Source organism: Bidens hawaiensis, unplaced genomic scaffold (assembly GCF_021521415.1).
Source record: "Bidens hawaiensis isolate Kalapana, Puna unplaced genomic scaffold, B.hawaiensis_p1.1 tig00008044_1, whole genome shotgun sequence".
Lineage (NCBI taxonomy): Eukaryota > Viridiplantae > Streptophyta > Magnoliopsida > Asterales > Asteraceae > Bidens > Bidens hawaiensis.
In genome coordinates this window covers 413,948-486,036 of record NW_027491567.1, presented here as the reverse complement: position 1 = coordinate 486,036, position 72,089 = coordinate 413,948, and the positions used below count along the sequence as shown (strand labels likewise).

General features: G+C 36.5%; 1 protein-coding gene across 1 annotated transcript; it reads right to left on the bottom strand.

Moving 5' to 3' along the window:
- Nucleotides 1-35,790: 35,790 nt before the first annotated feature.
- LOC143636786 (uncharacterized) lies at nucleotides 35,791-48,499 on the bottom strand. Its single transcript, XM_077104290.1, has 4 exons — nucleotides 48,118-48,499; nucleotides 36,355-36,591; nucleotides 36,059-36,276; nucleotides 35,791-35,979 (listed from the first exon to the last, which is right to left on the bottom strand). Exons 1-4 carry the CDS (start codon nucleotides 48,391-48,393, stop codon nucleotides 35,796-35,798), a joined length of 915 nt encoding a protein of 304 aa, XP_076960405.1. The 5' UTR covers nucleotides 48,394-48,499; the 3' UTR covers nucleotides 35,791-35,795.
- Nucleotides 48,500-72,089: the final 23,590 nt, after the last annotated feature.

The window sequence follows — 72,089 nt, the reverse complement described above, 5'->3', positions numbered from 1 at the left end:
TGATATATATAAGCTAGATGTGAGGACTTCGTGACTTCAACAAGGGATTTGATCCCCTCTTTTCTGGATTTTTGTTTGTTACAGATATTTATGAAATTTTTGATTCAACTGCCTTGTTTATCACTATCCTTTTTATTAATTAGAATATTATAATGCGGTTCAACCATGACTTTATACATATTAACTTTCTTTCTATATAAAAAAATAATAATAGTTAACTAATTCATACGTAGGGATATATTAATAATACATTAGATAGATATATATGTATTTTATTCATGTACCTATTATTATTATTATTATTATTATTATTTATTCTTTTTATTTTGATTTTTTTAGAGCATTACAATTTGTGGATTGTGACATCCCACATCTGTTGGGAAGGAGAACAAATTCTTCTTTATAAGGAGGTGGATACCTTCCATATCATAACGCGTTTTGGGCGCTTAATGGTAGTGGATGAGAGGAGAACTACACAGTTAAGCGTGCTCAGGTGGAAGTAGTATCAGGATGGGTGACTTCCTGGGGAGTCTCCACTAGGGCAACCAAAAGCAAATCCGTGAGGCGATGGTGGTACGTCACAGCCAAAGCGGACAATATTATGGTACGGCGGTAGCTGGGCTGTTACAAAGTATTTCACTTGTTCAAAAGAAGGTCATAAACCTCCAAAGAGTTATGACTCAATGGATGATAAAGATAGTTCAAAAAGACCATATTATAAAAGGAGGAAGAGACCAACAATTCGGTGTGGTTGCAGAGCTCAAATATTTTTGAAATCAGTGGATGGTATAAAGTTTGAAATAAACGAATTTGTGGAAGGACATAATCAAGCAATGGTAGAAGAAAAAGATATGTATTTTGTTAAATCAAATACGAAGTTAACTCATATTCAAGTTATATTAGCTGTCAACATTAAATTGGGGCCCAGTTAAGGCGTTTAATATTCTTAGGACAAAGTATGGAGGTTGTGAAGAAGTCGGGGCTTCAAAAGATGATTGTAAGAATTTTAAACAAAGGTTAAATTGTTTTATTGGTGAATCTGATGCTGAAATGGTTGTCCAAAGATTAAATGGAAAGAAAAGATGCTGTGACGATTTTTCTTTTCAATACACTGTTAATGATAATGGTGAGTTAACTCGGTTGTTTTGGGCTGATGAGATTTCAAAGAAGAATTATTTGGCATTTGGAGATATTATAGCATTTAATGCCACTTTCAAGACCAATATGTAGGACTGTTCAAAGGGTAAGACCCTACCCTTTTACCTAATACCCTACCCGAGCCTTTTACCCTTTTAGGAAGAAATGTGGACCCAAGACCCTACCCTCTAAACAATAAAAGGGTCGGGTATAAATAAGGGTTTCAATGGTTCAACCCTTTAAAGCAGTAGTCGCAGCTCCTTTTCTGCATTTACTAGTTGCATATCTTATATATGACTCCAATATTTGAATCCTAGAACAATTATACTTTCATTTAATAGCACAATAAACTCTAACTTCAAAAGTTTATCAACCATTTGAACTGATGCAAATAATATTCGCATTCACAAATTACATGTAAAGAACAATTCAGTGATTTTCACATATATATATATGTTTCCAATCAGTTGTATGGTCTTTTATTTTTATTTTTCTTAGTAGTTAGGAAATTTATGATGAATTATAAACAAAATACAAACCTCTTCTACATTTCAGATTAATCGCGAATCTAATGTATATCTATCTAGAAACTAGTAAACTGGTCAAGGGTTTGAAAAAGAGTTGGACCCCTGAAACCCTTTAAGGTGAAATTTAAATACCCTTTACCCGATCCATATTATATATTCGGGTCTAATTAAGGGCTTTACGAGTCGGGTAAAAAGGTTTCTGTAGGTTCCTGGACGGATCGTACACGGGATATCGCTAACAACGCAGGTGCGGAATCCCTGCGCAGGTAGTTACGAGTGTAGAGATAGAATCACACGAGCAATAAATCAACCACGTTATATTGATAACCGAACACGTGACTCACGGTCACTATTACAGAGAATAACACGTAACAATATGAAACACACTGAAACAAACCCTAAAACGACCAACACTCAAACTGTTTCAGCGAAACAGTTTTATACACGACAACTTCGCCATTGGCGAAGTTGTCCATAACTTCGCTGATTCAACAAGTTCGCCATAGCGAACTTGTTGACAACTTCGCGTATTACAAAACAATCATAAACAAAACATAATTACATTACAGACTCGATTACAAATGCTAGACTATGAACTACTGACACACATGTACCAACAGACTCCCCCTTGGCAGTAGCTTCATATCTTGATCTTCAAATCTTGAGTCTTGTAATCTTCACCTCTACGCGTGCGCCCCTTCTCTCACACATACCGACACTACCCCTTGATATTTCCTAGCTTGATCCTTCCAAGCAGGAATGTAGAAGATCTTCTTCTCGTTGAGCACTTTCAAATCAGCCTGCGACAGATTAACAAGATGCATCGGGTCGTACACCCGAAGAACTTCTTGTTCATCCTCATCTTCCATTACCGCCTCAGCTGTCTCACAATCCACGTACCACCATTTTAAATCTTTTAGGACGTTCTTAGGCATAACTTTCATCGGTACTTCTTTCAAATGACGGACTGGTTTATACTTCATAACCATCCATGGTTTGCCGTCAGCCCTCATTCCACGATCTTTGTCTTCTATCAACTTTCCTTTTTGAGGCTTTAGCAGTTCAAACTTTTTGTCTTTAATGGCTTCTTTCCATACGATCTTCTCAATGATTCTTGCCATATCATCATTGCTTCTATTGATCAGCCCCAATCTCGCTAGATCTTTCACCTCACATTCTGGTAAGGAATTCAAAGATCTCAACAATCTTTTAAAGTACTGAATGCCGTCGTACCGTTTGATCACAAATAGTTTTAGCTCTTTGTCGTACAACCAGCATATGATTCCCTTCTTTGACTCTGCATAGCCCTTTATATTATAAGTCTTTCTGAACATCGATGGCACTGCAGGCTTCTTGGTTTTAACAAACCACTGAGCACAGCCTTCTTTCCAGTTCGGCTGCTCCTCCCATACAGTCTCTTCTATCACGCTCTCATCCCCCAATTCTGATCTCTCAACAGCTGGAATCTCATGTTCCACTGAATCATCCACAATTTCACCTTCTTCTAAAACATCTTCCACATTAATCTGTTCTCCAATCTTCTCAATCTCATCCATAGGCAACACGTCGTCATCATCCATCAACTCATCGTCCTCCTCCTCATCCAACTCCTTCAAAGCATCGATAACGTCTTCAACATCAGCGTCGTCATCCACAACTACAACATCATCACCAGCTGCATTTGTAGACTCCCCCTCAGTTGTGGAAGCCCCAAGAGCCTGAGAGGTTCTTGGCAGCTCATCACCTGCACCGGAAGGTGCATTGGGATCATCGTCATGATCTTCTCGTCTTTTCGTTCTCAACTCATCGCCCCTACACGTCGTCTCCCCCTGAGATGCCAAGTAATCCTTGAAGGCATCTATTATTCTTCCATGTTCAACCAGGAGGGCAGCTTGTAGTCGATTGGATTCCACTAGGCGGTCAATAGTCTTTGACTGTTCAGTAACAATCCGCTCTAGCGAAAGGATCCTCTCAGTATCTGAAGTAGGCAATGGAGTTGGTGGAACATCAGTAGCTGAAGTGACCGCAGGTGGTACCCTTGGTAACCCTGCAGTAGAAGTGATGGTCGACTCCACAAACCGTGCAACTACCACCGGTGGATTAAGCGGTTGTGGTGGTAGAGACACAACTGTTGGTGCCGACGTCTCGATCGCTGTAACCTGTGCTGTAGTAGGAATAAGAGACATACCAGATAAGGCAGGTGGAGCAAAACGTACTAGCCTTGAAGATTCTCCAGCTCCCGAACCTATACCTCTCTGTTCTCTTCTTGAACGTCTTAGCACAATCTGTACTGCCTCCTCTTCATCCACTTCATCCTCATCCTCCTCCACAGTTCTCGGCCTCTTTCCCGTAGTCCGTTCCCGAGACACCATAAGTCTTCTTGCCTCAGCAAACGTCTCGTCTAGATCAGAGTCAGCTACCGAAGTAGCTTCTCTGGTAACATCCATAAACTGAGGACCCGAGACATCCATATCAAACAAACCATGTCCACTAAAAGCAGCATCTAGATCAACTTGTTCAGCAGTGGACACAGCCTGAGATATAGTAGCTGGCACAGCAGCAGAAGATACAACAGGCGCAGCTGATACAGCATGAGGTGCTGCCGCCTGATGTGGTTGCGGATCCCTGAACTCGTCCCCTCCTGCAGGAACATACTCCGGGTTGATGAGATACCCGAAAAGTGGAGTATGCCTGGGACGCCGCTCAGGGTTGCTACGAGTGCTCGACGTCCTGCACTGAGCAAAGATACGTTTTGTTACGCACTCAACGTATCTGATAGGGCGTCTTTGCGGTATAGACGGAGCGACATGATTAATAATCAGTTGTAGAAATCGAGGATACATAGTAAAACGCTCGCGCGCCGTCGCCCGTCTCTGACGATCAATCTCGTAAAAGATTAGCTGACTAAAAGAATATCTGCGGTTGTAAGTCAGCGCAATCATGGCCGATTGCATCGTCGCACCCATCCCGTCTGTTCCTGCCTTTCTGCCGGACATGCATACTATTAACACATGCATCAGAAAGCGCCATTGATCCAGCAGAAAGCCTTTCCTCCTCTGCGAGTCCCCCAGCGGACCCGAATAACCCATCCTCAAGTAAGCTCCGTCACGGAAAGGAGCTACGAACTCCGTTGGGTCGTCTCTCGTTTCATCACCGAACTGCAGAGCCAACCGTATATCTTCCGAGGAAAACTGTATATCTTGACCATTGACAGTTGCTCGCATCACTGGAGGCTCAGGTCTGCAATCATAATACACCGTCTGCCAGAAATCTTGAATGTTGGGCAGAGATATGGGTAGTGTATTAGTGATCGCGTGAAAAACTCGTGATCGTTGGAGAAATGTGATAATCTCCCTATAGTCTTCAAAGCCTCGTGCGTCTGGATCCAAAGTGATGTATTGGTTATGGGCTGGAAAGAATTGTCGTTGCTCATCACCATCATCACCACCAGCACCTCCAACAGCAGCCATATCTGCATAAAACAAATCAAGTTAGAGACCATATAACCATCTCACAAGTTCGCTGTGTACCATGTGCGAAGTTGTGATGTACAGGCGAATTTAAAGGTGAGGCGAAGTTGGAAACAACTTCGCTTCATCTGTAAGTTCGTCTGAAATCTTATAAAAAATTTGAAATAGGCGAAGTTGTGTTCAAGGCGAAGTTATGGATAACGTCGCCATAGGCGAAATTAAGCTTCAAGCGAAGTTGTGGATAACTTCGCTGAAGGCGAACTTAAGCCACTGGCGAAGTTGAGAATAACTTCGCGTTAACCTTAACTTCGCCTGAATCTGAAACGGCGACTGTTCAGATTCAAACAAGTTTTATCCGACGTTTCGGACCGATTTAAGGATATAACAATGACGTCCAACATATTTCAATGGTGTTAGGACGAAAAGGTCGTCCATGAACACGTAACGTGAGGTCGAAAAACTTGGTTTCTAAGGTTCGACGACCCGAGGTCTCAAACCGGGTAAAACTATAAAGAGAAAGATAGGATGATATTGACAACACATACCACTAGTATAGTAGAAACAAGGAACACAAGATCGAAATCGAAAGTGAATAACAAGATCCGGATATAATGGTTATTGTAACAAGTTCGCCGGAATTTCGAAAATAAGTGATACTGTTACTGTTTAAAATCCCTTATATAGGGCAGAGTTGGTTCAGGCGAAGTTATGCTTAACTTCGCCAAGGCGAAGTTAAGCACAACTTCGCCGAATTCAACAACTTCGCCCGTAATTTTCAAAATCAGCCCTTTAAGTTTGAATAATCTTGAATTTAACCTTATAAGTTACCAAAAAGAGTTAAACAAATATGATCAAGACCCAGTAACCAACAATACAATAATATAACTACAAAAAACAAAAAAACTTAGAAAAATTTTAATGAAATAAGGGATCAAATTTCAGTCTAGTCAGGGACCACTGCGTTTTAGAAAAGATCCTAACAGGAATCATACTAACGATGTGGCTGTCACTTAGATCCGTGTTTAGCTGTATTATGACATAGAGACACAGGTTGTAAGCATGTAAATAACGTAAATGGTTTTCATCGTTTCTGTGATACGGATTATGGTTCAGTTAAGCTCAAAAATTTAAGTTGGCAACATCTCAGAGATAATGATGTCTTCTATCTATTCTCAAAGCGTATTTGGCTATACCCAAGTCACCCCGAATTGACTTCGACCCATAATGTCTGATTATCTTGTAGATACACGATGTCTGCCTCCCGTTTTCTTCTAACTCCAGACGTGAGAAGTCTTGATTGTTACTATGTCTCATAAGTATTTAAAAATATACACACACACACACACACACATATATATATATATATATATATATATATTTTTTTAAATCAACATTTTTATCGACTTCGGAGTACTAAACCACTGCAAGTCCCGAATCTGGATCACTGCAGTATCTTGAAATGCTTTCTTCACGGGAATCAGAACACTTACGGGCTCGTGTATAACTGGGTAGTCGCTTTTCTGCCTATCCTTCGAAAAGATATGTATGAAGACATAAAACTCTTAAGGAGTTTCCACGTAAATTCGAGTAAATTTAAGTTAGTATCACATACACTTTTACGCACCATAAAAATTACCATGACATACAATGACTGTTCTAAAGCCTTTTAAGCCTAATAACTTCACTAGTTAAGCACACACAATCAGTAAATACATCATTTTCCAAGGTTGGATCAATTTACTGTTAAACACAGCATAGAACTTCTTACGACGTAACAGACTTGAAAAGTAATTTCATTTCCCTAAAAAAACTTTAATTTCAATCGCCCCAGTCACATCAAAGTCGTCAGGTAAACGGCTATCCTGAAGATCCAATGGATCAACTGGACCGACCACATACAAGTATGTGTCCTTCTTACTAAGTATGACCGACTAATTTTCAGCAACTGAAAGAACACACGTCATAGCTGCCCCGGTTACTTTCAGTCTTCCGGTTAATGGCTATCCTTATTTTCTAAGTCGAAAAACGAGGACCAAAACATATCCGAGGATATGTCCATCAAACTGAGGTAACCGACTAATTTTAAGCAAAAATGACCCTTTTTTTTTTTTTTTTTTTTTTTTTTTTTTTAAAAAACAAAGACATGGTTACTCGGGATTGATCATCCCGTTTAGCTCAATTAGGTTTTGAAATCTGGATTTATCAAACGCTTTTGTAAACAAGTCAGCAAAATTTTCAAGTGTATCAACTTTTTCGATCTTTATCAGTTTCTTCTCAGCACAATCCCGTATGAAGTGATGACGAATGTCAATATGCTTAGTTTTACTGTGCTTCACGGGATTGTTAATTACTGAGATGGCGGCAGTGTTATCAATTAAAATAGGAGTAAGTAAGAAATTCAGACCATAGTCGCGCAATTGTTGCTGAATCCACAAAACCTGAGAGCAGCAGTTGGATGCTGCCATGTATTCAGCTTCGCATGTTGAAATTGCAACTGATGTCTGTTTCTTGCACTGCCAGGAAACTAATCTTCCTCCAAGAAACTGACAGCCTCCTGTTGTTGACTTCCGACTCTGATTACATCCACCATAATCAGAATCTGTATACGCCACCAGTTCAACGTCTCCTCCCTTTGGGTACCACAACCCTAGTTTCGGCTTGCCCTTAAGATACCGCAAAATCCTCTTCACACCTTTCATGTGAGATTCCTTTGGGTTTGCCTGAAAACGAGCACAAAGACAAACAGAAAACATTATATCGGGCCTAGAAGCAGTTAAATACATTAATGAACCTATTATCGCCCGATACAGAGTAGGGTCCACATCTGCGTCAGCATCTGATTCAGCGCCCAATTTGTGATTGACGCAGATTGGGGTGTCATATGGAGAACTGTCCTCTATCTTGAATCTCTTCAGCACATCATGAACATACTTTGTTTGATGAATGAACATCCCATCCTTCTTCTGATCAACCTGCAATCCTAGAAAGAAGGTTAGTTCACCCATAGCACTCATCTCGAATCGTTTCTTCATGACAGCTTCAAAATCCTGACACATGGATACTCTTGATGCAGCAAAAATGATATCATCCACGTAGACTTGAACCAGTAGGAAGTCACATCCTTCTCTCTTCACAAACAACGTACTGTCAATCAATCCTCTTTCAAAACCATTTTCCAGCAAGTAGTCTGATAACGTTGAATACCAGGCACGAGGTGCCTGATGTAACCCATATAACGCCTTGCTCAACCTGTATACGTGATCCGGAAAGTCTGGGTCAGGAAAACCCGGAGGTTGCTCAACAAACACAACCTCATCAACTTTCCCGTTAAGAAACGCGCTCTTTACATCCAACTGAAACACCTTCATCTTTTTAAATGCAGCAAACGCCAAAAACAATCTAATCGCTTCTAACCGGGCAACAGGAGCGAAAACCTCATTGTAGTCAATACCCTCTTGCTGATTAAAACCTTTAACAACCAGCCTCGCCTTATTTCTCACGATAATCCCCTTTTCATCTCTCTTGCACTTGAACACCCATTTCGTGCCTATAGCATGCACATTCTTTGGTTTTTCAACCAAAGTCCAAACTTCCATTTTTTCGAACTGAGCCAACTCTTCTTGCATGGCTTCGACCCACGAGCTGTCCTTTAAAGCCATTTGATAATTCTTCGGTTCGACTTGGCTTATGAAGCAAGAGTACAAACATTCGTTCATGATACCTGTATCTTTAATGCTTGTATAAACACAGGTGTGCTCATTCAAGCTACTTCTGGTTTGTACACTAGAGGACACATCACCTATAACATTCTCCAATGGGTGATCTTTGTGAATTCTCGTGGTCGGAACAGCACCGACATGCAAATTGTCTTCCAAGTTTGAAGAGATCTCATCTATGGTAGTTTCAGGCTGAGAGTGAAAAGGATTAATAAACTCATCTTCAGTTGAGGCCGCAGGGGTATCGACAGGGTTTGATGTGGAAGGCTGAGATTTTTCTGTCATCTGATGTTGCACTACCTCCTCTTCCTCATCAAATATCATCTTCGTCACTGCTCTTTCGTCTTCTTCAGAAATTTCCAAAGTAGGTACGTTAAACGACTTAAAAAGTTTAACATAGTCAAACAGCTCAGCAGGTCCATTGCTTGGTTTTGGCGGTTGGTAACTAGTAATGTCGGTGTTACAAACCACCTCCACCTTGCAAGTTGTCGTATTGAAGACCCGTCTGTTGGGAGTCCCAACAACATAACCGACTAGGATTCCCTCATCAGCTACTTCACCAAATTTCGAATTAGTCTTCAAAATCGAACAAGGAGACCCAAAAGGTTCAAGACCGCACAAGTTGGGCTTCCTTCCGTGCATAAGCTCGTAACAAGTTTTTCCAAGTCTCTTAACGGTTAACACCCGATTCAGAACATAGCAGGCTGTAGCAACTGCTTCAGCCCAGAACATCACAGGAAGCTTATAGTCTGCCAGCATAGTTCTGGCTCCTTCAATCAACGTTCGGTTCTTCCTTTCAGCTACTCCGTTCTGTTGTGGAGTATACGGAGCGCTGTATTGGTGCTCAATACCCTTCTGAAGACAAAAGATTTCCATCTCAAAGTTCTTGAACTCTGTCCCATTGTCGCTTCTGATGAATTTAACTGATTTACTCATGACGTTCTCGACTTTTGTAATTAGATTCTTCACCATCTGAGTCGTCTCGTCTTTCGTTTTCAGAAAATATACCCACGAGTATCGCGAGTAATCATCAGTTATCACCAAGCAGTAAGAAGTACCGCCTAGACTTTGTACATTCACCGGACCGAAGAGATCCATATGAAGTAGTTCTAGAGTACCAGCAATTGAGTTGATCGTCTTGGTGAGATGGCTTTTCTTGTGTTGTTTTCCCTTCTTGCACGCTATGCATTTATCTTCAAAGTTAAAACTCTTTAAGGGAACGCCCATCACAAGCCCATTTTTGACAATGAAGTTCATCTTACGAAGATGAATATGTCCCATTCTCCTGTGCCATAATTCTGATTCTGATTCGCTTGCCTTTGTCATTAAACAGGATTCTCCGGTGGCCATTTCAGTAGACCTCATATCCATCACGTACGTATTCGTTTCACGTGGAGCTTTCATTACTATCCATTCTTCTGGTATATGAAAACCAGGCTTTAATACAATCGCTTCATTCTTAGTGAAATGGACAGTGTATTCTTTATCACAAATCTGCGACACACTCAGCAGATTGTGCTTTAATTCCTCTACAAAGTTTACATTTTCAAGTGTCATTCTCCCATTCGACACAGTTCCTCTACCAGTAATCCTTCCACCGCTTTCACCAGCAAAACTAACTCTAGCTCCCTAAACAGGTTTTAAATCTTGCAACAAGTGTTTGTTGCCAGTCATGTGCCTGGAACAGCCGCTATCTACAATCCAAAGATTGTTTGCAGCCCTGTTCAACTGTTCCTGCACAATAAAACAAAGAGTTAGAATCTTGGGACCCAAGACCAATTGGTCTTGGATCGATACGTCCCGTACCCTGGCTTTCTCAAGTTAGCGTCAGGATAATTTCTGTAAGTCCTGTTAGGGAATCTCCTTGCAGATTGGGTGTAATGCCTTCCAAACCTTTGAGAATTGAAAGTGTTATATCTTGAGGTTTGGTTGTAAAAATGAGGTTGGTCTTTATGAAAGCTTGAATTCGTTACATTTTGGCATTTTTTAAAGTTTTCATTTTTAGCAGGAACAAAATGACGCTTATTCTCATTTTTATTTGGCTTCACACCTCTGAATCTCGGCTCCAGAGGGCAATCTGCAACTAAATGCCCTAATTTGTTACATCTAAAGCAACATCGACTTTCCAATTTCTTGTCAAATGTTGGTTTGGATGTAGAGGCAGTGTTACCAGCCGTTCGTCTCACATAAGGTGGGACATACGGGTTGAGTGGAGTACACTTTTTAGAAGATTTATTTTTATCTCCACCGGTAGGTAACACTACATTCTCTTTCGTCTGACCAGATTCGGACATCTTATCCGAATCCGATGAGACAGGACTTGAGACAGAAATATTCACACTAGAAACAGGCGAACTCGTTTCGCCACAGCTAACACTTGATTCTACCCTTGAAATCTTAATTGGAGTTGTCTGATTAACCTCGAAATCAACAGATTTCTGAACACTCGGATTATATGTATAATTGTGGTTAAAGGGTGGTGGAACTTCGTGATATCCGATTCCTCCCCTCTTTGCAGAGGTACCTGGATCACTCACGAGGTGATCAATGATGGTTGAGGAATTCCTGAACTGCTCAAGTTTGCGGTTCAGTTCCACCACCTTTACCTGGTGGTCAGCAATCTGTTTATCCCGATCAGCAATCACTTTAGTTTTTTCCTCCAAAACTTCATAACTAAGATCAATTATTTCAATTTTCTCAGCAAGTTTAATTTTTAAGCTTTGAACATCTTTTTCACATGCTTTTATTTTAATTTTATAACTCGTTTCTCTTGCTTTCGTAAAATGGTGATCTTCTTTAATAGTTTTAAAGTCAGCATCTAAATGGACATACTGATCAGTTATCGTTTTAAGTTGCTCAGACAAATTCTCACAACTAGTACAAATAGTTTTAGGACTTACCTCGGAGCGATTATCTTTGTCATTTGCCATGAAAGCGGTTTCTTCTTCATTTGCTTTCTCAATTTCTTCAACCTTCTCACATTCTTCAGCTTCAGACTCAGCCATGTTTGCTTGCTCACCAGAACCACTTGAGCGTTGATTCCAGTTGTACTCTCCTGCCTCTCTGGTCAACATGGCATTTATCTCTCTGTTAACTCCTGAGTGTTGTGTAGGTCGACCTTGTCCTCGTTCAACCCTCTCATTTCTGCATTCCTTGGCAAAGTGCCCGTACTGTTGACAATTATAGCACCTTACCTTGGATTTGTCGAACCCAGGCCTACCACCAACAAACTTTCTTCCAGTTTTGTGCATAAACCGTTTAACACGCCTCACAATCATTGCCATTTGCCATTGCAAATCCATCTCCTCCAAATCATCAGCATCGATCTGGTCGTAATCCTCATCTAGTACAGCAGGGTCCACAATCTTCCCCTGGATGTAGTTTTCGTAGGAAGCAATAAATGATGCATAGACTGCAAACTGCTCTTCAGCAGATTTTACACTCATAGGCATCTTGGAATAACTATTGCTTGATGCATTTGCAGAAAAACTACTTGTGGATGCTTGAGGCTTTGAAGTACTAGATCCTCCAGCAACGAAACATACATCACCATTCGTGTTTACAGAAACGTTTCCTTCATGAGACGAGTCAGAACCTGACTCCCCTTTAGAGTAATAAGCAGCAGATTCAGGCCTCGAACTTGAGCCTGAGTTAACCTTTGCACCATACATACCAGGGTCTTGTATCTGATCTGTAGGTGTTTCTTTTCGAACCATATTAAGCTCATAAGTTATGAGCTTGTTCACTGCCGTTTCAAGATCATAATTAGGAAAGTCTCTGTCTTCCCTCATAAGAACGGTGTACATTTCCCACTTCGGTGGGAGAGCATCGAGAAGTTTTTCAACGATCTCTTCTTCTCGGTAAGCAATCGAATAATTGCTAAGCTCTGTCATTAGATGATAGTATCTGGTGATAATATCATCCAGCGATTCGTTCTTCAAAAATTTGAAGACGGAGAACTGGGTCTTCAAAAGTTTTACCTTCGATGCACGGATACCCACATTCCCCTCGAATCTATTTTCAAGAGCATCCCAAAGCTCTCTTGTAGAAGTGTACTTTCGGAACGTATGGAGAACCTCTTGAGGAAGTGCCATTGTTATCGCAGCATGGGCCTTGCTTTCGGCCTCGTACATTTTCTTTTCTTCGTCCTCCATTTTGCTGTACTTCTTAACTACGTCACGGCCTTCGTATTGCATAGTTGGAGGGATATATCCATCCTGGATGCACACCCACATTTTGGCATCCTGGTATTTGATGTATTGGATGAATCTATCCTTCCATGCCACGAAGTCAGTTCCTTTCATCAGCCTCGGGGCCTTAGTGGCAGACCCCGCTTCTACTTCCATCTTGACCAAATCGGAGATGTTGATCGACGACATCCTTGCAAAAACCTGAAAAACCTGAAAAACAAAAAAATATTAAAACAGCTAAGTAGGCGAAGTTAAGAATAACTTCGCTTGAAGGTTAACTTCGCTGAAAGAGAACTTCGCTGAGATCTTAAATTCGCTTGAATTTGGCGAAGTTAAAAATAACTTCGCTTAGCTCTGGCGAACTTATGAGTTGAGCGAACTTGGGTATGAAGCGAAGTTGCGGATAACTTCGCTAAGGCGAACTTATGAAGTGAGCGAAGTTGTAGTTAACTTCGCTAATCCTTATATCTTCGCCAAAAACCCTAATTCCAGCGACGGCAACTTCGCCTGAAGAATGGTAACTTCGCCCGATGAACGGTAACTTCGCCCGATGAACAGGGAAGTTTGTTCAGATCTGTTTTCGTCAATCCAGCAGCTCCCGATCAATGCAAAGGCTTGAAAATGAACGTCAAGCACTAGCAAAACTCAATCCCAACAAAAACACGTCCCGCGAATAGGTCAAACGAGACGTTTTCTACACCCGCGTGAAATCCCGAACCTCACAATCGAGCCGATTCGCTCTGATACCAATTGTAGGTTCCTGGACGGATCGTACACGGGATATCGCTAACAACGCAGGTGCGGAATCCCTGCGCAGGTAGTTACGAGTGTAGAGATAGAATCACACGAGCAATAAATCAACCACGTTATATTGATAACCGAACACGTGACTCACGGTCACTATTACAGAGAATAACACGTAACAATATGAAACACACTGAAACAAACCCTAAAACGACCAACACTCAAACTGTTTCAGCGAAACAGTTTTATACACGACAACTTCGCCATTGGCGAAGTTGTCCATAACTTCGCTGATTCAACAAGTTCGCCATAGCGAACTTGTTGACAACTTCGCGTATTACAAAACAATCATAAACAAAACATAATTACATTACAGACTCGATTACAAATGCTAGACTATGAACTACTGACACACATGTACCAACAGTTTCAAGGGTCTGACCCTTATCTTGCTCACCCCTACCATAAGTGTGTGATTTTACCCTTGTTTTTACTTTTCAAATTTTTATAGTTGTTTTTCATATTATTTGACTTTTTATGTTATTTTTATAGGTACAGGATGGTTTTTGTGCCTTTTACGGCTATTTATAACCATTGCCGGAATGTAACAGTTGGTGCTGGGTTGTTAGCCTCTGAATCTATTGAATCATATCTATCTAGAAACTAATAAACTGGTCAAGGGTTTGAAAAAGGGTTGGACTCCTGAAACCCTTTAACCCTTTAAGGTGAAATTTAAATACCCTTTACCCGATTCATATTATATATTCGGGTCTAATTAGGGCTTTACGAGTCGGGTAAAAGGGTTTCAAGGATCTGACCCTTATCTTGCTCACCCCTACCAATAAGTGTGTGATTTTACCCTTGTTTTTACTTTTCAAATTTTTATAGTTGTTTTTCATATTATTTGACTTTTTATGTTATTTTTATAGGTACAAGATGGTTTTTATGCCTTTTACGGCTATTTATAACCATTGCCGGAATGTAACAGTTGGTGCTGGGTTGTTAGCCTCTGAATCTATTGAATCATATGCATGGCTTTTAAAAGTTTTTCTTAATTCCTTTGGTATCGCTCCAAAGGTTGTTGTTATCGATCAAGATTCGGCTATGAAGCATGCAATTGCATTAGTCTTTTCAAACACAAGACATAGGTTGTGTATGTGGCATATTATGCAGAAACTTGCTGATAAGGTAATCATAGAACGTATTAACAATGACAGAACGTATTAACATATGTTTTTTTTTTGTAGTAATGCATGTTTATTTTTACTCTAGGTTGGTGTTGCCCTTTGCAACAATGAAGATTTTAAACGTAAAATTTGTGACATTGTGTGGACTGATTCAATTTCTCAATTCGAATTTGAGACTAAATGGCAGCTGATAATGAAGGAATATGATCTTGAGTCTAATAAATGGTTGACTAACATGTTTGATATGAGATACGATTGGATACCAGCTTATTATAGAGATGAGCCGTTGTCTGGTCTTATGCGCACTACATCAAGATCAGAAAGTGAAAATCATTTTTTTTTGTCAAGTATCTAACTCACAATTATCACTTGTTGAGTTTTTTAGTCATTTTGATCATTGTATGGAGATTCAAAGGCACAATAGTAGGAAAAATGATCATGATACAAGGTATACACATGCTGATTTGGTAAGCGAAAGTCCTATTGAGGAAGAAGCAGAACTGATGTATACAAGCGCATTTTTAATGATTTTCAAGATGAAATGTATCACATTCGAAGTGGTGTTGCGTTTCTTAAATCAACTGAAGAAGAAGATTATATAAAGTTTTCCATCTTGGACTTTAATGCATATGTACCAGGATGTTTGGAGTTATGATTTAATTAAATTATACAGAATGTATTATTTTTGTTGTTTTATAGTTGATGTCCGATAAAAGAACGTATTAGCAAAGCGTATTATCATAAGGGTATAATTGTCTTTTTCTAACCGAACTAATTAACAGAACGTTTTAGCAAAACGTATTAGAAGAAATCAAAATTGATGAATTTATATCAGACGCGATGTAATTGAACGTATAAGCAAAACGTATTAGAAGAAATCAAAATTGGAGTGTTGATGAATTTCATCATACATTTTTTAAAATCAAACGTATAAGCTGAACGTTTTAGCAAAATGTAATAGCTTTTTTGGTTTGAAGATTTAACTTTTAATTTTGTTTTTATAAATGTCTAAGTTTTTTTTGATTTTTTTATTGTTAAGGTTTTGTTTAAGAAGGAAGGTGAAGATGGAGTAGATTCTATTGTATCATGCAGTTGAAAAAGATTTGAACAATACGGGTTATTGTGTCGTCACATTCTTTATATTTGAAATTTGTTCCGAGTTAGAAGATTCCCTAAAAAATACATTTTGGATCGGTGGAAGAGAGATGCGGGTGTAAATCCTAGGACGACTCCAATTTCAAATTTTGGCAATGAGAAGAATTTGAAGGTTAAGGAGATTTCAAGGGAAATAACATTGGCTTGTGAGTATCTTATAACCAGCTATGTCACAGACATTGATGAACTTACTAAAGTTAGGGATCGGATGAATATTATGATCCAAAAATCAGATGAGACACGATACAAAAGGACTTCTTTGAGGTGACCGTCCGTGTGCCGAGTGGAATAAGAAACAAGGGTCGTGAGTCACATAAAAGGATTAAATCTCATAAAGAGATAGCCATAGGTCGGTCTGGGAAGAATTATAGAGAATGCAAGGTTTGTAATTTGCTCGGTCATAACAGCAGAACATGTCCCGGACTTGTAAAAAAATAGTTTTTTATTATATGAAGTTGTTGAACTGATTAGCATTTTATCATAAAAGACTTATATTTGTTAGTCTGACTTAAAACGTTTTAAGTGTAGCTTGAACGTATTAAGTATTAACAGAATATTTGTATTATGGTAGTAGACAACATTTTTCAATATACCTTGTTATATTAGTCCATCCACCACTTACAAAACAAAAGACATTGTCATGGAATACAAACAGGCAAACAAAACAACAACACAAAAGACATTATCAACAAACCAAGCAACAAGAAGACCACATCACCATTCCTAGTTGTTGTCAGTGATATCTTTAGCTCCCTCAAGCTTTGTTTTTTTGTTCACTGACACCATGTGAGCAGTTTTCTCCAGGACGACTTGAAGTCGTCCATAGTATGAAGCTTGCTGCTCGAAGTAGCTCATAGCATCGGTCTTGAAAGACCTTTGGGGTTGGTTTAGTAGTTCTTCATAAAGCTAATTGCTTTTGAAGCTTCTTCAGACAAGCGGTTATTGGTTTCTTGAATCACACCAAGACGATTTGAATCCTTCTCCAGTATGAGGTTGATTCTTGCCCTGAGAATGCTTTTCGCAATAGGATTAGCTGAATCCATATTTTAATGTGTGTGTGTTGTGTGTGTCTGTGTTGGGTGTCTGTTCCTGTTCTTATATTGATTTTGTAGTCTTAGTTATAAATTTGGTTGTTGAAGGAAGTTATTGTAGTGTTTAGCTTTTAATATCTGAAGTAAGCATGATTACCTACAGATGTCTTTTCATCTAGGCATCATTATATTTTCAATTTTTAAGTCTTGGTAGTTGAACGTTTAATCAAAATAAATTTTCTATTGAATTTTAAATCATATCATTTTATACTTTTTCTTTGTTTTCGAGAATTAATTTTTATTGAAGTTTAATTTTCTATTGAAGTTTAATTGAACGTTTAATCATACCTTTTTTCTTTTTTTAATGTTTTATGTGTTTTTTTGTGTATATTTGTGTTGTTTGCCCTTGTTCTAAAAGTTTTTATAATATCTAGGAAAAACCCATATTTATTTTGAACTAAAGTTGTCAACTTTGAAAGTTGAAGGATTAAAATAATCTCAAAATCAAGTAATGGGAAAAAGGAGATAAGGAAAAATTAAGCATCTTATGTTTAAGGAAGTAGGAAAAATCCATTCCACATGGAAACAAACAAAGAAATGGAAGCTCTTTATAAGGAAGCAAGTTTCCATAGAAATGTTTTAATGTGGCTAACCACTCTCCATAGTCCTAGCGGAGGGTGCGAAGCACCCGACGTGCACGCGCTCGGACTCGGACTCGAGCGATGGGCGTAATGTGGCGTTTTGATGGCACACTTTGCACTTCGCACGCTTGCATCGCCGCATAAGGGCCGCTTTAGTATTTTTGGATAGTACAAGGACTGGAAATGAAAATCTGAAAATTTGCATCTTCGCGATACACAAAGTTGCAGATCAGACATCTTCGCGATACGCAAAGGACAAAAGACTTGAACCGACCTTGAAGCATCTTCGCGTATCGCGAAGTTGCAGATCTCGCGAAGTTGCACTTCTGCATGTGTGACACGTGGCGACACCTGGTGAAACGTGGCAACCCTACTAATTACTTAGCAAACCTAGAGCATCTTCACGATACGCGAATCGACAGGCTTGCATCTTCGCGATACACGAAGATGCAGAATTTCAGCTATAAATAGAAGGGTGTTCGGTACATTCCAACTCACACCAACCACTTCACTTTTCACACGTTTTGCAACGTTTTGCGTGCCGATCTCGAAAGGTGTACCGACCTCGTGAAGTGTGCCAAGCTCCGAAACTCTGATGGTGTAAGCTCTGTTACGCGATATAGAGTAGAAGTGCTGCTCGATCAATCATAAGCATTTAACTCCAAATACCCGTACGAGGTAAGGGTTCTGATTAAGTTATTGTTTTATTATTATAACAGCTTAGACCATAGTCAGAGGTATAACCCGAACCTTGATCACTGTTAAGTATAATATATCTTTTCATAAGCACATGTTATAATCTAATTATAGTTTCTTCATGATTAAGAAACGTAATCACTTATATATAAAGGTATAGTTAAAAATAGTATTTCTTAATAATTAAGAAATATACTATTCATACACGGGTTATAGACAAAGTAATGTTTCTTTTTGAAGAAGAAACCTGGTATAAATGTTTCTTCCTGAAGAAGAAACCTGATATATAATTAATAAATAAACAAAGGGACTAAAGGTCCACATGTTTTGTACAAACAAACGAATTGTCAAGGTTACAGCTATACAAAACAGACTACGGGGTCTGAAGCTAGATCGTTGATCTAGATATTTATACAACTGTTATACTCGTACTATAGGTCCGAGATAACAGCCAATCAATCAAGCTGAAAACAAAAACAGGAAATCAAGCAGAAAGAGCATAAGGAAGGTACAGCCCAACTATGAGGTACATTAGATAAACAACCTTTACTTAACCAACCTATTTTACTGAGTAACCGAAACTGATTTACAAACAGGGGTCAGTAACCAAAACTGATCAATATACAGGAATCAGTGTTAGAAACTGATTTACAATCATATAAGGTGAATACGCCACAACCTTTTACAACTCTTTTAGAGTCTGAACTGTTTACATAGGATTTACGAATCCTTAAAACTTTGTGTTACAATAATGAGAAATGGGCATACTCAGATTAAGAGTATACATGTGTCTGGATCCATACATACATGGTGACTCGGAGTTCCCCGAGGCCATGCATATCATCAAACATGCCTCTGGTAGTCTACAGGACTGATCAGAGAAATGATATTGTGTATATGATTAATTGTACATGTACTTAGGGTAATTGTAACCCAATTGAGTTGGGTGCCTAATGAGTATTGTCATAAAGGTATTGTTATCGTTTAAACACTGGTATTATTGAGTCAACGTCATTCACCGGTTGTGTGCTGACATATTTTTCCTCCACATTTCAGGGAAACTGTAAAGAATAGAACTAATAGGCAAGACTGATAGAAGATTGGAGACATAGTCATTAGAGGTGATCTGATTGCTCAGATATTTTATTCAGAATATTATTAATGAATTGTATTTTCCAAAAATTGGCATTTGAAATATCAATCGGGTATTCTGACTCGACATTTTATAAGTATTTTATTAAAAAGGTTTCCGCTCATATTTTGTCAAATATTGAAATGGGTAATTGAACCCATTATTTTATTATAAAAATATTTTAAAAGACTTCCACTAATAACCCGCAACTCTGATATATTTTCAAAACAGCTGCCAACTAACGGGCGTCGCACCCAGGCCCTAAGTCAGGTGTGACAGTTTTAATTTTTATATATTAGTTATAAACTTGGTTGTTAAAGTAAGTTATTATAATGTTAACTTTCAGGATTCTTCTAGGCACAATTACAACTTTTAATATATGATGTAAGTATAATTACATATGGCTATCATTTTACTATTTGTTCTTCTAGGCATAATTGCCTTTCTATTTTTTAATAATTTTGGTAGTTGAACGTTTAATTAATTTAATTTTATCTGGAGTTTAAAAGATTTAAAAGATATTTACTTTTCCCTTTAATATTTATATTTTAAATGATCTTCACGTTTTTCAATATTTATTTTACTACTGTTTTAAAAGACGTTTTGTCTGCTTCTGAAATTTTGTTTATTAAATCAATTTTCACCACATAATTTTTCAACACTACAAGAACAGCGAGCAGAGATTTTCACCACACAATTTTCACCAAATCACAAACCTTATCAACAAAAAATGGATTGCGAGGGTTCGTCTTCATCTTCATCATCATCTTCTTCTTCATCTGTTAAAGAGTTGTTTCTAAAAAAGATAAAAGATCAGATCTGCGAAGATTCCAAAAAGCGTGACGCTTTACAGGATCAGTTTATCAAAGCTGCTGGTGTTAACATGGATATGAGTGATGAAATAACAAATTTGCTGGTAAACATGCCTGGTAGTACTATTAATTATCTTTGTGCTTTGTTTATGGTTGACACAGGGAAAAAAGAAGTTGATGAGCTGAAAGAGTTGTGCAAGGCAATAAAGCTTCTAAAGTGCTCTATTCAATTGAAGATTGACTTTCTCAAAGCTGTCATGTAATAGATTGAGTTGTACTTGAATATTTTGTGTGCTTTATGGTAGCAGTTTTCTGTGTTTTATGTTTTCTTTTGATTTTTGTCTAACGTGTTTATGTATTTTTCATCTAGAACTTATTGTTATGTATTTTCATCTAGAACTTATTGTGTTTAAGTTTATTTTATCAGGTTTTATGATTAAATTGTGATTGTTTTGTTATATGATTGGACCTTTTTTCCAATATATCTATCCAAAAAATATAAAGATTGAACGTATTAGGCGAACGTATAAACGTTTTGTTACAATAAAGAATGTAAATGTTAGAAACGTATTAGCAGAAGATTAGAATGAAATCCCATCTAGACTTATGTGTGGAGTTCATCAGGGGTTTACTGTTTGGTGCTAAACTACCATCTAAATTCTAAGTTTATACAATTAACTTTATTGTTTTCCAATGTTAGTTGAACGTATTAGTAGAACGTGGTAGATAAATATAACCAAATTAAATCCAACAAACAAAATTCAAAAATAAAAAATGTATTAGTTGAACGTATTAGATAAACTACTTAATAACATACAACGTGTTATCTGGAACGTGTTAGCAGAATGTAGAAACACAATCAAGATTTAAAAAAGCAAAAAATTGTAGTTGTTCCTGTCTCTCTTCGATTAAATTGTATATCTTCCTCAATTGTAACTTGCCATCTTCTCTATCCTGTTCGTTATTCTTTTTTACTGACTTTATTAACCGGTCTCTAACAGTGTTGATTTCTGAGAGTAACACTTTAGACAAGTATTTTACCCTCAAATCGTTTAGTTGTTTTTTTTTTGTATTGGTGACTCTTTATAAAAACCATATGTCCATGGATGCGTCCCCTTGTATGTTTCCATGTGTCTTATAGCAAAGATCCCACAATCCTTAAAATTGTTTTTTGTTCTCCACACCATTTCCACTCTTTTTATAACAGCAATTTCCAACATTTGTCCAATAGGATTCTTGTTTTTATTTAAGTACATACAAAAAATATCCTTCTAAGGGGGGATTAAATAATATTAGTTGCAGTCAAAGGGGGATTAAAGAATATTAAATCAGCAACATTTTTATAAGAACATAAAAATATTTACCAGTTTATCCGGTATCCCTTTGTATCTTGCATGAAAAGAATCTTTAATAGTTGTTGTTTTCTCCTCAACTGAGTCAAACTTTTTGGTTTTTGGTATTTCCCCGTTCATCATGTTGTCTATAGCTCGATTTTTCCTGTTTTCAAATTGAAAACTACCAAATAGAAATGGTAATCGAATAATATTGGCACAATAAACAAGGTAATAGATTGAAGAGACTTGTAATTATTTTTCCGCATTAACTTCTCAAGGTTATCAGTGAAAATTTCCAGCAATTGAAAGTTGTTGGCAGTACTTGCTTCGTCATAGTAGTGAATCGGCTACACATACAAACAAAAGTATTAAGGTTGAAATAAAACAGTAACAAAATTTGGTTTATTGGATTTTAATAATTCTATTGACTGGTATTGGCCGATAATAATCCCTATTCATTTTATCACCACTGGTGGTCACAAATTTAAAAAAATTGGCCCCCAATGGTCCCCTGTTAAAAATGACTTAATGACGTTATATTTTTTTCCGAATTTCAAACTAACGTTTTAGGCTTTTGATCGGAAGAAGGATACGAGCCGATTGATATAAAACTTAGCTCAAAAAGGTGATCCAGACGACTTGATTTTTGTTAATTGTAAGTTCAAACACCCGAATTGAAGCATTGTTTCACCGTTTTGGAGCACCATTTCGAACGAAATTTTACATCAATCGACTCGTATCGTCCTTCCGATCAAAAGCACAAAAACGCTAGTTTGAAATTCGTAAAAAGTATAACGCCGATAAGTCATTTTTAACGGGGGACCATTGGGGGGCCACTTTTTTAAATTTGGACCGCCAATGGTGATAAAATGAATAAGGATTATTATCGGCCAATACCAGTCAATATGGATTATTAAAATCCAATAAACCAAAAAATTTTAATAATATATATAGAATTCAGTAGGTAATACTTACTATAAGTGTAGATGATGCAAAAAAACCGTAAAGGTGATGATTTTTCATCTCTCTTCCTTTCTTCATAGTTTAACAGTTCAGTAAAAATGTCCATTGCACCAGCTGAAATGTATATATCAGGGTAAAAGCATTCAAAGACAAACTTGAAACATTCTGTGAATTTGGACTTGTAAATGATCATCATCTTATTTTTCTCAGATAGTTAAGAAAAAATGTAATGGGCAACAATCCTCTCATCAGTTGTTACTTTTTCAGCCATTGCGATTTGCCTGTGTAGGTAAGGTGATTTCAATGCAGGAGTTAATTTTTCCTCTCTTTCTTCTCTTTGTACCACTTTCAAAGGTCACGTGGTGGTGTAGGAGATGTAGCTTTAAGCGCTATAATCTTCAACTTTGAAGTTGGTGTTGCAAATGTTGTTGATTGATTTAAAAATTAGAGAATTCATTATCACTGAATCCAAAACTTGACTATCATAATCATAATTTTCTTCAATTTCACATTAACAAGTCCTGTAATAAATTAAGTTATATATATATATATATATAGAAATGAGTGTTTATACCTTTTTCAATGTATAAAGCTTTCAATACCTGAAATTTCACCTTTTCCAATATTCTTCTCAACAACTTTATTTAATTCTTCCATTTCTGTAACTGCATATTATTTTTGTTAAAAAAAATATTTTTACAGTGTAATATGAAATAAAAATTTTAATTTGTCTAACCTTGAATGAACTCGTTTTGATATGTTTCAACATCATCTTTAACACTTGAATTAGTACATTTGTCAACATCATTTTCTTCAACTTCTTTATTTAACTCTTCAATCTCTGTAACTGCAAAATCATATTTTTTGTCAATATAATTTGTGTGTTTTTATTTTTTTTATTTGTATAAAAATAATATTTTAGTCAACAACCTGGAATGATCTCATCGATTTGGATCTCATCATCATCTCTTTCACCATCATCTCTGTCACCTTCTTCTGAACGTATAAGAGTAATATATAAGCATTGTTATTATGAACTAAATAATCAGAATGTATAAGTAAGAACTTTTTATGTTTATGCCTTACTCTTTGCTATCCACCTTTAGATCTGCAACACAATCTCTTTCTTCAACACCTTCGATTGAGACCCCTAGATTTTCAACTGCACCTTTGGCAGAACGTATAAGAATAATATATAAGAATTTTCATTATGAACTAAATAATCAGAACGTATAAGTAAGAAATTTTTATGTTTATATCTTGCTCTTTGTTATCCACCATTGGATCTGCAATACAATCTCTTTCTTCGTCACCTTCGATTGAGACCCCTGGATTTTCAACTGCACCATCGGCAGAACGTATAGGTAGAACGTATAAGAGTAATATATAAGCATTGTCATTATGAACTACAAAATCAGAATGTATAAGTAAGAACTTTTGATGTTTATACCTTGCTCTTTGTAATCCACTTTTGGATCTACAACACAAACTATTTCTTCGTCACCTTCGATTGAGACACCTGTATTTTCAACTGCACCTTCGGTAGAACGTATAAGTAGAACATATAAGAGTAATATATAAGCATTGTCATTATGAACTACAAAATCAGAATGTATAAGCAAGAACTTTTTATGTTTATACCTTGCTCTTTGTTATCCACCTTTGGATCTGCACCACAATGTTAGACCCCAACCTAAGGCGGAATTGTCGGGGCGTGATCCGATTGCTCACAGCTCGAAGATATTATCATAATATAAATGTGACAATATCTATTTAATTATTTTATTTCAAATGTACACACAATATTCAAATATAACAAAACAATTTAAATACATGAATGTAAGCTCAAATAACGATTATCTTGTTTATATCCTAAGGTCTTGTTTAAGTGTTCAACTTCAATCTTCAAAACAAAGCACCTTGCATATGCATAGAAAATGGAGTTTGTCAACAACACATGTTGAGTGAGATGATCACCAATTTTGACACAACAAATAGCTATATAATAAATAAATAATAAATGGTAAATATTAAATGCGCAAACAACACATGTGATAGTAATCAATCAAATCATAACAAAGCATATATCCACTATAAACACAACCAAAGACGTGCTGGTGTGCCAATGAATTGTTGCCAAGCGAATCGGGCATTGATTACAATGACTAAAATTGTCGTTTTACCTTCGCCAAGCAAATCGGGCTCCGGTTACTAAGACAGGTGTATGATCATACTAATGAGAATCCAAGACTTGATAGAATACAAACACACTTAAACAAGTAGCAATTAGCAAATAGCATTTAATTGATACAAAACACAATGATCATGTTTGTGATTGTTTGAGATATGTATATGATAGAAAATATGAATAATTACGCGTATGTTCCCAAAAAGTTTGAAAACAGTATATAAAAAGGGGAACAATCAAACTCACCTTAGATTAATGACAAACGAATATAAATATGAATAAGCGAGCTAACGAATAAGCGAGTCGTCCATTACATGTCAAACGATATAAACAATTCAGAATATGAGATTTTAGGATATGATAATATAAGTAAAAACGAACTCGTTTCCGCTGAAATCACTCTAAACGGACGATTAGAACTCAAGTTATGCTTGTTTTAAGATTTAAGCGAGCTGGTATTGACCAGAATTCGAACAACGAGTCGGAAGTCGGGTTTTTGACAGTAACCTTAAAATTTCGTTATGAGAATAAAAGTCTTCTGGACCGAATTTTGAATCTGACCAGAAGTTTGAGAAAACTTCAAGTCAAACTAGTTGACTATTTTATCCTTTAACGAGTTTTAAACGATTTGACCAGTCAACACCCTTCAACCACCGAAATTGATTGAAGGTTATTGACTAGGGAATATATATGAATGATTTCTATGTTTACAACTTACCCGGAAAGTGAAAGAATCAACAGAAACGATGAGTCAAATGTCCATACGTATGCAAAGTCAACCGGTTATGAACGTATCTTCAACCAAATAAGAAAAAACCGAAGAGTTTGAGGAGGGACAGAGGATGTGACGGCTGAGAAGGCTACTCTAGGGTTTAGGATGATTTGTGGCAGAGATTATGAGTCTTGTTTATATAAGAATAGCAAAAACGAACCATATTTGGAAGATTTACTCGTTTAAGTAACAAAATACGAATTTAATGAGAATATCAATGTAATATATCAAAGATTTCATGATTTATCAGTAATTTAAGAATATGGACTTGTAATTTAGTTATAATACTTTTCTTGGACCTTAATTTACTCGATTTATGCCAAAAATAAGCGATTTGGATGCTAAAAACAAATTAGGAAACAAAATAAGCTATTTAATTAGAAAATCTAGTACAATAACTAACAAAATTTGGCTTGGACACCAACAAAACGAAATTGGACCAGCTATAACATTTCTTGGAGTTTAAGTTTCGTTAATTTAATCGAAAATAGGAAAGAATTGGCAAAACTAGTCCCTGTAGTTCCCGAAAATGCGATTTTTAGCCGTTCTAAGCGATTTTAAAGGTTTCTAAGGGCTATTTGGCATAATTGAAAGTTATGAAATTTTAAAATAAATTAAAACAAGTTAAATACCAATAAATACAAGTTTTAAATAGTTCAGAAGATCCAAATTACGTTCCCGAATCAATTTAAACTTAAACGCATACAAATACGAAAAATCCGAGATGTTACACACAATCTCTTTCTTTGTCACCTTTGATTGCGATCCCTAGATTTTCAACAGTAACTTTGGCTGAACGTATAAGCAGAACGTATAAGAGTAATATATAAGCATTGTCATTATGAACTACATAATCAGAATGTATAAGCAAGAACTTTTTATGTTTATACCTTTCTCTTTGTTATCCACCCTTAGATCTGCAACACAATCTCTTTCTTCGTCACCTTCGATTGCGATTCCTAGATTTTCAACAGCAACTTCGGCTGAACGTATAAGCAGAACTTATAAGCATTGTTATTATGAACTAATAAGAAAAATGTATAAGTGGAACGAATTTAGTCACCTTGAGCATTGTCAATGATTTTGGTATTGCAGCCTTAATTATCATCAGATCTGTTCTCAACTGTTTCATTTGAGGTACCTTGATCAAAATCTTCACCCGAGATAATTATAAACAAGAAATTATTAGAAAAACGAATGAGAAGAACGTATTAGAAGAAATGATTTTGTTACCATTTTTGTTAACACATTGTTTTTCAACTCCTTCGGTTGAGACCCCTTAATTTTCGACTCCTTCTGTTGAGACCCCTTGATATTTGAACGTATATGAAAACATATAGGATGATCTTAATAGAATGTATTTATACCTTGCACTTTGTTATCCACATTTGTTTCAACTCCTTGATTTTCAACTGCATCCTTTTCACTTACCCAGATTAATTCAACTGCATCATTTTCTAAATACATAAGAAGAATGTATTAGAAAAACGTATTAGAAAAACGTATAAGCATATGTTTTTTATAAAAATATTATACCTTGAGTGCTGTAGCCATCACCTCCTTTCTCAGCATATGTTGAATCTCTATTATCATGCCCTCCTTTCTCAACTAATTCAATTGATCGTGTTAGGGATATTTTATACAAGTTAGAACGAATTTATTAGATAGATGTTTACCTCGAGTATTATCAAGGTCTTTGTTCACACACCATGCATCAATATCTTTTCGTTCAGTGACAGATCAACTGCTGCAACTATATAACAAGGTTATCAGTTTATTGTTTAACAGGTAAGATAATACACAAGAACGTATTATCTTACTTAATTCGTTTAAACCTCCTTCAGTTTGACTTTCATATGCTTTTTTATTGAATTTGGCTTCCCAAGCACAACACTTATCAAATAGCCATACATTTGATCCATGTTTTGTCTTCCCTTTCTTCACCAACTCGTTTATTTCAAAGACAATTTTATCATATTCTTCTAACTTTTTAACCATTTCTTAAGTCCATTTCTACAATAAATATTAATGTAACAAATTATAATTTTTTTGTTAATATATAAATGTTTTTATTGTTAGAAGTGTTACCTGCTCCTCGTCGGTAAACGGCTTTCTAGGCAAATATGCTGGCAAACCAGACAACTGTAGAGGGGTAGTATAGTAGTCTATTATTTCTTGTGTTGATGTCCCAATAAGCATCTGGAAATCTAATGGTGAATTGTTGTCATAAGTGTTATAATCTTCAAAACTGTTATCATTCTGTTCATCACTTATCTACTCTGATATATATCTCTTTTCTTCTGTTTCTCCAATTCATCAGCTGCTTGTTTGTTCTGTTTATCCAATTCATCAGCTGCTTGTTTTTTCTCCAATTCATCAGCTGCTTGTTTCTTCTGTTTCTCCACCTCATCAGCTGCTTGTTTCTTCTGTTTCTCAACTTCATTAGATGCTTGCCTTTTTTGTTTCTCAACTTCATCAGCTGCTTGTTTCATATGTTTTTTCACTCTTTTATGCTTTGCTTCTTCTTTTCCCACTCTTTCATTGTTTCTAGCATTTTCAGTTGCTTCAGCATTTTCCCCTGGTTTTAGTAGCAGTAACATACAGTTATTATAAAATAAATATTTTTTAAAGTACATTATAGTAACTTACTTGATTCTTCTTTGTCATCCTCATTATCAATTAACGTACCATTATTGTACAAGTAGCTATCCATGCTAAAAAGGGTTTTGGTTGTTATGTAGCTAATTGCTGGTGTTTTTATTGGGCCCCCAAATGCCCCATGACGTTTCTGATACTCGTGTGTGTATAGTACTGCAAGCAAGGCTACAGGACCATTGAATTGTTCTTGTTTTCCATTTTCTTTTATACCTCTCCATTCCATTCTTGATTTCTTCAAATTATGAATCATGTAGGTGCACCAATTCCTTTTTGATATTTTTAAAAAGTCATCAATTGAGGAGGTAAACATTAGATTGACTGTTGTTGATTTTGTTATCAATCCAATGCATGTGTTGAATAACACAAGAAAATTCAACTTAAACTCTTCACATTTCCCATTATGTGTTTTCATTCTGTCCAACACATTTGGAATAGTTATCCTTGAATGGTCAAATTGCTTTCTGAAGTTATCTGTACAGATACTCGACCCTACCCTTGGTCTATTCTTTTCTAAAACTGTTTCTCCACCAACTGGTAGCCCAAAAACCTCATGAACTAATTAGGGTGTTATCTTAACAATATGGTTGCCTATGTTTAACTCATTAGTGTCATAATCATAGTTCACAACCAACCAATATCCTAAACGAGTAGGAATGGTGGTAATATTCATTGTTAACAATGATCCAAATCCCATTTCTTCAACCCATTTTTTTTCTTGTACATTCATTTCTTTTATTGCTTCGAAGATATTTGCCAGTGCACACCTCATCCAAATATTTGTATCTCTATATTCTTGAAATGTTTTTCTAATATGTGATTTAATAAAGGTTGATTTTTTACCTCTCTTTGCTAGTGCTTCAAAGTCTTAATCTGATTTTTCAAAATCAGCTTGAATTCCCTTTTTTTCTTTTCAGTATGATGTTTCCGAATCTTCAGTGGTGTTTCAAAGTCTGAATCTGAGTTCCTTTCCTCACCTTGATTTCTTTTATATTTATTTTTTTGCAGTTGCGAGGTCTTTTTCAGATTGCTTATGTTTATCATCCATTTTTTTTTTCTGAATAGCATCTATTCAAACATATTACAAGGTATAAGCATCAAACTAACAAAAACAACTATATATGCTAATACATTTTGCTTATACGTTTTTATAATACGTTATGTTTAAAAAAAAAAGTCTGAAACAACTATATAAGCATCAAACTAACAAAAACAACTATATAAGCTAATATGTTTTGCTTATACGTTCTACTAATATGTTATGTTAAAAAAAGTCTAAAACAAACAATCAACAATCCAATTTGGGTTCATTTAATACTCTTTGCTAATACGTTCTGCTAACACGTTCTGTTTAAAAAAATGATTAATAAAATCTTTATAAAACTCCAATTCGATTTTTTCTAATACGCTTTGCTAAAACGTTTTACTAATACGTTCTGTTTAAAAAAATCAACAATACTGCTTTTTACATCATCTCAGTTGAACTAATATGTTCGTCTAAAAACAGCCAAAATCAATTCAGCTTATGCAACTAAAGAATCTCCTAATGCGTTCTTTTAAACATAAACATCTACCTATTACGTATGGTTAAAAACTTTGAAGACACAAAAACAATGCAGTGCCGTCAAAATCCGAAAATGTGTCTAATACATTTAATTACAGGTTTAAAACATATATTAACAAGTATGCTTGGAATTTTTTAGAATTACCTGATTGTGTAGTTTTTTGTGGTCCGTCGTGGTTCTTTTTCGACCTACGTTCCTTGTTAACCTTAATAATCTGAACGTTTGAAGTAGGGTTTGCTTTCGACTGTTGATTGACCTCCATTTTGTAAGCAATTGGGGGTTTGATTGCCGTTTGGAATGCGGTTTTAGGATTTTTGGTAGTAGTTGAGTAATTAAAGCTAAGAACGGATTTTGGGGAATTTTGAAGAATAGGGATTTGGGGGAATTGAAGAATATATTTGGGGAGTATAGTTGGATGGAAAATTTTTTGGACGGAAATACCCTTCTGATAACTGGCGTATAGTTGTATTTAAAAAATTTACTCGCGTATAATTGTACGTTCAGGATTCTCGTGAACGTAATGCACGATAGTGTATTAGTGTAAGTTAACCACCCCCTATATATATATATATATGAGAAAGTTAACGTACAAATCAAATTAACGTGCTAATTGTGAGAATCAAATATAGTAATTGCATATACAAGTAGAGTAATACGTAATTACTCTACTTGATTCTCACAATTAGCATGCTAATTTCATTTGTATTTGATCCAAATATAAATAAATAAATATATATATATATATATATATATATATATATATATATAGGGGATGGATATTTTAAAAACCTTGTTGAATTTTAAGAACTTAAGAATCCCATACTTGGCCACACATTTAGTTAAATAGATTAGATTATGTGGTTGAGATTAAATCTGATTAAAAAATTAAAGTAGGAGAGAGAATAAAGATGTAAGTGATTACACTAATTTTTACATCCGTTACACATATGTAAAAAGTCGACTCGATGCGTAAAAAATTCTTTAATTTTTTTACGTATATGTAACCTACGTATATTACTCATGTGTAAAAAAAATTCAAAAAACAAATTGTTATATTGAGTTCTTTCAAGTTCTTATAACTCAAAGTGGTTCTCATTTGAAATCTCTCATATATATATATATATGTGTGTGTGTGTGTGTGTGTGTGTGTGATGAATATCATTACTACAGAACTCTTAAATTATTTAATAACTTAAAGGAACTATTAATAACGAACGTTTTTTTTTATAAAACTTATTGTATTAATGTTATTTGCGAGTAATTTTATCACATTTTATATCTATCAAGGCCGGCTCCGAGAAAGCAAAAAAACTTTTGGGCCGAAGGTGAAAATTTTTTTGGCCTTAAGTAAAAAAGGTATTTTGTTGGATTTAAAGAGTTTAATTTTTATATAGGCTTACTTGGTTATAATTTGGGTTGTGTAAAAAACTTTTGTATAGAAAAATGATTAAACATGTCTCAAGTGAGGGTAAAACCCATAACCACTAGATTGTGAGTAATACCTATTTGCCACTAGACCAAGCAAGTGGTTATGCATTAGTGTTTAAACATTAAATATACATATTGTTTTTAATAAAAATACATAAAATTATGGGCCTAGCGGGGTGTCGGGCCTGTGGCCATCGACCACCCAGCCACACCCATAGACCGGCCCTGATATCAATCTTTACGATTAAAATTATGAAAATTAGTTTTCACAAACATCAAAATTTAGAAAGAGCCGTCCCTTTCCTCCTAAAAAAATTAGTTTTCACAAACATCAAAATTTAGAAAGAGCCGTCCCTTTCCTCCTAAAACGATTCTAAAACGTATTGTCCCGAACAAGAAAGGCTTAGCCCATATCTCCATATAACTCTACTTGGCCTGCTAGCGTCGTCCAAAACATCATTTTCTAGCCAACACATACAAATAGACTGTTTGTCTTATGAATAAATATCTGATAATAATATTGAAAGAACAAAAAGGCAAATCGCAAATGTCACTATAACATGTTGATGTTTAATATCTTCACTTCCACGTCTACGTGTACAAATGACTAAAATACCCTTAGGGCACGTTCGTTTCACGGACTTTTTTTAAAGGATTTGAAATTGGAATTTGAATGGAATGGAATGGAATGTTTGAGAATCATATCATGTGTTTGGTTGGTTAATATGTATTGGAATTGGAATCTTCTGCATTCTCAGGATTTTTTTTTTTTAAGAATGAGGGCAAAGGCGGAAACGTTTTAGTTTTTTTATATTTTTCGTTTTTGATTTATATTTTGAGTTAAAAAATTCAAAAAAATTAATAAAAAAAATCATAACTCAAAATATAAATCAAAAACAAAAAATGTAAAAAAAACTAAAATGTTTCCGCCTTTGCCCTTGTTCTTCAAAAAAAAAACCGACCCGAAACCAGTTTTGACCCGTTTCGACCCGGACCCGTTCTGACCCGAACCTTTTGACCCTAACCCGTTCCGACCGAACCAAAACAACCCTTTTTTTAGTTGACCCATTCCGACCATAACCCGTTCCGATCCATGACCCCTTTAGCGCCAACCCAACCCATTTGCCACTCTAGTACTGATTAGGGTTAATACAACAATCCTTTATTTTCCATAACAATCCTTGTAAACACAGGTGGGATTTTAAAAATCTCATGAAATGTGGGATTTGATGGGATTTAGTTTCCATTCCCATTCTTTTATTTAATGAAACGAACTTATTAATTCACGGGATTTAAAATCTCATTCCTTAGAATTCCTTCCAAATCCTTGAAATGAACAGGACCTTAAAGACGTAAGTTTCTCTTCTTGTTTTGTGTGTTTATGATAATAGCCGATTCGAGATGGCTAATCTCCCAATTGATAGAGACCCTTTAAGCGGGTTAAACTCTAAGAAATAATAGAAAGAACTAGACAATTTTCTTCATAATTTTCTGCTTAATAAAAACATTAATAGCCCATGCCTTTAAAGATAAAGGATAAAATACAATAATCCTTTATCGTACATTACGTACGCGACACTTTTAACCGTTAATTTTCAGAAACCCTAATCACAATTACACTAATCTGTTCGTCCCTCTCCCTCAATCCGTCTCCACCACCCCTCACCATTTATTTATTTATTATTAACATTAACATTAAATATTAATCAAACCCAACCCCCATCGCTGCAACTCTCTGACCAATTCCCACCAATAAATCCACTTTCCGATCATTCATTCAACATTTCAACCCACCACTTATAATCATTTATTATTATTTTTGTCTTCATACTACCAACAAATGGAAGTCAAACGTCGAACAGCCAAGTCTCTCGTTGGCAAACTCAACTCCGTTTCCGAACAAACCCGCACCCAATCCTTATGGGAGCTCCGCCTCATCTCCAAAAACGATTCAATTGATCGGTTAATCTTTGAAATCGATTCAATTAATCATCAATTTGAAGCTTCAATCGATCAATTTTGAGTTCTGGATGATGAGTTTTTGACACTGAGCATTTAAGATTTGAAACGTATTAGCAGAAACGTATTAGCTGAACGTATTGGCTGAACCTTTAAGTTTTTACCTGAACTTTTAAAGGTTTTGAACGTTTAACTGAACGTATTAGCTGAACGTATGTCGCATACGTAATGTACGTTAAGCGATTATTGTACGTTAACCATCCCCCGCCTTTAAATTGAAAACCACTTTCAAGTATAACCATAGTTTTATATGATCCATTGGTTAATGAGGTATCAATGACTCTAATGAGCTTGCACCAACAGATTCTCACAGTTCCCAAAAATAATTTAAGTTCCCATCTAACAAATTAAAAATGATAATTGTTTAGTGGTCTACCTTAATTAATCGAAAAGGCCGACCAACGGACCAAGAGGCGAGAATGGACAAACACTCGAACAATAATGTAACTATATAACATAGTGTTAGTGGATTAATATAACTTAACAGGTCACTACAAAGCAATATTATAAGTTTAAAATCAGACAAACCACCCCAAAACAAAAAAGAAGTTAAACCACATAACTAAATCATTCTTCTCTATGTTAAAAAAATCAAAAAGATTACTGTTCGACTACCAAGTATCCAATGTTAAAATGCGTAATAAATACCACAAGCTACAAGAACAAGGAACTAATAATAAATCGCTTCGAAACACGATTAGTAATCATAACCATATCTCCATACATGATACTTATAAAGGCTTCTCCATGTCAAAAACTTATTTATATCTTTTAGTTCTCATATTCACTTCACGACCATTTTTTTATTTATACATACATGTTTATACTTAATTTGTAATACACTCTAGAAGCATCACGCAACAAAAATGTTTGCCAAAATATTAGGTTTTATTAACTTTTAATTAATTTGGCTTTTTCGGGTTTATTCACGTCGCGCGGGAAATCAAATTGCCAAGAAATTGAAGAACAACGACCAGCCAACGTAATATCGGGTTTGTCTCCTATCCGGCTAGAATGGTTCCTTGAATTTTCCGGGTTGCCTGAGCTTTATTTTTCATACAAAAGCCAAAAAAAAAAAGCATGATTTAATATGGTAAAAAAAAATTAACCACAGTAAAAATATAAACAGAAAAATATCAACAAACAATTCATGTTTTGATGAGCATTACTAAATAGATATTTTAAAAAAAAAAAGCTTCATTCACCACAAACGACCTACAAATCCTCAAAACGAGGGCCGCAAGGAAAACCAGGTTACATCAACCCAAAAGATATTTACACCAATTGTTCCATTCTATAGATTTAAATCTAGACCTATTCAAGTTACTAAACAGATATAGCACGATTGCGTTTTGCGTTGGTTTAAAAGAAAACATCGGTTTAAAAGAAAACATGTAAAAGTGCATTAATATACCTTTTAATCAAAAAATAAAGACACTCTTTTATCACTATTAGATAGACTTAAGTCTCTTGGAACAATAATACGCATTTTATGTTGGACAAGTGGTCTTCAAAAAGGTTAAATAAAAAAAAACCAGAAGAATGGCAGCTTACACTTAAAAGTGTATCTTAGCCAGTTGTATATATGGATTGAAATTTGCATATTAGAAGATCAACATCTTACAGCAACACCTCTATTTTGGGGTTTCCATTATTATTTTCAGATATGCATTCTTAAGACAAAACAGTCAATTTGTTTGTTTTGGTTTTGGATGCTAACATGCCAAAACACCCCAAACAAACAACGCCCAAAATGAACAAGCAAAATGAACAAGGTGACATTTTATATGATTAAATATCTGATACCAAAAAAGTGGATGTTACTCTTAAGATCATCATCATCATCATCATCATCATCAGCGTACTCAATAGATACCAAAAAAGTGGATGTTACTCTTAAGATCATCATCATCATCATCATCATCATCAGCGTACTCAATATATCCCACTAATAGCAAAGCTATGGATGTTACTCTTAAGATGTTGATGTTATAATATCTTCATTTCAATCCCTCACAGGCTCATACAAATAACTAAAATCAAATACTCCAAAAGTGTAAGCTGCCCGGAGTAAAATGCGTTTTAGGTGATCCCATTGGTTAATAAGGTATTGTCGAGTCACAAAAATATTCCGGTAATATACATTGCTAAACAGATATTTTAAGTTCTCAAATGACTAAAAACATGTAATTTAGTTGTTTTCAGTCATTTCCAAGAATCCAAAACTGCGAACCAAAAGACAGCAAAATGAGAAATCAAAAGAAAGAATCGTTTATAGAGTATGTATGATGATTATATACAACTTATCACGTGCTTAAGCGGAACAAAACAAAGACATTGCTAACCTTTTACTTTTCATTCTTATACTAAAATCAAATGAAAATCATACTCTGTTTTGTTAGTTCCTCCGCGTATCTTCAAGTCTTCAACATCTTACTGCAACAGTAACTGTTCTTCGTCTTTCTGCAGCTCACTCAACCGCCTCTTAGCATAAACCGTTACCACCACAGTGGTCAAAATAGTCAACAGAAACCCAAAAACCGTACACAAAATCTGAGGCACCGAAAGTGACCGTTGATCAACTGAAGCATCCGCCAATGTTCGTATCATTATACCCCTATAATAATCAAAATAAAAATCAATAACCGCAACAATAAGCTTTTAAAACCAACAAACAATAATAACATGAATCTTACGTGTATATTGCAACGAAAATCTCGGGTACCATTCCCACTAACGTTCCCAATAAATATGGACCGAACTTAACATCGGTTGCTACCGCACAGTAATTGTATACCATATACGGGAAGGGTGAAATTCTTAATAATGTGACAGCTCTAAACTGATTAAACCAGCTTCCTTCACCTGCTAATTTCAAGATTGATGCTTTCTTTGGGTACCTTTCTAACCATCCCTATATAATATTGAACATTAATGAGTGATTAAGCATTTAAATAAAACTAAAATCAAATCTATATATGCTTATGCTTACTTGAATTTTGTGGTAAAAAAGGGATCCTATGAAATAAGGAAGTGAAGCACCGATAACAACTCCACCGATGATTAAGAGAAACCCGAAACCGTAACCGAAGCTCATTCCAGCGACCCAAATCGACAGAGTAGACGGTAGAAACACGGTGGGGAATAATGCCACTGAAGCAAATATCAGAACTGCTAATACCGGCTTACAAAATGTTTCTGTTTCCCAATTCAATATGGGTATAACCTCCTGAAACAATAATCAATCTGTCACACCCTCAAAATCCACTAACGGAGTTTTACCGTCAGAGGGTGTGAACTGGCAGGATCGGAATCATTAGTTATAACCAAACCAAAGAAAAACGTTTAAATGAAAGTAAGTGCGGAAGCGTAAAACCTTAATTCAAAAGTTGCGTCACGCAGGACGACTTAAAACCAAATGTAACTGTTAAAATTAAGTTTGCAGAATAAAAGTGTTTTCATTAATGCATGCTCCTAAACCGCGCGCCCGCCTCGGCTACCTGAGAATAACATACTAAAAGTGTCAACACAAGGTTGGTGAGTTCACAAGTAAAATAAAATAAATCGTTTAGCGTTTTGCGTAACCTCGTTACGACGTTTAAATGTTGCGTAACCCCGTTACGACGTTTGAGTGTGTAACCACGTTACAGCGTTTGAGTGTGTAACCATGTTACAGCGTTTAAGTGTGTAACCACGTTACAGCGTTTAAGTGTGTAACCACGTTACAGCGTTTAAGTGTGTAACCACGTTACAGCGTTTAAGTGTTTTGCATTACCAGATAGTGTTATGTCAAATTATATATCGATAGGTAGCTAATCTATACAACAAGTATCGCTAAGTGGTTCGCGACCGAAGCTGACTGTTTATCAAGTGCCCGTCACCAGGTCCTCCAGACCATGGTAAGTGTTAGCCAAAATTTACACCCACTCAACCTCCAGTTGAGCTTAGCGTCGGGTGGGGTTTGTCAAACCCAGTAGTACTACCCAAAAGTGACTCGCTATTCCAAATATTAACCGGTCCGATGTGTGGGACTTCAAATGTTACGTATGCCGCTTAGCCTTTACAAGTGATATATAATTTATAACAAAATCTTTCATATGCGTTTATCTCAGAAAATATGTTTATCGGAGTATGTTATCTCCCCCAAGTGAAAAACGTTTGAAAACAGTTTAAGAGTGGGGTAAGTGAACTCACTGTTTGCGAAGAATATCCGATCTAGATCACCGAGTGATGCGCGTCGTAGAAAACTCTCTAGCGTTCTAAAATAACAAAGAGATTTTCTAAGTATCGGAATGTTTAACGAGTCTCTAGACTCGGCACATAATACCTATGCACGTAACATGTTTCGTGTTTCGTTTGTGAATCGTGTGTGACTTAAACAAGTAAAATTGTGATACGATACATGAGTGAGCAATTACTTTCGTGTCACGTATTAATAACATACTTATTAGCAATTATTCCCGTAGGGGCATTTTGGTCAACAAACAAAGACTAACTAACCATTATTCCCCATAAGGGCAATTTGGTCAATTCATGGCAATCAACTAGCAACTATTCCCCGCAAGGGTATTTTGGTCAAAATACAACAATTATATAAAAACTATCATATTTCATGCATTCATATACAACTCAGCAGCTAGTTTCGTTATGACAGAATTTCTACTTGAAAGATTGCACTAGTTTACCGATTATAACGTCTCAATTAATTTACCAAAAATTACCACAGGAGCGTACATATCTTAGGTTTCCAGAACATCTTTTATCTTATTTTTATTCCATATAGATTGTTCATAATGATCAAAACATTACAGCTAACTTATATCAGTCAGATTCATGCACATCAGAATGTTATTTGCAATTCCCGTTAAACGAAAAATCCAATAAATGCAAGACCACTTGGGTTTGGTTCCTAACTCAGTGAGTCAACCTCCAGAAGTGGAACCAACCCAATTGGTCTCGTAGTTCATGAGATATAACATTTACAACATAACCTAACAGCAGGTCTAACAGCTCAGCTTTGCATCACGTTTTTGTAAAATCATAAAAGTATACTTCCACTTATCCAAAAATTACGAATTTATACTTCATAGAAACTAGACTCAACCTAGTTTACTGCAGTACCCACAATCTCAATCAATTTTCACGTTTACACTTCGTTACAGTCAGTTAAACATCGTATATACGTTCTGTCCAGAATCTGTTCACATCAAAACTCATCATAATAACAATCTATGAACTATCATGCATCCATATAACCCTCTAGACACTATAACTACTATCCATGCATATCAATTACACCATACCTACAAGATTAGGGTTTTATTTGAACTCACAATCAAGGACACAACAATTAACATGCAATACTATCAAACTAGTTATCAATTCATTATCCAAATAACAACAATCATATTAATCATATGCATGAACAAAATCGGCCAGCTAGGGTTTGTTATTAACCCAACAAACATCAAATTCAATCAACAAGGATGTGAAGGATGATCAAATATACCTTCCTAGCACTTTGTTCTTCAATCAAAGGCTTGAATTGATGGTGTATGTGTGTGTGTTTGTGGACGGCAGCCAAGAGAGAACAAGGGAGGGCCGATCGGGTCTTGTGGGTTTAGAATAATAGGTTAGGGTTTGTTTATTTGTGATATATTTATAAACAAACAAGTTACACTCTAGTCCTTCTACTTTCAAGTGTTGTTTTTCTAGAACATTCTATCCTAACTTGCACATAATCATGACAATAATATAACACATAATCCTAACACATAGTTATCACATCATTAGTGTTTTAGTGTGCTTCGTTTATTCCTCAATCGTTTGCGTTTCGGTGCAAATCCCGAAAGACTACTACACATGTAGTAAGTGTTAAGCGTCATTTAAACCCTAGTTTAAATGTAATGAAGTATGCGTTATAGATTCAACGATCTTAAAGTTTGAATTAACAGAGTTGAGTTAACGAGGTTAACCTGAAATTGACGATTGTCACATCATTCCCATGTTAAAGAATTTTCGTCCCGAAAATTTGAGTCAAGTCGTGATGAGAGCCTGAAAAAGTAAGAAAGATTTTCAGTTTGTCATATCATCCCCTAGTAGAAAGAAATTTCGTCCCGAAATTTAGTTCATACCTCCGGTGATGTTTGACGGTTTGCCGGGTTTCGCGGTTTTCGGTGTTTGGTTAGCCCTTCAAAAAGGTTAGGATACTTTTTCATCATGTGATCCTCGCGTTCCCATGTGAACTCCGGTCCACGTCTCGAGTTCCAACGAACCTTAACGATTGGAATTTTGCTGCGTTTGAGCGTTTTGGTTTCCCAATCCAAAACCTCGACTGGTTCCTCAATGAACCGTAACTGTTCATCAACTTGTAGTTCCTCCAACGGGACTACTTGGGTTTCATCAGATAGGCATTTCTTCAAATTTGATACGTGGAATACATCGTGTACGCCACTGAGTTCTGTTGGTAGGTCCAGTCGGTACGCCACCGGACCAATGCGCTCAGTTATCCGGTACGGACCAACATATCGTGGGTTGAGTTTGTTTCGCTTACCAAAGCGAACCACACCTTTCCAGGGTGAGACTTTGAGTAACACTCGATCGTTTACTTGAAATTCGAGAGGTTTTCGGCGCTTGTCGGCGTAACTCTTTTGGCGATCTCGTGCTGCTGCCATGCGATTTAGGATTTGAACAATCTTTTCCGAGGTTTCGAGTACCAGTTCCGGACCAGTGATTTGGCTATCACCCACCTCTGCCCAGCAGAGTGGTGATCGACACTTCCGTCCGTACAGCGCTTCAAACGGCGCTACCTTAATACTTGCGTGGTAGCTGTTATTATACGAAAACTCTACCAAGGGTAAGTGGGGTTCCCAACTTTTTCCGAAATCTAAGACGCATGCACGCAACATATCCTCCAGGGTCTGAATAGTCCGTTCACTTTGCCCATCCGTCTGAGGATGGTATGCGGTACTCATATCGAGACGTGTGCCCAGTGCGCTTTGCAGCGACTTCCAAAAGTGTGAGGTAAAACGAGAATCTCGATCGGAAATGATCGAGACAGGCACTCCGTGTCTCGACACTACTTCCTTCATGTAGACACGAGTCAGTCTTTCCATTTTGTCTGTTTCCTTAATCGCTAGGAAGTGCGCCGATTTAGTCAACCGGTCAACGATCACCCAGATGGTATCGCATCCCGTCGGTGTTTTAGGCAAACCCGTAATAAAGTCCATTGAGATGTGTTCCCATTTCCACATTGGGAGTTCCGGTTGTTGCAGTAGACCAGATGGTTTCTGGTATTCTATCTTGACTCTGGCACAAGTCAAGCATTTGCTCACGTAGGTGGCAATGTCGGCTTTCATGTTCGGCCACCAGTAAAGTTCCTTTAAATCATGATACATTTTATCTGAGCCAGGGTGGATAGAATATCGGGACTTGTGAGCTTCGTCCATCACTAGAGTTCTCAATTCTCCGTATCGTGGAACCCAAATCCGGTTCTCAAAATATCGGACCCCGTCCGATCTGGTTTCAAGTTGCTTGCTCATGCCCCGCATGAGTTCCGATGGAAGATTATCATCTTTCAACGCTTCCAGTTGCGCATCGCGAATCTGATCGGGCAAGCTGGCATGAATCGTAAGTTGCAATGCTCTCACCCGTCTGGGTTTATCTGTTTCTTTTCTGCTGAGGGCGTCGGCCACCACATTGGCCTTGCCAGGGTGGTACTTGATGGCACAATCATAATCTTTAAGCAGCTCGACCCAACGACGCTGTCGCATGTTCAGCTCCTTCTGATCGTAGATATGTTGGAGACTCTTGTGGTCGGTGTAAATGGTAAACTTGGTACCGTACAAGTAATGCCTCCATATCTTAAGAGCAAACACCACAGCTCCGAGTTCCAAATCATGGGTCGTGTAGTTCTTCTCGTGAACCCGTAGTTGTCTAGAGGCGTAGGCTATAACCTTCTCGAGTTGCATCAGCACACAACCGAGACCTTGTATAGATGCGTCACAGTGTACCTCAAAATTTTTCCGTTCCCTCGGGGAGGGCTAAAATAGGGGCGCTACAAAGCTTGGTTTTCAACAGTTGAAAAGCGGATTCTTGTGCGTCACCCCAGTTGTACTTAGTGCCCTTGTGAGTCAAAGCGGTGAGGGGTTGAGCAATCTTTGAAAATCCCTCGATGAAACGCCGATAGTAGCCGGCCAGTCCTAGGAATTGTCGCACCTCAGTCGGAGTCTTAGGTGCTTCCCAGTTTTTGATGGCCTCTACCTTACCGGGATCGACATGGATACCATTCTCGTTGATCACATGTCCTAAAAAGTGAACCTCGCGAAGCCAAAATTCACATTTCGAGAGTTTAGCATACAGTTGTTCCTTCTTCAGTAGTTCCAGAATTATCCTTAAGTGCTCTTCGTGGTCAGTCTCGTTCTTGGAGTAGACGAGAATATCATCAATGAAAGCAATCACAAACTTGTCGAGGTACGCCTTGCATACTCGATTCATGAGATCCATAAATACGGCTGGTGCGTTGGTTAGGCCAAAAGGCATAACTGAAAACTCGTAGTGACCATACCGTGTTCTGAAAGCCGTCTTTGAAATATCTTCTTCGCGCACTCTCACCTGGTGATAACCTGATCGTAGATCGATCTTCGAGTAGTAACTCGATCCCTGAAGCTGGTCAAACAAATCATCAATTCGGGGTAAAGGATAACGGTTCTTGACCGTCATCTTGTTCAACTCCCGGTAGTCGATACACATTCGGAAAGTCCCGTCTTTCTTTCGGACAAACAAGACAGGGGCTCCCCATGGCGATGAGCTAGGTCGGATAAAACCTTTATCCAACAAATCTTGCAACTGGGTGGACAACTCCTGAAGTTCCGCCGGTGCGAGCCGATACGGGGCTCGTGCTATGGGTGCTGCACCGGGTGTCAACTCGATCTGAAATTCGACTTGACGAATAGGAGGGAGTCCAGGTAAATCCTCCGGGAAAACTTCCGGGAAGTCTCGCACAACCGGTATGTCTTCAATTCGTTTCTCCTCCGCGGGTTTCTCAACAATCTGCGCCAAAATTGCCGGATGACCCTTTCGTAAATACTTCTGTGCCTTCAAAAGGGTAATAACGCTGGTGGTCATGCCACTTCTCTCGCCTCGGACCGAAATGATCTCGCCAGAAGGGGTGGTAATATGGACTATCTTATCATGGCATATAATCTCCGCTCGGTTCTCGGATAACCAGTCCATGCCGACAACGACATCGAAACTACTAAGCGTAAAAGGAATAAGGTCGATGTCAAAGACATGACCTGACAGTTTCAACTTACATCCCGCAAGTATATGAGTTGTTATTACAGTTTTACCGTTAGCTAATTCAACAGGAAACTTAGCGTCTAACGGGGTTGGAGTAAGGTTTAAAAGTTGGCTAAAGGCCTTTGACACAAAACTCCTATCAGCTCCAGTGTCAAACAAAACAGAAGCAAAACAATCGTTTACAGGGAACTTACCAGACACCACATGCGGATCTCTGCGGGCTTGACCCGATCCAATCACAAACGCTCTTCCTTTGCCATTTCCTCCACCGTTACTGCCACTTCCATTACCCCCATTATTGTCATTCTGTTTCAGCTTGGGGCAATCCTTACGGAAATGACCTTCCTGTCCGCATTCAAAACATCCCTTAGTCGTCATCGGTGGCTTAGGAGCACCCTTCGCCGCAAGGTCTCCTCTACATTCCTTCGCTTGATGACCTATCTTTCCGCATCTTTGACACTTGACACGGTCACATTGACCAACATGATGAAAGTTGCACCTGTTGCACTTTGGATATTTCCCAACATATCCGCTCGAAACCTGCCCGCTACCGTTGTTGTTGTTGTTGTGATTCTGAGTGTTGAAACTCCGAGTAAATTCGGGCTTACGGTAGTGGTGTTGCGGTGGGAGGTTTGAGGATGAAGATCTGGTGTTGTCAAACATTCTCTTCCCGCTGTTCGGGTTACTGTTGTTGTTACTGTTGCTGACGTGGTCATTACTCGGGTTGTCACGGGCTTTAACAGTCGAACCCCTCGGTGGTAACGCACCCTGGGTCACAGCCTGATCCGTCAGTTTGTGAGCCAAACGGATCGCTTGTTGGATCGTGGCTGGTCTGGAAGACGTCACCATACCCTGAATCTGTGGTGCTAACCCATCAATGTACATCTCTATTCTCTTGCTCGGCGGATCCACCATCCGCGGACACATCACTGCCAACTCGTGCGAACGAGTAGTGTAGCTTTCAATCTCTGAACCCACCATTTTCAACGACCAAAACTCCGACTCTAACTTCGAAATTTCTTCCCTCGGACAGTACTCCTCTCGCATCATGTTTTTGAACTCCTCCCAGTTCATCGCGTTAGCCAGTTCCAATCCAAGGATCTGGACGTTCGAATTCCACCAAGTGAGGGCGGAATCCTCAAGTGTCCCAGCAGCGAATTTGACCCTACTGGCAGGGGGACAGTTACACATCTCAAAGGCCGACTCGGCCTTCTCAGCCCAACGCAGGAAGCCTATAGCTCCCTCAGTGCCCTTAAACGTACTGGGCTTGCAGTCTAAGTAGTTCTTGAAAGTACACGTTCCACTTGGACCTCCAGTTTGATTCTGAACGTGTGCGGCTAAAGCGGCCGCCACATGGTCATTCAGCAGAGTTTGGAGTTCAGCTGCAGTCATGCTGATGTTACCACGTCCTCGTCCAGCGTTTCTTCCGGCCATTTCCTAGAATCACAGTATAAAATGTTAAACATGAATTTTTCTTTCATATACAACACACCATACATGTAATAAGAGATAGGTAAGAAAAAAAAATCACATCACAACCACATATTAGTCTAAATAAAAATTCATGATTAAAACCATTGTATTCGCTACAAAGTATTTCCAATCAATCCTTAAAATCATAGAAAAATAATAGTTAGGATGGAGACAACCCCTCCATCTAAGTATCATCATCACTAGATGTCGTCATCTGAGGACACTTCTGAATGTGCCTCCTCCTCAGCCGGTTCTTCCTCCGGTTCTTCTTCGGGTTCCTCCTCGGGATCTTCCTCGGGATCCTCCTCAGGCTCCTCTTCGGGATCTTCTTCAGGTTCTACTTCAGGCTCTGCCTCGGGCTCGGCCTCAGGCTCTGCCTCAGGTTCTGCTGCGTTCTGAGCAAGTTGCATTTGTAGGATATCGCAACGTTCTAACGCTATATCAGTTCGGGTCCTTGCTTCTTGGAGTTGCTTTCAAGTCTATCATTTCGGCTTGCATCTTCATCATAACCTTCATCTGTTGATCACTAGCCCCTTGCATATCTTTCATTGCCGCCGCCATGCGGGCAATCTCCTCCTTAGTCTCGGTTTCGTCTTTTAACAATCTGGAAACGTTCTCTCTCGTGTAGCGCATGTAACCCACATCACGCTCCAAACAAGAAACGACAGCTGCGAGAACTCGCTCCACAGGTTCGGTTATGGGTGGTAGAGTGTTAGGGTAAGCAGGGTGGTTCGGGTGAGGCAATGGGGGAACTTGTTCACGGTAGACCATACGTCTGATCATGTTGGGGTACCAATCCCAGCTAACGTTGTTTTCATACAGGCCTCCGGATAGGCGGTACCTCTTCGGTGCAGGAGCTTCGAGTTCCAGGACTACACGGGGTGGCGAGGCAGTAGGTAACTGCGGTTCCTTCCCGTGAGCATGCGTCATCGAATCGGATGATGATGAGGGTGGCGTCGACATTCCTACAGGTAAGCCGTGTATATGCGCGCGTAAGAGTGAAGGAGGTAAAGAAATAAGATTTCAAGACTACACAAACCTATGCAGTGCGTATCATTATAACTAATGGGTCGTCGCGGTTATAGTCTAGTATGCATGCAGTTTCTAGTTCGCTATAACCAATGGCTCTGATACCAATCTGTCACACCCTCAAAATCCACTAACGGAGTTTTACCGTCAGAGGGTGTGAACTGGCAGGATCGGAATCATTAGTTATAACCAAACCAAAGAAAAACGTTTAAATGAAAGTAAGTGCGGAAGCGTAAAACCTTAATTCAAAAGTTGCGTCACGCAGGACGACTTAAAACCAAATGTAACTGTTAAAATTAAGTTTGCAGAATAAAAGTGTTTTCATTAATGCATGCTCCTAAACCGCGCGCCCGCCTCGGCTACCTGAGAATAACATACTAAAAGTGTCAACACAAGGTTGGTGAGTTCACAAGTAAAATAAAATAAATCGTTTAGCGTTTTGCGTAACCTCGTTACGACGTTTAAATGTTGCGTAACCCCGTTACGACGTTTGAGTGTGTAACCACGTTACAGCGTTTGAGTGTGTAACCATGTTACAGCGTTTAAGTGTGTAACCACGTTACAGCGTTTAAGTGTGTAACCACGTTACAGCGTTTAAGTGTGTAACCACGTTACAGCGTTTAAGTGTTTTGCATTACCAGATAGTGTTATGTCAAATTATATATCGATAGGTAGCTAATCTATACAACAAGTATCGCTAAGTGGTTCGCGACCGAAGCTGACTGTTTATCAAGTGCCCGTCACCAGGTCCTCCAGACCATGGTAAGTGTTAGCCAAAATTTACACCCACTCAACCTCCAGTTGAGCTTAGCGTCGGGTGGGGTTTGTCAAACCCAGTAGTACTACCCAAAAGTGACTCGCTATTCCAAATATTAACCGGTCCGATGTGTGGGACTTCAAATGTTACGTATGCCGCTTAGCCTTTACAAGTGATATATAATTTATAACAAAATCTTTCATATGCGTTTATCTCAGAAAATATGTTTATCGGAGTATGTTATCTCCCCCAAGTGAAAAACGTTTGAAAACAGTTTAAGAGTGGGGTAAGTGAACTCACTGTTTGCGAAGAATATCCGATCTAGATCACCGAGTGATGCGCGTCGTAGAAAACTCTCTAGCGTTCTAAAATAACAAAGAGATTTTCTAAGTATCGGAATGTTTAACGAGTCTCTAGACTCGGCACATAATACCTATGCACGTAACATGTTTCGTGTTTCGTTTGTGAATCGTGTGTGACTTAAACAAGTAAAATTGTGATACGATACATGAGTGAGCAATTACTTTCGTGTCACGTATTAATAACATACTTATTAGCAATTATTCCCGTAGGGGCATTTTGGTCAACAAACAAAGACTAACTAACCATTATTCCCCATAAGGGCAATTTGGTCAATTCATGGCAATCAACTAGCAACTATTCCCCGCAAGGGTATTTTGGTCAAAATACAACAATTATATAAAAACTATCATATTTCATGCATTCATATACAACTCAGCAGCTAGTTTCGTTATGACAGAATTTCTACTTGAAAGATTGCACTAGTTTACCGATTATAACGTCTCAATTAATTTACCAAAAATTACCACAGGAGCGTACATATCTTAGGTTTCCAGAACATCTTTTATCTTATTTTTATTCCATATAGATTGTTCATAATGATCAAAACATTACAGCTAACTTATATCAGTCAGATTCATGCACATCAGAATGTTATTTGCAATTCCCGTTAAACGAAAAATCCAATAAATGCAAGACCACTTGGGTTTGGTTCCTAACTCAGTGATTCAACCTCCAGAAGTGGAACCAACCCAATTGGTCTCGTAGTTCATGAGATATAACATTTACAACATAACCTAACAGCAGGTCTAACAGCTCAGCTTTGCATCACGTTTTTGTAAAATCATAAAAGTATACTTCCACTTATCCAAAAATTACGAATTTATACTTCATAGAAACTAGACTCAACCTAGTTTACTGCAGTACCCACAATCTCAATCAATTTTCACGTTTACACTTCGTTACAGTCAGTTAAACATCGTATATACGTTCTGTCCAGAATCTGTTCACATCAAAACTCATCATAATAACAATCTATGAACTATCATGCATCCATATAACCCTCTAGACACTATAACTACTATCCATGCATATCAATTACACCATACCTACAAGATTAGGGTTTTATTTGAACTCACAATCAAGGACACAACAATTAACATGCAATACTATCAAACTAGTTATCAATTCATTATCCAAATAACAACAATCATATTAATCATATGCATGAACAAAATCGGCCAGCTAGGGTTTGTTATTAACCCAACAAACATCAAATTCAATCAACAAGGATGTGAAGGATGATCAAATATACCTTCCTAGCACTTTGTTCTTCAATCAAAGGCTTGAATTGATGGTGTATGTGTGTGTGTTTGTGGACGGCAGCCAAGAGAGAACAAGGGAGGGCCGATCGGGTCTTGTGGGTTTAGAATAATAGGTTAGGGTTTGTTTATTTGTGATATATTTATAAACAAACAAGTTACACTCTAGTCCTTCTACTTTCAAGTGTTGTTTTTCTAGAACATTCTATCCTAACTTGCACATAATCATGACAATAATATAACACATAATCCTAACACATAGTTATCACATCATTAGTGTTTTAGTGTGCTTCGTTTATTCCTCAATCGTTTGCGTTTCGGTGCAAATCCCGAAAGACTACTACACATGTAGTAAGTGTTAAGCGTCATTTAAACCCTAGTTTAAATGTAATGAAGTATGCGTTATAGATTCAACGATCTTAAAGTTTGAATTAACAGAGTTGAGTTAACGAGGTTAACCTGAAATTGACGATTGTCACACAATCAAATCAAATCAAATCAAAATCCCAATTACAAAATTAGGGTTTTTTAGGGTTTGTAAAAATTAACAAAAGAATAATAATCAACTACATACCTTATTCATCAAAAAGGGTCCAATCCATATAAAAAAACAAACCCCCAAAACAGCTAAAAATACAAGCACAAGAACAAGCTTGGCCCACCACCATAAACAGTACCAAACCCTAACACCGCCACTCGCCGCCGAAGACGACGACGGCACACACCCACCGCCACCGCCACCGCCGCCGCCGGTTAACACCTCCGATTCGTTCAAAATCGAATACCCATCTCGCGGATCTTCAATTGCGATCTTCAACACAGTAATTGCGTCATTCTCCACATACGTCATGATAGTAATAATAATGAAATTTGAATCGGAATTAGGTTAATTTAACGAAATGATCAGAAGCCGTTAAATTGTTGAAATTGGGATTGATTTGATTAGATCGGATGAATGAATTGAATGTAAAGTGTGAGAATTTGATGAATGATTGTTGAATTGGATGAATTTGGGTAAAGTAGAAGAGGATTGAAGGTAGGCATATATTGTGAGTGGAAGAAGTATAGGATGAGTATTGTATTTGATGAATGATAGATATATAAAGGCTTTTTAATTTATGTAACTATGTTTTGATTATTTATATATTTATTTATTTTTGTTGTGATGAATGAGAATAATGAATAAATTATTTTGTGATGTATAAATAAATACCGACTAATGTGAAGGTGCATTTGTCCGATGTGAGTATTATGATTGATTGTGTATTGTAAAGACAAGGTTTATCGGCTAATTATTATTAAAATAAGTTTAATTTAATGATGATAGTATAAAATTAGTGTGGAATTAAATTAATTTAATGTAATTATTGATGGGGCAAGTGCAAATAATTTTGTTTGGAAGTAATTGTTATAGGGTTTAGTGTGTCGGAGATATGAAGGAGGGCTTCAAAACACCAGGTGCCTCTATCGTGGGATGGTGCCACTGCGGCATGAGACAACAGAGAGGCAGGGGGGCAGAAGAGGAAGGTGCCACTGTGGCATGAGACAAGGCGTGGCAGGTGATGGCGACGTGGGTAGTGTCAACTATAGTTAGTCTAAGGGTGTGAACCAGCCGAAGTTGTTAATGAGTAACTCGAGATTGACTTGTTAAAAACTCAAACTGATATGAAATTATAAAACAAAATTTCATAGCTTCACTTATCGTATTCTTGTAGAGCTCGTGAGTCTATACAAGCTTATTATTTATATAATTTTAACTAGTAAATATTTTACATATAATTACCGTTATATGTAAAATTATGTTAGTACAACACTTAGTGAGGGTTTACTTTGAGTCTTCTCTCTCAAACGTGTCTTGTTTTAGTAAAACATACAATACATCCAAATATGTGATGCTATAGATTATTTTAAATCGGCCGCTAACAAATATTTTTTTTTTTTGAAAGGCATATGTCGCAGCGATAATGGTGTCTCTCAAAAGGATCATAACACTTGTCATCCTCATACTCGAGTTCGAATCCCCCTTATAGTCGTGTTGCCCATATTTCAGAGTGCGCACATAAGCCGGAATTAAACCCGAAACTCTCTAGGAAACCTCCTGACCACCCCACCAAAGTAGTGATGACAAGCTAAAATTATTTAAGGCGATAACTATGTGGGGGTGTTTTTAACTAAATACAAGACAAGGGATTTAATCATTAACAACGTGTACAACTTAAATTGAACGTTGATATTTAATAAGCGTGATGGCTTATGGCGAGAATATATTCTTGTGTAATCTTTTGTTCGTCATCCCAACAATATCTATGTAGTTAACTTAGTAACCCTTATATTCACGTTATCTTCGTTCTATCATTGGTGATACGTTAGATTCAGTTAAGTTGTTATTGACTAAGATATATAACTATGTTACTTAAGTTATTTGATTTAACTTTATTGTCAAATTTATTATTTATCTTAAAGGAAACAATTTCATACAAGGAACAATAGATGGAACAAAATTAGTATCATAACAAATATGAAGTACAAATGCGAGTTGTGTTTGTGTATTAAGACCTTCACTATGTCTTGATGATGATTAGTGGCGGATTTAAACTAAATATCAGGAGTAGCGCTCAAAAAAAAAACCATATTTCATACAATGGAAACTAAACAAAAATAGAAGCACGATGATAAATAAATTTAAACATATGGGCTGCATATTTCTTCCATTCGGTTTTTGAAGCTTGAAATCGAGTCATCACATCTTCTTCTTTTACTTTATCAAGCGTGTCTTTTTTGACCGCACAAATTAAAGCATTGTTCAAATACTCATCACCCATTCGATTACGCAAATCCGTCATGATAAGCTTCATTTTAGAAAAACATCTTTCAATGGTTGCGGTTGCAACCGGTAAAACCAACGCTAGCTTCAATATACGATAAACCAAAGGAAGAGTGGCGTGTTTTCCGGTTCCCACCATTACATGAGCAAGATCACACATTTCACCCAATTTTGAAAATTTATCATCTTCCTTTAAAGTGTGCCAGCCCGAGTATGTAGGGGACGCTGTTTTTGTTTTTGACAATGGCCTTCGGGCAGGCAATTGAGGACATCGTGGTTTATAGTGGTCCCTTCTTTGGAGATTTTCAATGGAAGTTGGCATCACTTCCGTCTCGTTTTGGAGGTTTGGGTTTATGTTCAGCTTCAGACGTATCTGCATATGCGTTTGTGGCCTCGAGGGCACAATTTTGGAAATTGCAAGACCACATTCTTCGAGATTGTGGTATTGATAGGTTTGACTCCGATTATGGAAGTGTGATAGATCGGTTGCATATTTCACTTCCTGATTTTGATATTAGCGGTTTCTCTAATAAAGACACCGCCCCACCTAAAGCCCAACATGCTTTGGCGAGTGCCCTTTATAGTGAAATTATCCAGAGTTTGGAAGTAAAGTTCGATTTATCTCCTCGTCAAAAAGCGGTATTTGAGTGCCTTCGAGCTCCATGGGCCCAAGATTTCTAAGTGTTATCCCTATTGAAGGACTGGGCCAACATTTGTCGGCTTTGGAGTACCGGACCATCCTTAAGTATCGGCTAATGATTCCTTTGTTCCCGGTAGATGAGCCATGCCCAGTTTGCCGCAAGGTCTGTTTGGATTCTTTTGGTAAGCACACAATTCATTGCAAAGAGTTACTTGGGTTTAAGTACAGACATGATTTGGTGAGAGGTGTTCTATGCGATGTTCTTAAACGGACCGGAATTTCAACTAAAAAGGAGGCTCCCGTAAACTTTCTTACGGATCCTCTTGAAGGAAGATCTACGTTACGACCGGCCGATATTCTTGTTTTTGGGTGGTTAGGGGGAAACACGCTTGTGTGGATCTCACAGGAGTGTCCCCCTTTGTTGCTCTAAAGGACCGTGGGTTTGTAGCCTGTCAAGCAGCATTGAGGCAGCATCGGGCAAGGTTGTTAAACACGAGAAAGCTTATTTGGAGAAACAACACGTGTTTATCCCGTTTGCCTTTGACACTTTTGGTTACTTAGCTCCAGATGCCATGGACCTTCTAAATAGAGTTTAGAAAGTCATGCACAGCAATTTATCGACCCATAAGAATAAAAACTTTGTTTTTAGTAGGGTTGGGTTTGCTATCCAAAAGGGGGTTGCGGCGCAGCTTGTTGCCCGCTTACCTGCCACTTCATTGTAAATCGTTTGGTTGTTTTTGATTATTAATGAAAAATTTACACGTTATCTTTAAAAAAAAAGATCGTAAGATCACCCAAAATACACCCTTTTTCTTCATTACTAAAGTCACTCGGATACATATTAGAAAATGCCACTATATTCGATATATCAAACTTAGAAAATGAATCAAAAGGATTTAAACCGGACAAATTTTTTATCAAACTAGTTGAGACCTCACTAAATCTATTTCCAAGTTCTTGAATTTTCATATCCAAACGGTAGGGGTGTGCATGGGTCCGTTTGAGACGGTTTTGAGCAAAACCCATAACCATAACTGATATGTCGGTTAATTGATAACCAAAACCATAACCGACCCGTTATGGCGGTATTGGTTAATCGGTTTTGTAGGTTATAGTGAGTCGGTTATGGGTCGTTAACCATAACCAAAACAATGTAATTGAGTCTTAAAGTTTGGTACCAATTATTACAAAAAACGACATGACATAATCTAACAAGGTATATAATCCATAATATTAATACCAAATATTAAAAAAAGAATAACATTATATAATCCAACAATGAAACTCAACTTAACAAACGTTAAACCAAAAACATCAAAATGATATAATCCAACAACATGTATGATGGAAGTTAATCCCAAACATATTAAGCATATTGTTGGTTAAATAAATGGGTCGGTTCGCTTATAGCGGTTTTGAAATTATCTTTAACCAAAACCGACCCGTGTTTGGCGGTTTTTAAAAATTCATTAAACCAGCCCGCCGATTATATCGGTTATCGGTTAAAATCGATTCGATTATGTCGTTTATGGCTCGGTTTAACGGTTATGGCGGTTAAGTTGCTCCCTTACCAAACGGTATTAAAAACTTCAACCTCAAAATGATGTCGATTAATAATGATATTCTTTCGGTTTCATTGATTACCATAACTTTCCGTCATATCTAACATCTTAATCTTGTTTTTTTCACAAAAAAATGTCACTCTAGCCAACATCTTGTTAAACCCGTTTTGTGTTAGATTATTCGACGCTCGGTTTATACTGCTTATCAACTTAGACGCTGCTTTTAACAAGTCTTGATTTTTTTAAGATGCTTTGATAGAACATTTGTGAGGCCTAAAATATCGTCTAACAAGTGTATATAAAACACAAAATTAAGACTCTTAAAATACTTAAGAATACTTTTCGCATTAGTTCGTTGTTGCACACTCTCTCCATCTTCTTTAATAAAAGCAAGACAAAATTACACAAATTGTCCCTTATCTTTACCCCAAATTTCACGTGTGGTCCCTTATCTTCAAAATTGATCTTTTTTGTCCTTTACGTTTCAAAATCCAACAGCGTTTGTCCTTTTCGCCTAACCCAACTAATTTTTCTCGTTAAGTCAGGTCATGTGCCTTGCACATGAGGGCAAATTAGTCATTTTACCTATTAAATTAAAAAAGTGTTTTAATAAATAAAGAAAAACAATAAAAAACAATCAATATATATTTATATTCTTTATCTCCCCCCCCCCCCCCCTCTTCTTCCTCCATAGCCACCACCGCCGGTCGCCGCCGTCTTCTCCAGCCACTCTGGAATTGAAGTAGATCTGAAGGTGTGTGTGGGATTTTAACCTTTAACAAGTGAAATATACCCGGTAATGAATCGAATTCTGCATCGGCGTTGTGAAGAAGAAGACGATGATGGCGTTCTTTTTCTCATATCTTCATATCCAGAAACAACCCAAGCTCATCTTCTTTATTCTCTCTTAACACGCGAAAACTCCCCATCAATTGTTGTTGCTTCACAATCTCCGGCGTTTCCTTTTCTGGCCGTCGGAAACTCCGATTCATCGTCACAACCAAAATTCTTTAATCAATCCACGCATGCATTTGGGTTTAATCAATTAATTAAAGGTTTGAAATCAAGCAAGAAAGAATTGCAGGTATCCTTGTTGAGCCAATTTCAGTCATGGCAATCTAATGGTGGTGGGTAGTTGGAGAATTGTGCTTTCGAAACTTGTACTTGGTGGATTAAAGGTTGTAACTTTACATGGGATTTCAATTTTTGACTGACAGATGGGTTTAATCCCATTTACATATTCAGGTTTAAAGTTCAGTCCTTGTGTTATGATAACCGCATATAACACAATAAATTAACGTTGATATGGGTTTTGTTGCTAATCTAGATTACTATAGAAAACCTGCTTCCCATGTGAACTAGCAGCAACCCACTTGTTAAAGGTTAAAATCCCACACACACCTTCAGATCTACTTCAATTCCAGAGTGGCCGGAGAAGACGGCGACGGCCGACGGTGGTGGCCGCCGGAAAGCTTGGTGGTGGCTATGGAGGAAGAAGAAGGGGGGAGAGAGAGAGAGAATGAATATAAATATATATTAATTGTTTTTTATTGTTTTTCTTTATTTATTAAAAAAATTTAAAATTTAATAGGTAAAATGACCAATTTACCCTCATGTGCAAGGCACATGACCTGACTTAACGAGAAAAATTAACTGGGTTAGGCGAAAAGGACAAACGTTGTTGGATTTTGAAACGTAAAGGACAAAAAAGATCAATTTTGAAGATAAGGGACTACGAGTGAAATTTAGAGTAAAGATAAAGGACAATTTCTGTAATTCTGTCTAAAAGCAAGTATCTCAGCAACTTCCGAGAATAATTTTAGCAAACTTACTATTGTTCAATATTGACAATTTATATAAACAATTATAATTTAAGTTAAAAGTTTAAGAATACCTAAATTGAGAAACTATAGGTGGAACCGTGAAAGAGGGTTTGAGCCGGTGAACCACCTCTTCTCGGCTGGAGTGTGAAGCGGTGGAGGTCACCTGGTCAGGTGATCAGAGGAGGAGAAGGGCAGCCCGTATTAGCGTGGTGGTGCCTGATCACGGTGGTGGTAGTTTTTGATTAATTGAGGACCGGCGATTTTGTTTTAAGTGTAACATATATTATTTTAAAGGTAAATGAGTTTTATTGGTTTGGACTTTACACCTTTGTTTGGCCTTTAGTTGGGTTGAATTTTTAAATTGGTTGGGTTTGAAACGCATAGGGGTAACGTTATTTTTTTTTTCAGGGGTAACAAAACACGAAACCGACCTAAAATTTAGTTTTTTTACGCTATCGACAAGAAGTTGAGGGGTAACGGAGGCTACTCTCCTAATACATACACTACATCCACCATTGATGATGAAGCGTGACACAAAGTTGATACCTGAGTTGTTGTTGTTGAGAATTTGACGTGAAATGGAAACGAAGACTTAGGTCTCACATTGATGAAACACAAAAGTTTTATTTGATAAACCAAGTCTATTAAGTCTTCTGAAAGTTAAAAATCAAATCAACACACAAAATATATGAAACGAAACAGGGGAAATCAACCGTATTTATCCAAGAAAAACAATCATATCGATTATAGGTGAGGATTCATCCACAAATTAATGTTCACAAAAGATGCTGGTGCATATATGCTTGTCGTTCTATTATATTAGAGAGAATATTAGATATGCTAACAATATATCCAAACCATTATAAATCATTGTGTTCGAGTGATGATATGATTTTATTATTATTTTTTTTTACTTTGTGTTGCTAATACATTAGCCAGTTAGTTAGCTATAGGCCAACAGTCTTTACCACTGATTCTGGAATAATAATAACGTGTTGCTAAATTTATCCTATTCATTATTTTTACTTGTTACACTCTCATTCAAAATGTCACATCGATAATATCCCTTTTCTTCGTGCTAAATAGACCATGTTAGACCCACATGATCTGATGTTTGTGGAAAAGGTGCAACAAGACTTTAGAGGAAATATAATGTTTAGCCAACCCTTAATAAAGTTTATAAAAACAAAATTATTAATGCAACAATAAACGCCATGTTGTATATAAGTCTTCATTTTCATGTGATCCGCATTCAATTCATTGTTGTCCCTAGTTACTATTAATGTTGAATACTTGAATTGATTGTAACACGTGAGTTTTATGGTATATGTATGATCCTATTTTTATTTTCATGCTACATAAATTTGTTCACAATAAACAAATTTAGTTTTGTACTAACTTTTAAATGTTTCTTATGTCATAATTTAACATTTAACATTTAGTTTAATTATTTCGATTGATTGCCATCTCTGTCAATATATGATCTTATAAGTAAGTTAACATACAATAAACAACGTGTTTGCTTTCTAAAAGTTAAATGTATTTTATTATATTACTAGATTTTATCCCCCGTATTACGAGGGTTGTTTTACATTATTCGTTTTTAATATTTATATATTATTATTTGGATTTTAATTTTATTTATTGTAAGAAAGTTAATAATTAATATACTTGAGGTTTGATGATGATTTGATTTCACAAATAAATGATATGTTATAATCCGATTTAAAAGCTATCTGGGTTTGGTGATACCCATTACGTGTTTATTTTCATTATTATAAAATTGTTTCTTAATTATAAATAATATCTTTTTTAAAATAAAATAGGATATTAACTTTTAGTATATTCCTATTTTATAGGATTTTTTCATATCAAATATTTGATGAGATTATTTTTTAATATAATGAAATGTTATAACCCGTTTAAGAGCTATCTGGGTTTGGTGAGGCCTTTACCTGTGAATTCGGGTCAAATGCGTGAGAAGCCTTCATTTACAAATAAAGTAATCTGATGTCTTGAGAGAACGGTTGTTTTACATTTTTCGTTTTTCAATATTTATTTTTTGGATTTTAATTTTCTTTATTGTAAGAAAGTTAATAATATACTTAGGGTTTGATAATGAAAGGGTTTCATAAATAAATGATATGTTATAACCCGTTTAAAAGCTATGTGGATTTGGTGACCCATGACCCGCTTATGTTTTTTACTATAAAATTGTTTATTAATTATAAATAACATCTTTTTCTTTTTAAATTGGATATTAAATTTTAGTATATTCCTATTTTGTAGGATTTTCATATCAAATAATTGGTATGATTAATTTTTAATTTAATGAGATGTTATTACCCGTTTAAAAGCTATCTGGACTTGGTAAGACCCATACCCATGATTTTGGGTTAAATCAATGAGAGACCTCCATTTAAAAATCATGAAATCTGATGACTTCCATAAAAAGAGGGAACGACCATATCATGACACATAGGATTTTTGGGTTTTCGTTTATATATATTATAGATTACAAGCAATAAATTAATACATAGACGTACTAAAACGAAACGTTAGGATATTAACATCAACGTCATCTTACCCGATAAATATTGATATGTGAGGTTGATATTTCCTATAATCAATTCAAGTGGATTTGGGTTTATTTCCACGAAAAGCTCTTTATTGCTTATTTATATTACAAAATAAAATAATATTATTTAGCAAAAATAGTTTTTCTTTTAGATTTCTTTTGATCAGCGAATTCTATCATATAGAATACTTGAACCTAAAACCTTTTAGCTCTTAATGTTTTAAAGGCTTTGCATTAGACAGTGGGTCACAAACACCATTGACGTTAATCCTTTTTAGATAGATTTCGAAACTAAACTACTAATATAAAGGGAAAACATATAAATTAGTACTTTACATACGTATAAGATAACTCGGATAAATAACGACTATCAATTTGGATGTCTTTCATCTTAGTAATATACATGTGTATGACAGTAGTTTTGATTGTGATGCATTATAAATATAACACCTTGGTAGTCTCCATAATAGCATATGTGACATGTTACATATACCATCACGTATAGTATGCATGTCACATCAATCGCCTCTCTTGTACATCCAATAGTACATGTAACAATACAAATCACTTTGGTTGCCTAAGCTGGAAATAGACATAATGTATCGCTTATCGTTGTAAACGAACCAAGCTATGAACAAGATTTATGTTGGATTAATTAAATGAAATAATGTGTACGAACAAACGTTCTGATTCGTTCACATTCATAAACATTCGATAAACCATGTGGTCTTGTATATTCATATGCATACGGCATTAAATATTTAAAGTAACATATTTATATCTTAACAAACGAAATAGATAAATCTATTAGAAAATAAACATCACGTGTATTTTAACCCATATAGTTTTTATGATATGCTATTTTCAAAAAATATATTTCATATTCTTTTCAAACCCTTTATCTATTAAATTAATAAATACAAGCAATCATAACGTTAAAACAAATGTACACGTTAAAACAAATGTACACGAGCAAAACAATCAATAGGTTTATTTGATTGCGTTTGTTCATGTGTACGATAACACTTGAATGAAGAACACGGACGTGTTCAAATCTCGTTTGATTCGTTTAGTGCCCTAATATGAATTTTGCTTTAATGATTTGGAAACATAAAAATTATGTTTTTATGTTTAAAATAATATCATCATCGTAATTAGTATATCCCACCAACAGCAAAGTTTTGGTAGGGTCTGAAGATGGTAAGATGTAGATAGTCTTACCTCTATCACGTAGGAATAGAGAAGCTGCTTCCGGTGAGACCCCCGGCTCGATAGTAGTTTGCATCAAGCCTTGGACGTAAAGCACATAACACTAAACCATCGGCACACCGGCCGATTGGTGCATGTACCCTTGTCTTCCGGCTATCAGCGCCAACACATGATGCTTGATTAACCTTCCGCCACTCTTAACGTTATTTTCACGATATTGGTAAAATAACATCAAAATTAGTGCAAGTTCACTTTTGCCCACCAAAGGGTTCACACATATAAACATTATATACGCGCACCGCAAGCAGGGCACGTTTAAAATAATTTGATAGCTTTAATAAATAAAAAAGGTTGTAGAGTTACACCGCTTCGCTACCAGGCTACCAGCTGTATGTGATTGGGGTGGTTTCTAGCGGTTTAAGGAGAAGTATCAAATTCTAGTGCACGTATGATTGAGCTGACAAGCAATGCCAGATTACATGAATTTGACAATTCATACGTACCAAAATAAAAGGCACAATAATACACCACTTTTTTTTTCTTTTCACAAAATTCCCCTATTGATATCAATTATTGGGTTACTTGTAAATATTGCTATTTAAAATTAGGGTTTTCTATACACATAGTCCGTGTTTAAGATCACCGTCCAATACGTCACAGTAGGGATGAGCAAATTCGATATTGGTACCGAATGGGTACCGGTACCGAAATCGGTACCGTTTTGATACCGTCGGTACACAATTGGTGCCAAAGTTTTGAGTTTCAGGATAAGTACAGTACCGGTACTGGTACGGTACAATACCGGTATTTTCCGAATTTTTACCTTCAATACCAGTGCCGAACCGAATATTTCGGTACCGGTACTAGTACCAAGAATTTGTGATTTTCGGTATCGGGATTTTCATTACCGAGCTCATCCTTACGTCACATATAGTGCTTTCCATGGCTTATGGAAGGTGTTTCCTAAAAAGACTTTTTTTTTGTCTTCATTATTTTTTATTTTGTTACTTTATTAAAAGAAATTAATTAATTTTCATTATCAACAATTAGTCCAATTTAAAAAAGTATAACGAAACTATGTATATAAAAGGTACACACAACCATTACAACGAGTTCGTAGAAATAATAACAATATGTAAAGATTTATCTAAACAGCAGCGTCACCAGCATCAACATCACTGTCAAGCCTACGTCTGAGGCCCGATCTATCGTCGTCGTCGTCATCCTCGCGGTCGCGTCTGATGCCTGACATGCTCGCCTTGTGGTCAGAACGTGCGGGTGGCAGTCTGTAATCCTCATCACGCTGTCGAGCTGCCTCCTGCCCCACCATCCAGGTAATCTAATGCTAGATCTGTAGAATCCCCTGTTTTAAGCTCTGTAATCAGGAGTCAGTTGCGGGATCTAAACACACGACGTGCTGCGACACTGGTGGCTGACATCAACATGATAATTAAACGTTAATATTTAGACAAAACAAATAAATTTAAATAATAATAAAATGCACCTCAATTGGCTGCTCTGGATGCTCCTCCTCTGCATCCAGCCCCTTAGCTGCGTCTACACTGTGCTCTTCGATGTGCACCTATGGTGCCACCAATGGCGAAAGCTCAACCAATGGCACCGGGACGTATGGCGGAGTATCCAACCTCGTAATGAGACGGTCGCACTTCCCTCTGGGCGTCCTCAAACCTTCAGACAATATGCATGCCTTGGGCAAGAGAACGGTCCAGCGTGCGTGGGCAATCGGCGGGATGGCTAGATCAGTTAGACGCACACCTGGGCCCAAACTATGCGTTGCGTGTGGGCCATCGAGCAACGATCCTCGCGCCTACCTATGCGCGAATGTGGAAAAGTAGTCGGCGAAGGCGTGAGCGAGGTTGCAGGGCCTGCCCATCAGCATGCATCGTAAAAAAAACAAGTCTTGGATGCTGCAGTGGCCAGCAGCTTGTCACTATACTGATGAGGTTATCAGCCTGTGCAACGACTTAAAGAATACTTAAATTTTAAAGAATACTTAAAGATTCAAAAAGTAATAAATTAATAAAAAGATTGATACATAAGAAAAATAAAAGAACAAATAATAAGAAATGCATCCACCCCCTACCGATTTAATAACTTATGCTACAAAGAAACTCATAAAACCCACTGATTTTGGAATTCCATCAATTATTCGTCTATCAAAAAAATGAGTGAAATACAATACAATACAATACAATATAGTAGAGTATAGTATAATAAAATATAATACAATATTACATATATTATATTTTTAATTATATTATATCATGTAATACTAACGAGGGGTCGAGCCAGGGTGTTTTCGAGTTCGGGCTCGAACTTAAACGGGGTAACTTAGTTAGGCTCTATCTTGATTTTAAAGTTAAACGAGCTTAAGATCGAGCCAACGAGCCGATCCATGACACGAGCCGAGCCAGAGTCGATTTTGGCTCGGTTACAAAAATGATCCAAATCAGCTCAGGATGTTTCAAATCAACTTTTTATAGCTAGTTTTAATTGAGCTTTTTTCGAGCGAGCCACGAGCCCGAGCTTCAAGCCTCGAGCTTTTGGAACAGCCCTAATACTAACGTACCTGTACAACAGGTCAATGATGGCTAAGGCCTTGGCGGTGGTATTGCTAGCCCTGAAAACACCACTCCCAATCGCGAGCCACTAATGGCGTAACTCGTCGTTCAAGGTCTCGCGGATGCTCCCTGTGTAGATCGGCTGACGTACCTCCGCCTCGGTGTAAAAGTTGAACGCTCCTTGTGATACAAGTCGATCGCCACGACGACCTGCTCCATCGAAAGGTACTGATTGACCCCGAACATGCGGAAGTGAAGCTCCACATAACTCTCACTGCCCCTGGACCCATCCGAACCTCTAGCGTGCCCGCCGCGCGTGGCCCTGAAACAAAATTAACAAGTACTTGAATATTTGTAAATAATCGGTAGTCGGTAAATTGAGTTTAACTAATTAACTGAAAAAAGTAAATACCTGAAACTGAACGTAGAATAAACCTCTAGCGTGAGCTCCCAATGCGTGGGGTGGTCCATGGTAAACATCCTGGACCATCGCTATTGTCCCCAAAAAGAGCTGTAGTCCGATCCCTCACGCCCCAACTGGCAAAAAAAAAACTACCCAACATAGATGGTGTTAGGCTGAGGCCTCATACGCCAAAGCTGCTGGAATCGATCGAATGAGCTGGAAGCGGGCGAAAAATGCGTATGCGGGTAACATACCCACCCCGCATCACCCTCAATTTGGGACCTACGGCTGGTCCGTTATCTCCTCATCGACGTTCTCTATCATAATTACATATAAATAAAAAGTATAAATTAATTAATATTTATGGTTTATTGGATTTTAATAATCCCTATTGACTAGTATTGGACGATAATAATCCCATTCATTTTATCACCACTGGTGGTCCCAAATTCAAAAAAGTTGGCCCCTAATGGTCCCCCGTTAAAAATGACTTAACAGCGTTATACCTTTTTCCGAATTTCAAACTAATGTTTTAGGGCTTTTAATCGGAAGGAGGATACGAGTCGATTGATGTAAAACTTAGCTCGAAACGGTGCTCCAAAACAACGAAACAATGCTTTAATTCGGGTGCTTGAACTTACAATTAACAAAACTCAAGTCGTCGGGATCACCGTTTCGAGCTATGTTTTACATCAATTGACTCGTATCCTCCTTCCGATCAAAATCCCTAAACATTAGTTTGAAATTCGGAAAAAAGTATAACGCCGTTAAGTCATTTTTAACGGGGGACCATTGGGGCCAACTTTTTAAATTTGGGACCGCCAATGGTGATAGAATGAATAGGGATTATTATTGGGCAATACCAGTCAATATGGATTATTAAAATCCAATAAACCTTAATTTATTTAAAGTATAATTAATTAGAAAATTTATTTTTATTCTTTTTGTATTAATTAAAAATATAATTATATATGTATGATCTATATTAAATAAAAAATAATAAAAAATAGCCAATCCGCAACGGATAGAACTCAACGTTGCGGATTGATTCGTCCCCTCAAAATCATTGTCGGAATCCGGCCGACCAACGACCCCCATTTAGCCTATAGCTTTTAATTGATAAACTAACCCAATTAAATCCCATACCCGATTAACTAAACGATTAACTAACCTGATAAATTAAACCCAATGAATACGTACCTCGTGAGTATTTGTCGTGCTTGTTGTCTGTGACCATCACGTGTAGCTCAATACAATCCTCGAGCATACCGTTGAGCCGCTCAAGGGCCCATATGAAGTCTTGTTCTCATTCCCTAGATATAACCGTGTGTGCGATACAGAACAACTTGGACGTCGACGTCACACCAACAAACTGAACCAACGACCACTTGTACATGTTGGTGTTGCACGTTGTGTCAATCCACAGCACATGGGGGAAAGCACGCCACATTTTATACGACTTATCATGACTGAAGAAAACATCCTCCGTCCTGTTGGTGAAAGGGTTCTCACGTGTGTGATACACGAACCCATAGTTTTCAAGTACCTACATCCGGTTTAATAATATGTTAATAAATTTCTATAAACATTCGTTTTAAGCAGTCAAATTCAGAATATTTTACAGTACCTGCACAGGGGTATTGCCAATTTTATTGTCATTTTGATCTTCTCTATGGCATTGTATATGTCATTCTCAAGTCTCAACACACTTGTTGTCGGGAAACTGTTGTCGTAAGAGTGAAAGGATTTTTTTTCGGCTTCATGCCCTGCATGTGTAACGTTGCAACCAGATCAACTTCTCCGTCAGACTTCTCCTGAGATACGCGTGATACTCGTTTGCTATCTGAAGCTTCCAACAATCACCTCCCCCGTCGTACCTCCCTTTGAGTTTATAGAGACAACACTTCTTTATACTACCGGTACGCATGACCGTGGCATAGAGTTTGGGTTCCCAACCGCGATTGCATCCAAGGTCCACACCGGTTTTCCTAGACCGTTGGACCACAATAACACACCTATGCTACTATCCTCTTTTCTTTGCCCATTCTTCAAACTCCTCATGAGAACCAAAAAGCTAAAACAATTATAAGGTCATATTTAAAATGTGCTAAAACTAATAATTATCATAATTAAGCAAAACATATGGTTTCATACATCATCCATTTTATAAGATACTGTTGTCTCGCGTATGTCATCGTCGTCGTCATCATCATCATCATCTTCGTTCCTAGATAGATGCATAACGTACTAGTTGTAACCAGTCTCTTAAGCGGTATCACTAACGTGGTAGGGCTCTGCTTGTGACCGATACGACTCTTCTACTGGTAAGTGGTGCGAAGGCTGACTACCGGACTACGGCTCTTCTGCATGAACCTAGCACAAAGGCTGGGTAAGATAATACAGATTTTCTGGTAGCTGGTACAACGACTGACCGTAAGGCTGTTCTAGTTGTGACCAGTGCAATGGTTGACCCTTGTATACATTCGATATACTGCTTCCCTCCACATCCGAAGGGCGACTGTCGTGTATAAAATACTCCTAACAAAAAGTATGGTTAACATTTTCAAAAATAACTAACGACTGTTAAACTAAATACATATACAGCGATACATGGTTCAAATTTGGTAACGCCAACTGCTCATTATAATTTGCAAACCCCCACTCCTCGTTCAAATATGTAATATTTGACTCCTCGTTCGACTACGGAAACAAGTCCTTCCACCTCCATGATTTTTTTTACTTTTACGTCAAAGTGCTACATGTAAACAAGGTTTTTTTCGCAAGGCAAACTACCCATGTCTTTGTGTTTTTTTTTTGTGTTACGTGGGTGTATGGTATGGATTATATATAAGGATGGGGAGAGGGAGGAGCCTTCCGGCTCAGTAATTCAACTTTGGCCCAATATGCCACGGATAGACCTCTCTGTGGCGTATAGGTATGAGTTGACAACTGATTTGATACATGCAGGTTTTCGTGCACCCTATAAGCCATGGACATGTCTATCCGGGACCTATCTGTGGCTAGTATGGTCAACGACAACCTGCGGGTATCAAATAAAATATCAGGTCGTACCATCTACGCCACGTGTAGTCCTATCCGTGGCGTATTAGGCGATGCCCGGGGTGTCCCTGATAGGACTCTTAAAATTTGGTTATTTAATAATGACTTTTTTCATAGTTGTTTTTTCTTTTCAAAAGTGATATATATATATATATATATATATAGGACGATCCTTAAGAGGGGAAAGTGGGCAATCGCCTAGGGCTCGGTCTCACATGGGCCCGAAAACTCCAGCCATCTTGCTACAATGCTACCCCTCTCCGAAAATACCATGGTTTACGTCCCAAATCCCCAAACCTGAAAAACGAACACATGAGACATAGCTATGTTCCCATCTGGGTCAAGTTACAACCACCTAAGCAACAGAGAAGGAATCGCTAGTGGTGACTAGCGGTTTATGATCAGACGACTCACACCCATTTGATTATCGTCTCTATTGTTAAGGTTTCCTATTAGTTGGATAAACAACACAATATCACAATAGGTGCATAAATTCAGATCAAAAGCTTCTTATTAATCAAACTAAAGAAACCGAACACAATAAGCAAATCAGATTTGACAACTATCTAAATACCTCTAAATCCTAACATGACAAAACACATAAGCCCTAAAATATGAAAACATTTGAATAACAAGTTCTAACACAAACCAAAAATATCTTATTTTCACTTTTAGATTTATCTATTCCTTTAATTCAGTATCTCGATCCTCCTAGCCAATCGACTCAAGTGCTGTAATTTATTTCAGTACTCCCTCTCAACACTTGAAGCCATTATGCTCACTTTTTAAACTTTCCCTATTTTCTTAGATTGAAACTGATATAACGCAAGCTAAATATATATAATTTATGTGTATATTTTATATAATATTTTATTACTTTTTGCTCGGTTTTATGTAGAATTTGTATACTACTAAGATATTTGTATAATGTAGGTTCTGGGACTTGATCATGATTAAAAAGGGTGAAAAGCAAGCTAAAACAAGCCAAAACGGAGAACCAGAGGATCATAAAACGAACCAAAACGCATCAGAATTGAACCGGACCAGTCAGGCGGCCTCCCCTTGAACACACCGCGTCGCGTGACCACAGGGGCCTGTGGTGTCCACGTGGCGCCTACACCCTTTTTTCTAAAAGTTTCTACGAATTTTCAGTTGTTTGGGCCTTGAAAACCTATATAAACACCTCTAAACTTAACCCTAAGAATACCCTGTGAACCAGAGCCGAATTTGGTGATTCCCGGAGCTTAGGTTTACTACTTTTGACGTGTTTGAAGGCTAGGAATCAGCCGGTGAAGTGTTTATCGATAGAAGACGAAGATCACGGGTTTTATTATCTATTTTATTCTATTTTCATCTATTTTCACCATGAATTCCTTTAAGACTATTTTGCTTGATTTTACAATACTTTGCTAGACATTATAGACTACTTAGGCACGTGATGAACCTTTGTTGACGTTTGATATTGATTTGGGAATTATTTAACATTATATTTTATGAACTAGTTAAAATGTTTAATTATATTGAATTGATGTATATGTGTGTTTAGGATTGTTTGATGAGTTTTATTATTCCATAGTTGCCTTGATTATTGTTTGTCATACGATAGGTTGCTATTAGGTCATCTACTTTGTGTTTTTGACTATTTTATGATTGATTTGCAAAGATTATAGGAATAATATTATTTAATCAAATAAACCTAAGTATGCTGCTAACCTAAATAGCTGTAAGGTGCTAGGTTATTGATAGGTCTTTGTTGATCAATCTTGTTATATTTAGTTCTTCGTAAGGAGTCCGTCTAGGTTTGATTGGTAATTTTGTCTATCGAGTCAATAAAATATATTAAACTGCCTTTGATTTCCACACTGTAATGTAGGATTTCGTTATATGGGAACTAGTTTATAATTAATTTGGTGACCGTAAGGAAACTTGATTCTTAAAACTGGTGTGCGTTAAAACTTATTAGAAACCAATAGGTGTCTTCTTGAGAAGGGTCAGGGGTCATGTTCAGGTTTTCTTTTAAGCGTTTGTTTTACGATCCCAGTTCCATAACCAAATATTTTCTCGGTTAATTGACAACTGAAACTTAGGGGATTCTAACGTAGGTAGTTTTTCATTATTATCTTATTAAAATCAACAAACTTGTCTTTCGTTTAATTTACTCGTTTTTCTTAATTAGTTTTTAATAATAGTTTAAATTTAGTATTTTAAACAAAACCCCCTTAAAACAAATAAGACGTGTTTTTAGTCGAGTCTAATTAGCTAGTTTACGTAATTTAAAGAATCTCGTGGGTTCGATATCCGGACTTACTTAGCTGTACTAGATTCGACCGGTTCACTTGCCGGTTAGTAGTTTTAGTTAAGTTAAGAGTCTAGAATTATTACTTAGTGTCTAGATTAACGTAATTTTAGTTAATAATTTTATAACTAATTTTAACACATCAGAAACCTCATCATCCAGTCATCTCTTGTCCTAATCATTTAAAGGTATATAATTATTTTAATGATATTAATAACTTTTATATAACAAATTTAAGCACTTAATTGGGACAAATATATATATAACTAGATTTTATCCCCCGTATTACGGGGGTTGTTTTACATTTTTTGTTTTTTAATATTTATTTTATGGATTTCAATTTTTTTATTGTAAAAAGTTAATAATATACTTAGGGTTTGATGATGTAAGGGTTTCACAAATAAATGATATATTATAGCCCATTTAAAAGCTATCTGGATTTGGTGACCATGACCTACTTATTTTTTTTCACAATAAAATTGTTCCTTAATCATAAATAATATCTTTTTTTTAAATCGGATATTAATTTTTAGTATATCCCTATTTTATAGGATTTTCATATCAAATATTTGGTAAGATTAATTTTTAATTTAATGAAATGTTATAATCCGTTTAAAAGCTATCTGGGTTTGGTGAGTCCCATACCCATGAATGGGTCAAATACATGAGAAGCCTCAATTTACAAATAAAACAATCAGATGGCTTGAAAGAATTTAGGAAGAAAGTAGAGAGCTTTAAAGGTTTTGTTTATATATATATTATAGATTTTGAGATTTTGATATTAGAAGTTATACCTTCACCAAAGATTCTGCTGTTTTAAGTACTTCGTACACCAGCTCGAACATTAAATTGTAATTTTTAGAAGCTCTCTGCATGAACAGTTTTAAAATCAAGTGCAAAAAGTTTGATATAAGATTATCGCCATTTGTAATCACTAAAATGTAGCAGTTATTTACGAAAGTTTCTTTAGATTTAATACGTATTTTAATGAACAAACATGAACACAGAATTCTATCAGATTATATGTTCATGTTAGGTTAAAGTTAAATGATTAAACACAAACATGCCACAATTCGTGTTTGTTCGGTTCACTTACATGCCTAATCAATGCCTTTATAATTCAGAAAAGATCTTTTAAATTTAACAAGAACTAAACTTTGGAGCTTATAAGTATTTGAGCACACTGATGTGAATCTTGTGCAACTACAGTTTTAATATCTACCTTCATGTTTTTGTAATCAAGTGATGGAATTTTCTCATCAGTTGCCTAAATTAATCATTTAGACTCATCAGTTGCCTAAATTAATCATTTAGACTTAAAAAAAGCTCCAAAATTTGATTCTAATATTCCACAAAATTACAAATTAAGAATAGCAAAAGGAACTCACTTGGTGTGCTTAAAACCTAAACTAACAATTCCCATTTAACACCCCATGAACTGCTATATCACAGTTTAATTATGAAGTCAATAATCAATTTAATACAAACTCGTAGTAAGTTGTTGATTTTGTTTAAAACTGCTAGGGGTTTCAAAGAAAACATAAACAGCAATAATTAATTACAAATTGACAACATTTTACAAATTGAATAAAGAACTGAAAATTTATCTATCATCACTAAGGAGTTGCACATTTACAGGTTCGTTAAAAATATCAGCAGATTGCAAGAATTATAATTTTCAAATATATTACAAAGTCTTATAGCATGTACACATACTTTCTTGATAAAAATAGTAGAAACATGCTGGGTCAAATGAATATGGTAAATTATACCATCAAATGTCCAATTTTTAACCGTTTCCACTTGAGATGATAAAGGTAAAAGCATGAAAGCATCTCAACAGCACCCCAGTTACCTCTAGCAACTGCAACTTGTACAGGCTTTAAACCATTCTAAAGTGAGCTAAGGTTTTTTTAATGAATGGGAGCCACAAATACCATGACAAACAAAGTTTAACATCATCAGCCATATTGGGAACAACACCAGCTTTTAGCAAGCATGCGTTCATTCCGAGTTACAATATCAGCAGCAATGTGTAGTGGCGTTACTCCACCAGCAATAATATTTACTTTAGCACTTGCTTGTGATCCAACACACATAAGTATTACTATTTAACAAACACTGCATCTTGAGATATTTCAATAAAAACAGAGAACTTAGTGTACCTGAACTAACAACAATGCTTGTATCTGCAAATTGGCGACTGCAGAACCAAGGGATGAAGGTTGAGAGAGTGTGTTTTCCGACGGCCGGTAATGTGACAGTGAAATTGCAACCGAGATCGGCCAGAATAGTCACTTGAAGACACGGGATTACAAATCTATAACATATAAACTGATAAACGCAAATCAAATAATTGTGATTCAATAAAGCAAAAAGAAGAGGATGACGTGAAATTGAACCGAATGTTTGTTAAAATTAATTTAAGAGGCCGACTATAAACTGACCTTAGTAGGAACTAAAACAGTTTAATAGAAACAAACAAACCTAAAATCAGTGGATGACCAGTAGAATGGTGATGGTTAAATTTAATTCAAGTATGAAATCGTCTGATGGCGGAAGGAAGCTTCGGTTCTCACCATCATCGTAGATGGTGATGGTTATCCGACGGAACTGAAACTAGGGCTTCTTGACCCATGTAAAGGTTAGGGTTTCTAGGAACATGGTGAAAGCAGTGGTGAATGAACACGATTGAGAGATCGAATTCGCCTCAAGAAGTGATTTCTTGTCAACGTAGGGTTTTCAGAATATGAATATAGAGAGATTGAGAAAACCCGTGAGGTGAGATTGAGGAAGATGGTTAGTAATTATTATTATTATTATTATTATTATTATTGAGGAGTTATGACCCGTGTAAGAGTCATTCGGGTTAAACCGAGCTAAATTAATTAGAGGACACCTTTTAAAAATCAAGCAATCTGGCAGCTGCCATAAATAAGGAAGTGATCATATCGCGACACCTAGGATTTTAGAGGTTTCTTTTATATATATTACTAGATATTATCCCCCGTATTACGGGGGTTGTTTTACATTATTCGTTTTTAATATTTATATATGTATATTTAGATTTTAATTTTATTTATTGTAAGAAAGTTAATAATTAATATACTTAGGATTTGATGATGAAAATGGTTTCATAAATAAATGATATGTTATAACCCGTTTAAAAGCTATCTAGGTTTGGTGATACCCATTACCCGTTTATTTTCATTATTATAAAATTGTTTTTAATTATAAATAATAACTTTTTTTAAATAAAATAGGATATAAATTTTTAGTATATTTCTATTTTATAGGATTTTCATATCAAATCTTTGATAAGATTAGTTTTTTAATATAATGAGATGTTATACACCGTTTAAGAGCTATCTGGGTTTGGTGAGACCTTTTACCCGTGAATTTGGGTCAAATGCGTGAGAAGCCTTCATTTACAAATAAAACAATCTGATAGCTTGAAAGAATGGTTGTTTTACATTTTTTGTTTTTTAATATTTATTTTTTGGATTTTAATTTTTTTATTGTAAGAAAGTTAATAATATACTTAGAGTTTGATGATGTAAGTGTTTCACAAATAAATGATATATTATAGCCCGTTTAAAAATTATTTGGATTTGGTGACCATGACCTGCTTCTTTTTTTACTATAAAATTGTTCCTTAATCATAAATAATATCTTTTTTTTAAATCGGATATTAAAGTTTAGTATATCCCTATTTTATAGGATTTTCATATCAAATAATTAGTAAGATTAATTTTTAATTTAATGAGATGTTATAACCCGTTTAAGAGATATTTGGTTTTGGTAAGAGCCATACCCATAAATTTGGGTTAAATTAATGAGAGGCCATTTAAAAATTAAGAAATCTGGTGGCTTTCGTAAAAGGGGGGAGCGACCACATCGAGGATTTTAGAGTTTTCGTTTATATATATTATAGATATTTGGATTTTAATTTTTATCTATTGTAAGAAAGTTAATAATTAATATACTTGAGGTTTGATAATGAAATGGTTTCACAAAAAATGATATGTTATAATCCGGATTAAAGGCTATCTGGGTTTGGTGATACCAATTACTCATTTATTTTCTTTATTATAAAATTGTTTCTTAATTATAAATAATATCCTTTTTTAAATAAAATAGGATATTAAATTTTAGTATATTTCTATTTTATATAATTTTCATATCAAATATTTGATGAGATTATTTTTTAATATAATGAGATGTTATAACCTGTTTAAGAGTTATCTGGGTTTGGTGAGACCTTTATCTGTGAATTCGGGTCAAATGCATAAGAAGTCTTCATTTACAAATAAAGCAATCTGAAGGCTTGAGAGTATGGTTGTTTTACATTTTTCTTTTTTTAATATTTAATTTTTGGATTTTAATTTTCTTTATTGTAAGAAAGTTAATAATATACTTAGGGTTTCATAAATAAATTATATGTTATAACCCGTTTAAAAGCTATCTGGATTTGGTGACCCATGACCCGCTTATGTTTTTTACTATAAAATTGTTTATTAATTATAAATAATATCTTTTTCTTTTTAAATTGGATATTAAATTTTAGTATATCCTATTTTATAGGATTTTCATACCAAATAATTGGTGAGATTAATTTTTAATTTAATGAGATGTTATAACACGTTTAAGAGTTATCTGGTTTTGGTAAGACCCATACCCATGAATTTGGGTTAAATCTATGAGAGACATCCATTTAAAAATCAAGAAATCTGGTGGCTTACATAAGGGGGGAGCGACCACATCGCGTCACATAGGATTTTAGGGTTTTCGTTTATATATATTATAGATATTATAGATGTAAGAAGAGAGGAGTGTCACATGGTGTGTGGGTTTACAATGTGGACGGTAGTAGTAAATAGTAATCGCCTAATATGAGTGGACATGGCGTGACACATAAATATGAGACATGTTAGGCTGAAAAGTATTTGGAGTGAAAAGAAAAAGCGCAAACTTGGGACATGTTAGGTTTTTAATCATGCTTTCATGTTGAAGGAAGTTTTCGTGAGATTTGGTTGCGTCCTCTAAATACATAATAAAAAACACGAAATATGATTTTGTTGTGGTGGCTGTCATTTTCGTGGCTTAAAAATGAATTGACTTTGTAATTGATCACAGTAAGGCTTAAAAAAGAGCGAAGAAATATTATTGAATGAGTCGGGAAACCTAAAACAAAATTAAAAATATAAAAACATGTTAAAGCACTCACATCCCAGTTAGTATAATTCTCTTATCTTTATATTCCAAGATAAATAAAAAAAAAGGCCCTCCAAATCACTCCTCTGTCCCATTCTTTAATGTAATCTTTATATTTATAGTTTTAAAGTAAATTTCACAGTATATATAGCTTTTTATTCTATTTACCGACTCATGCATACTTCATATCCTTAGTTTTTAAAAGATTGGGTTTTGCGATTCAAAAAGAAGTAGCGGCGCAGCTTGTTGCCCGCTTGCCTTCTGTTTCGATGTAATCCAATAAACAATCATATATTATAGAAGCACATTTTCATCTTAAGCACTTAATTATTATATTGAGACAAAGCTTCATAAA

Coding starts and splice junctions, on each gene's coding strand:
- LOC143636786 (XM_077104290.1), bottom strand. CDS start 48,393: ATGACGTATGTGGAGAATGACGCAATTACTGTGTTGAAGATCGCAATT. Junction 36,277..36,354: donor TTTTTTACCACAAAATTCAA/GTAAGCATAAGC, acceptor AATATTATATAG/GGATGGTTAGAAAGGTACCC. Junction 35,980..36,058: donor ATTTTCGTTGCAATATACAC/GTAAGATTCATG, acceptor TGATTATTATAG/GGGTATAATGATACGAACAT.